The 72,089-nt window shown below is 39.7% G+C and overlaps 2 protein-coding genes across 6 annotated transcripts; both read left to right on the plus strand.

The window, feature by feature from the left end:
• Positions 1 to 19,461: 19,461 nt before the first annotated feature.
• On the plus strand, positions 19,462 to 55,218 carry LOC132117332 (T-cell immunoglobulin and mucin domain-containing protein 4-like). 5 transcript variants are annotated; one of them, XM_059526567.1, is made up of 7 exons: positions 19,462 to 19,611; positions 19,881 to 20,222; positions 51,915 to 52,013; positions 52,113 to 52,162; positions 52,258 to 52,333; positions 52,433 to 52,469; positions 54,900 to 55,218. In XM_059526567.1, exons 1-7 carry the CDS (start codon positions 19,557 to 19,559, stop codon positions 55,027 to 55,029), a joined length of 789 nt encoding a protein of 262 aa, XP_059382550.1. In that variant the 5' UTR covers positions 19,462 to 19,556; the 3' UTR covers positions 55,030 to 55,218. The 5 variants fall into 5 exon arrangements, with proteins under 5 accessions (XP_059382550.1, XP_059382548.1, XP_059382547.1 ...); XM_059526565.1 differs by having other exon boundaries at positions 19,464 to 19,611; positions 51,912 to 52,013; XM_059526564.1 differs by lacking the exons at positions 19,462 to 19,611; positions 19,881 to 20,222 and adding exons at positions 49,989 to 50,145; positions 50,429 to 50,770 and having other exon boundaries at positions 51,912 to 52,013.
• Positions 55,219 to 59,163: 3,945 nt separating this feature from the next.
• On the plus strand, positions 59,164 to 62,662 carry timd4 (T cell immunoglobulin and mucin domain containing 4). The gene is made up of 7 exons (XM_059526576.1): positions 59,164 to 59,313; positions 60,030 to 60,368; positions 60,454 to 60,519; positions 61,162 to 61,253; positions 62,123 to 62,234; positions 62,352 to 62,385; positions 62,473 to 62,662. Exons 1-7 carry the CDS (start codon positions 59,256 to 59,258, stop codon positions 62,552 to 62,554), a joined length of 783 nt encoding a protein of 260 aa, XP_059382559.1. The 5' UTR covers positions 59,164 to 59,255; the 3' UTR covers positions 62,555 to 62,662.
• The last annotated feature ends 9,427 nt before the right edge of the window (positions 62,663 to 72,089 follow it).

Consider the following 72,089-nt stretch of genomic DNA (forward strand, 5'->3'; position numbering starts at 1 on the left):
AGTTATTTAAATGCTTTGTGTGAAAGACTGACTGAAATTCAATTCATTATTCATGCAAAAACAGAATAAGGTTTATTTTTTATGTAAGTGCTAGCAAGTGAGCACGGAAGTCAACCTATAAGGAGAAGGATGAGAACAAATTGCTCACAAATCTCATTGGTTGTCATGTGTATCGACAACGCGGTATATATAAGTATGTAAAAAGCAAGAAAATCTCTACAGCCCCTTTTAAGATCCAACCAAATGGTATGGTAATGGTAAAGTGGGTAATACTTAATACTCATGACCAGAGCTGGGTAGTAACGGATTACATGTAATCTGGATTACGTAATCAGATTCCAAAACTCAAGTTCTTGTAGGCTAATTAGAGTAAACTACTTTTTAAAATACTCGTAATCAGACTCCAGTTACTTTTTTATGGATTATATGATTACATATTATTTACACAATATGTCGTTCACAAATCATCGATTCTCCTATGTTTCTTTTTTTTTTACGTTTACGTGTTTTCCTAATAAACCTGCCGCTTATATAGGCTACGTTCGTGATTCTTCGAGTTTTTCCGGCAGAGAGGGGGAGGGGTGTCAGAATCACGCTCAGAAGAAATCAGCAAGATATTGGAATATGGAGGGGAACGCAGCCTTTAATCACTGGATGTTCAGACATCACTTAATTTTTTTTAAAAGACATGGCAAAATGTCACTATTCGGTGTAAACTCTGCCTACCATGGATTAATTTGCTGTCAATGGAAATCTTTGACGTACCAAAGTTATTGCTGGGAATTTCATGCCCTTTAATATATTTTTGTAATGTTGATATTTCTTCATTGTTACTACCTCATGCACTTCAAGTGTTTTGAGATGAAATATTTGACCAGGAAATGGTCTTTATATATTAGATAGGGCTCGACATTAACGCTTGTCCGGGACAAGTGGATTTTGTAAAGGACAAGACAAGTAACCTGATCAAAATTTTAGTAACAAAAAATAACTAGGGCATCACCGAAACTTTGAAGAGAATGATTCTGATTTTATTACTTTCAGTGAAAACGGTGACTAACAGATAATGTATTGACAGTATCAAGGTCGAGTCAGTTGAGGCTGGTGCAGTCTGTCTGACTCGCGGGGAAATAAAAACTATAAGAACAGCACACACAAAGAAACAAACAATGTGATACAAAAAATATAAATATTCTGTAGGCTATAATATGTGCAACATCACACGACCAGGATTGATGTTTTTCCGACTTTCAGCTCGATTGCAAATGTGATATTGATTTTATACATCAGTTAAATAAACAAGTAATATTAACTTACTTACATTTAAGAGACATTATGGATTTTTACTTGATTTCAAACAAAAATAATTCTAAGCAAAGCCAAAGCAGAACAGTCGCGCATCTCCGAGCAACAGTCTTTTGTTACTAAATGATTCATTTTTAAATGAGTCAATGATTCAGTGAGCCATTTATAAAACGGTTACCTCCTTCATTTATTGAATGAATCAGCCATTTGAATGAATCGGTTGAATCAATGAATTCACTCATTAAGACAGTGACTTGTCACCCCCTACTGGTGGTTTAATATCATATTTAAAAGTATAATTGCATTTTTCCAACATTTCATATTTTGTCTGTCAAAAAAGTAAAACATTAATCTAATAACATAATTTATTCATTTGGACAGATGGAGTTTGTTGATACTGATTTCATTTTAATAATAATAAAAACCTTATTGTCTTATTATTCTAACGTTATGTATTGATCTCATGTGAGAATTCAACGTATACGTAGACATCTACATTTAATCAGTTTAGGAAAATTTTTTCCTTTATAAAGTATAAAGTATAAAGTGTAACAGCAATCAACTTAAGGCAAATATCAAAAAATATACTGATTAAAGTAATACCTGATAGAGCACTGATGAGACCGTTTCAGAATAAATTACATTTGTGCCAAAAAAACAAACAAATTGCTTTTTCCCTGGACAAGTGTACTTTTTTACTCGGACAAGTGAATGATTAATTTACTTGTCCGAAGGACAAGCTCATGTAAAAGCTTAATGTGGAGCCCTGTATTAGCAATGTTATTGCTGTGAGTTTCATCCTCTTTAATATTCATTTTTGTAATGTTGTTATTGTTTGTCTTTTCCTCGTTGTTACTTTGCACTTAAAATGGCTTGAGATGGATAGAAATGTCATCGCTGAGTGAGTTTAGTCTTTTTCAAAATTCACGTTCGCAGTGTAGCTATATTGTTTGATGTTTTTTCATTGATACAGTCTTATTCACTTTTAGTGTTTTTTTTTTTTTTTTAGATTAAATATTTTACCTAGTAGTGATATTGCTGTGAATTTCATGTTTTTCAATATTGGTTTTCAAAATGTACTTAATTATAAGTAAATATGCTTTAAAAAAATTTCAGTGTTACTAGCAAACTCTAACAGCAAGGTAAATTATTCTTAGTATTTTCTAAGTATTAACTGTCCATATATTTGCACTTGACAAATAAGCTATTGTGGCTTTTTTTGCTGAATATTTTGTATATTTAAATATATTTTTTTAAAAAGTACAAGATTAGGGTAACTGAATATATGTGATATCAAATAAGGGTTAGCAAAAATGTAATCTAAATGTAATCCAAAAGTAATCAGATTACGTTACCAAAAATGTATAATCTAAGATATTATATTACTGATTACAATTTTTTTCATGTAATCTGTAATCAGTAACTGATTACAATGCATAATTAATCTACCCAGCTCTGCTCATGACTCACATTTTCATTATTGCAGTGTTTGCAGTTCTGTTTGGTGACGCTATAGGGCCACAGAAATGAGCAACTTCACAAGCTTTACCAGATATGCTGTATAAAACCAAAGCATGCGTATGTTAATGTAATTTCATATTTTGTGACACAACCAGTAATAACAAACACAAATCAAATATCTTTAAAATTGTATCAGTAACACTTTGTTTTTCAAACGTGTTTTTCAATTTAATTAGACTAAACAGCTAATAAACTTGAATGTCTAGTTTCTGTAAAAAACATATGACTTTGCAGTCACATGTTTGAATCTGATTCACAATGTCATTCTTTATGTCACTGCATTTGGCTTAGTATGAAGAGTACTAGGGAGAAATGAGAAAAGATCAACATCAGAAATGAGAATATTACAACTGCTCCCCTTTTGCTATTGCATTTGTGACAGAATGGTTGCTTATGGAAATATATCTGGTCTGTATGTGGCTCATAGAGTCACACAAATACCCGAAAAAAGGAACAGAACATTACGTCACCTTGTTCAACCCGAGCCTCCAGTCTCAAGGAAATAAGACTGTCTAGACTTGAGAAACGGGGGGCATTCCCCTAAAAGGAAGGAAGTTGAGGAGGATGCTTTTGTGGTCACGTGTGGCATTTCTTATTAATTTCGTTGAATTAGATATTGACTCCTACTGGGGAGGACCATTCTAGGACCATTTTTTACAGAACAACGCTGCAACTGAGCAGAAGGGAAATGACAGGTAAGTAGGCAGATGAATGAAACGGAGAACATATCTCAGAGATTATATTATATTATATTATATTATATTATATTATATTATATTATATTATATTATATTATATTATATTATATTATATTATATTATATTATATTATATTATATTATATTATATTATATTATATTATATTATATTATATTATATTATATTATATTATTGTCACGGATTTGCCAGGTCCTCCTGCACTCACAACCAATTATCCCCGATCACAATCACCTGACTTTTACCACTTTTACGCCACCATCACTGCTACAAGTTCGGCTACTGTAACCACAATCCCAATGGCCAACCCAACTCCATTTTCTGCTGAAGTGGCTGAGTGTAAGGGTTTTCCTACTTCAGTGTGAATTGATTTTTGAAATGCAACCATCTCGTTAACCCACAGACCGAAGCAAAATCGCTTTCATCATCTCATTGCTTACTGGGAAGGTGCTCCGCTGGGCCGTTTCCATCTGGCATCATAATGGTCCATTCTTCACTCATACCAGTGAGTTCAGTGAGTACTTCCAAGTTGTTTTTGGTATTCCAGAAGGTGATAATTCAGTTTGTGATGAACTCTATAACATCAAGCAGGGAAAATCTTCGGCTGCGGATTACTCTCTCTGTTTCTGCACGCTAGTGATGGAACAACAACAACATATCCCAATGGTCTGCAACCTGAGCTTCGTCTTCAACTCGCTGCCTCTGATGACTCGATCGGGATCGAGAATTTCATCCAAAGAGCTATTCACACTGAGAATCAGATGTCAGCATGCAAAAATACTAGCGCCACACTCTACTGCTCACCAGCACCGAACTCACCATCACCGAACTCTCCAGGACCAGAACCCATGCAGCTCGACTCTACGCGGTCGCGGATCCCACTGTCAGAGCGTCATCGGCGACTGACTCAGGGTCTCTGTTTGTATTACGCCAGCAAAGGGGCATGTTATCGGAGAGTGCCCCATCCGTCCACCCAGAGCCTTGGTGAGTTCAGTTCAGCCATAGAAACATATATTCACTCCTCTAACTAGTAAAGTTCAGTTCTCTGTTACAGTGCTGGCCCTTCTCGACTCCGGGTCAACCGGGAACTTCGTCTCAGCCCGGCTCTGCCCGGCAGCTCAATATCTCGAAAGAGCGCATCTCACGGAGACTAAAAAGTGCAATCAGTGACACAGAAACCCCTCAATCGCTCTTCTATCCAACATCGCACCAGTGAAATCATTCTGACAGTCGGTATTCTACATCAGGAAAGGGATGAAGCTTCTGGTCCTGGAGAATTCCACCGCAGACATGATCCTTGGTAGGCCCTGGCTCATCAAACACCATCCAGAGCTCTCTTGGGACACTGGAGAAGTAAAACGTTGGAGTAATCACTGTTTCCCACATTGTTTCCCTGAAATGATGAAACCTCATCGTCCTCCTCCGAAACTGAAGGTATGCAGTAGGGCTGTAGCTATCGAATAGTTTAGTAATCAAGTATTCTACCAAAAATTCCATCGATTAATCGAGTAATCGGATAAAATGTGTTTTTGCTTAATTAAAGTGCAATATTAATTATGCAAGAGAAAATAAGACTCCTGGGTCTTTCAAAATGAACAAGTTTCCTTTTTAGAAAAAAAATATTTTTGTTTTTTAAATGCATAGAATGCAATGCATACATCAAAAATAAACATTTAATTATTACCCCTTGTTTCTCTGTCTGTACTTTTACTGTGAACAATGACAAGAAAGTTGACAGATGAATTAAGTGCATTTAAGTGCCATTCAGTTGTTCATTCTGAGATGCACATTAAACATTAAACATATTAAACATTAATTTAATTTATCTTTTAATTACTGAAAATTAAGCAAACTTAACTTTTGGGTAAACAAAGAGGATTTACTATTAAAAATAAAACATGGAAGAAATGTTGTGTGATTAAACCTTAAAAAAATAATAATGTTTGATTACATTCTGCTGAACAATAGTAATACTGTACATCTCTGGCAAATACTTGTCTTTACCAACTAAACCGGACTTTTATTTTGACAGGTTGACGTACCTTTACAGTTCTGTGTATGTGATGTGACGCTAGTTTTACTCAAATCAAACGGTCAAATGCTCATGAAGTGACTGTCAGAGCAGTTCTGGAGATGTTCCTCATGTATTCACGTCCTTATTTAGTGAGACAGACGCTGAAATCACCGCGAGCGTCAAGCGCACTCCTGTGTGTGTTAATAAAGGAAGACGCACTTCTGCTCCATTCATTAACAGAGACACGCAGAACATGCAGGATTTATATATTTAAATAGACTGTTCCGGCTTAATATTTACATATATTAGTCCATATCGTGATTTGATGTAAGTGCAATGACCTATTTTTGATTAATTCATTCAAAATTTGGCAAATTCCGTGCCATTGTCCGCGTTAAACTGTAAATTCCGTTGACTGGATTCCTCCACGTTTTCTGCCCTAGTTGTGGTATGCCAGCTCTATCTTGCAATGGGCACACGCCACTACTTTCTCTTTACGTTGCTGACTCCTCTTCCGCTTTGTGGGTGACGTAAACGCGTTGTGTCACATTAAAAAAAATCATTGCGAAAGAACCTGACGTGAGATTAAAAATAAATTAAAAGAGGATTCGAGGCAGAGGAATTTGCCTCGATCATTTTTTGTAATCGAGTTACTCGAGGAATCGTTTCAGCCCTAGTATGCAGTACATCAGTATAAAGTCCTAAGGATAACGTTTCTGTCTCTATTCCGGCAGAATATGCCGAGTACAAAGACGTCTTCTGTCCCAAGAGAGCCTCCAAACTACCACCTCATAGGCCATGGGACTGTGCAATTGTCCTCCTTCAAGTTGAACCAGTACCTAAAGGGAAGATCTACTCACTCACCATCCCGGAACAAGATGCAATGGAGAAGTACATCGCAGAATCTTTTGGAACAAGGGTACATACGACCATCGACTTCCCCTGCTGCTTCACCATTCTTTTTTTGTGGCTAAGAAAGATGGAGCACTTCAACCCTGCATAGACTACAGAGGGTTAAACGCCATCACCAAGAAGTCTGCTGTCCTCTTCCCCTCGTCCCAGCAGCGCTAGAACAGCTCCATAGTGCTAACTAGGGATGGGCGTTTTCCGCAAATATCACATTCGAATATTTGAGCTCACAAAAAACGGATATTTGAATATTTGTTTATTTAAATTAAGTTTAATGAGACAGACGTTATTTTTCAGCAACATTTATTGTATCCATCATTATTGAACAAGCTTACACACATTAAGCTTGAACATTACACATCGTGTTTTGTAGCTGAAAACCTTTAACAATGTGTGCAAACAAACAAAAGTACAGATTAAAAGCACACAAAAAAAGTGAACAAAGAAAAAACTTAAATAATGCAGCCTGCAGCAATTAGGCTATTGTACAGAACGTAGCCTACACTTAACTTTAAAACTTTTAAACGGTCAGCAAATCTTTTTTACTTTTTTTCTGTTGTTTTACATGTTCTTGTTAAGAAACACTGGCATGTAAACATGATCGGGAGAAGGTCGGCTCCTTAGTCTGTTAACAATAAGGCCGTCCGCGGAGTAAACGCGCTCTGACGGCACATACGTTGGCGGGACTCACAAATAGCGGTGTGCTAAGTGAATACATTTTGTGAAGCGCTTTGTGTTTTCGTTTCACCACTGAATGGGATCCTCGTCTGGTGGAATACATGGCTCCAGCAAGAAATTTTCCCAGTGGGCATTGCATCCTCTTCATCGTTGGTGGCGGCGGCTGCATCGGCACCACTCGCATCCAGGAAAATGTTCTGATAATGTTCAAAACTTTTTTTTTTCTTACTTCTCTCATGTTTTCATCGAGAAACCTGAGATGTTTGGGCCGAGGGTCTAGGGCGGACGCGAGAAGAGGAGTTACTGCATTCTCCAAGTTAGAGGAGTTTATTCGTTGCTTGAGAGATGCCGCAACAATGTTCTTGAATTCAGTCACTTTCTGTGATTCTCCACGGCATATTTGAAGTACTGTAGAAGACCGCAGTTTTTATTCATTCAATAATAAATTTTTTGCTTACATACATCTTCAAATATGCGGTAGAGAATCACAGAAAGTGACCGAATTAGGTTTTATTGTGGATTTTTTTTTTTATGGCAAGCAAAAATATAGCGAAATTCGAATACCATTTTTATTTATGGAATAATTAGAGCAGAATGAATTTCCAAATGTTCGACTATCCGTGCACACCCCTAGTGCTAACATCTTCACAAAGCTAGATTTACGCAGCGCCTATAATCTGATTAGAATACGATGATTAGTGGAAGACGGCTTTTGTGACCCCTACTGGCCACTGGGAGTATTTGGTGATGCCTTATGGCCTCGCCAACGCACCTTCTGTGTTCTGTGTTTCATGCATACCATATTTTGAGATCTGCTAAATCTTTTTGTAAAGCTGTCCTTTCCCAGCAGCAGGGGAACCCATCTCATCTTCATCCTTGTGCTTACTACTCCTACAAATTCAACCCGGCAGAGAAGAATTACGACATCGGAAATCGGGAGCTGTTTGCAATTAAACTGGCTCTCGAGGAGTGGCAACACTGGCTTGAGGATGCGCATCATCTGTTTACGGTACTGACTGATCATAAGAACCTGCAGTATCTACAGTACAGACCAAAAGTTTGGACTCACCTTCTCATTCAAAGGGTTTTCTTTATTTTCATGACTATGAAAATTGTAGATTCACACTGAAGGCATCAAAACTATGAATTAACACATGTGGAATTATATATGGAATTATATACATAACAAAAAAGTGTGAAACAACTGAAAATACTTCACATTCTAGGTTCTTCAAAGTAGCCACCTTTTGCTTTGATTACTGCTTTGCACACTCTTGGCATTCTCTTGATGAGCTTCAAGAGGTAGTCACCTGAAATGGTCTTCCAACAGTCTTGAAGGAGTTCCCCGAGAAATGCTTATCACTTGTTGGCCCTTCACTCTGCGGCCCAGCTCACCCCTAAACCATCTCGATTGGGTTCAGGTCCGGTGACTGTGGAGGCCAGGTCATCTGGCGCAGCACCCCATCACTATCCTTCTTGGTCAAATAGCCCTTGATGCCTTCAGTGTGACTCTACAATTTTCATAGTCATGAAAATAAAGAAAACTCTTTGAATGAGACAGTGTGTCCAAACTTTTGGTCTGTACTGTACGTGAGGCAAAGAGACTAAATCTTAGACAAGCCAGGTGGGCTCTCTTTTTCACCTGTTTTAATTTTACCATCTCATACCGCCCGGGTAACGTTTTCCTCAGAGGATGACACCTCACCTCCCGAAACCATCCTGCCCGAAAAGGTCTTCATCTGTCCCATAGAGTGGAGTGAGGAGGACACCATCCCTGACATGCCGAATGCTCCGCTGGGTTGTCCAGTTGGTCACAAGTATGTACCCTTGCAACATCGAACACCGCTAATAACCAAAGCTCATGTGTCTCTGTGCACTGGTCATCCCGGCATCCATCAAACCCTCTCGCTTCTAAAACATCGCTTCTGGTGGCCCCACATGGCAGAGGACATCAGAAGGTCCGTGAGGGGGTGTAAGGAGTGTGCTATGACAAAAAAAGCTAAACAACTGACCTCTGGAAAACTCTGTCCTCTTCCTATCCCCTGTCGTCCTTGGTCACATCTCGGAGTGGATCTGCTAAATCGCTTTGTAAAGCTGTGCTTTCCCAGCAACAGGGGAACCCATCTCATCTTCATCCTTGTGCTTACTACTCCTACAAATTCAACCCGGCAGAGAAGAATTACGACATCGTAAAACGGGAGCTGTTTGCAATTAAACTGGCTTTCAAGGAGTTGCAACACTGGCTTGAGGGTGCGCGTCATCCATTTACAGTACTGACTGATCATAAGAACCTGCAGTATCTACATGAGGCAAAGAGACTAAATCCTCGACAAGCCAGGTGGGCTCTATTTTTCACCCGTTTTAATTTTACCATCTTATACTGCCCGGGTAATGTTTTCCTCAGAGGATGACACCTCACCTCCCGAAACCATCCTGCCCAAAAAGGTCTTCGTCTGTCCCATAGAGTGGGGTGAGGGGGACACCATCCCTGACATGCCGAATGCTCCGCTGGGTTGAAAAAACCTAAACATCTGACCTCTGGAAAACTGTCCTCTTCCTATCCTCTGTCGTCCTTGGTCACATCTCAGAGTGGACTTCGCCACGGATTTGCCCACATCTCGAGGTAACACCTGCATATTCGTGGTGGTGGAACAATTTTCGAAGATGTTGAGAATGCCATGGAAAGTGCTGAACTTTTATTCCAACACATGTTGAGATATTTCGGCATCCCTGAGGACATTGTATCAGATAGAGGCCCACAGTTCATCTCTTGAGTGTGGAAATCATTCTTCAAACTTCTTGATGTGTCCTTAAGTCTCTCCTCAGGCTATCACCCCCAGACAAACGGACAGACAGAGAGAAAAATCCAGGAAGTGTGTCGCTTCCTCTGAACCATCTGCCATAGCCACTAGGACCCTTGGAGCCAGTTCCTGCCATGGGCCGTGTACGCACAGAACTCTCTTCGCCAACAGACTACCCGGCCTCTCCCCCTTTCAGTGCGTGCTCGGCTACCAGCCGCCCATGTTCCCGTGGACCGAGGAACCCAGCAAAGTACCATCTGTTCAACACTGGTTCCTAGAGAGCGAGAGGGTCAGGGACTCAGCACACCATCATCTACAGGCAGCTGTTCGTCGCCACAAGCGGCAGGCGGACGCCAGACATGCCCCGACACCCAACTTCAAGGTTGGGGACAAGGTCTGGCTATCGACGCAGAACATCTGTCTCCCCCTGCCCTGCCAGAAGCTCACCGCAAAAGCCAGCCACAAACACAGTGTCACTGTCTGGTCTCGTCTATGTTACCTAGAGTAACTGTGTGGACTAAACCTGACTCTCTCTTACCTCTTAGAGGATTCTCCCATCCTCGTCAAGTGGATACTTTGGAAAACCAACTCCCTTTCTATATCTGGTGGCTCTGGAGTGTGTCTGTGTGCTTGTGGCTTTTCCTTGGACTGCCATTCATCTCTCATTTGCCAAATATTCCCATCCTTTCAATAAACTGTCCTAGCTTTGATTTAACATCTGTTTTCATTGTCTTCTGTGTGTGACTATTATATTATATTATATTACAGAAACAGTTTTGCGCTTTTAAAATCAGTTTAAAAAAGTTTAAAATCAGTAAGACTTAACTTTTTTATGTTTCTTTATTTGATCAATTACTCAAGTAAAAACTGTTAATATTGTGAAATATTTAGATGATTTAAAATAACTGATTTTCTTAATAATATTAATAGTTTTGTGATGACTGTGATACGTGTGATGTGGTAATATGTGATTTTTTTTTTGTAAATAGAACTAAAAAAATAACTGCATAAATGTGTGTAGAAGAGAAGAATAAGAATAAAGACAGAAACCAAACTTGAATACATGAAAAAAACATTTATAAATACAGGGAGACAAATTCTCTGTCTGGCTGTGGAACCAATAGCATGTTTAAGTTATTCCTATTGGAGAACAGCCTTCACGAAAAAAGAGAAGTCATATTTTTAGCATATGAGACATTTACACATGAATTAGTGAGTGTACAACAGCCAAGAAAATGATTGTTTTTCTCTTTATTATCTCATCAAATATACTTGTAACAAGTATTACAAATAAGTTTTCATTCAGCAGTGCAATATTATAAAACATTGTTTACTATATTTCAAAGCTGTGCAGTTGAAAAAAATAGTATCAATAATTTTTTTGTTGTGCTTTACTTGTCTTCTTCCAATTCTTTTCTATTGTCTATAAATTTACTACTTTAAATGTATCTCATTTTAAGGATGTTCATATTTTGGACTGGAAAATAAGATAAAATATGAAGATTTTATTTATGCCGTAATGAATCCTGTTCTATGTATTGTTTGTATTGTTGCGTTTCTTGTGCTGTATTTCTCCTTTAAGACCAGTGTGGAAAAAATACACCTTTTCTTAAGATTCTGTTATCGTTCACTTAATATTATTTGATTAGTTTAATGGTCCATAGTGAAAGCCGTCTGTATGAAAGGACCTGGAAAAATGTGAAAACAAACGAGAAATCTAATAATTTGGTGCCTTATGAATGATAAAACTAACAAGTGTTCTTCTTCTCTTTTTTATGTGCTTCAGCCTGCAGCGAATCATCAAAACTGGTGGTTGGACAGGTTGGGGATACAGTTATTCTTCCATGCAAATATGACATTATCACTAATGGCCTATCGAACATTTGATGGGGGAGACATCAGTCATGGTTCAGCTGTGAGAACACTGTTATCTCCTCCGATGGCTTGCAAGTGACCTACAGAGAGTCAAGTAGATTCAGCTTGACCACTGGACTGGAGCGAGGGGATGTTTCACTTACTATAAAGGCTGCTGAAAAGAGGGATGCTGGGATGTACGTCTGCCGTATCGAGATCCCTGGACTATCTGTTTATTAGCAATGGTAAGTAACCGCTCGGTTTGATATCAGTGTTGTTGTGCTGACACTGTGATAATGTACAATACTCCTGTTCTTCCATAAAAGGACTGGATCCAAAGAGAGTCATCTCAGAGACACAACTGATTCCTGCAACAGCAAATCAAGAAAAGCAAGGTATGAAAATCCTTACTTTTGCAGAAGTACTTCTCATGTGGTCTATAGGGCTTTTTCTGGGTTCCTGTGGCTCAGTGGTAGAGCATTGCATTAACAGCGCAAAAGGTTGTGGGTTCAGTTCCCAGGGAACATAACACACACAAAAAAAAGTATAGCCTGAATGCACTATAAGTTGCTTTGGATAAAAGTGCACGCTGAATGTAAATGTGCCCTTTCCATAATTGCGAGATTCATCTTTCAAAATAAATGTAAAGACAGTTAATAATGACCTTAGTTTTACCATAAGTTCAAGCTCGAAAGGGGAACAGAGTGGTGTGACAGACACACTGATGAAGCTCGTATGTGTTTGCAGTACACAAGCCACGGACGGTTAAAACAGCTGACTCCAATGTGTGACCGTGTCTCTCTCTCTCTCTCTCTCTCTCTCTCTCACACACACACACACACACACACACACACACACACACACACGCCAGTGGCGAGGTCAGAAATTTTAAACTGAGTGGACCTTGGTGGAATAGGGTGGACCTGAATGACTACTCTCAAATTACACAAATTTTACAATATAGGATAAAATCACTATACAGTTCAGATAAGTTAAATGTGATTGATTGTTAGCCAACAAATTCATGAATATACAACAAAATACTTTTACAAGCAGCTACAAGGAAGACAAATATAGATATTGTACTGCTATATGACCACTGTAGCAAGACATCAGTGTTCAGTAATTGTGTTCATTTTAAACTGGAATAACCTGGTTCACTAACTTACTGTGCCACGGCCAAATTTCTGACAGCATTATACTTTGAGAGCGATCAGATGTTGCTTACATTCAGGTGCGTAACCATCTTTTCAAACGTGGGGGACAGAAATTACATATATATATATATATATATATATATATATATATATAAAACATTACAATATAACATTTCTGTAATCTATATAGCCTACCAGTCAACAGTTTTTGAAGAGTAAGATTTTTAATGTTTTTATAGAAGTCTCATCTGCTCACCAAGCCTGCATTTATTTGATCCAAAGTACAGCTAAAAAAAAGGTAATATTGTGAAATATTTTTACTATTTAAAATAACTTTTCAATTCGAATATATTTTACCATTTTTCCTGTGATCAAAGGTGAATTTTCAGCATCATTACTCCAGTTTTCTATGTCACATCCTTCAAAAATCAAATCATTCTAATATCCTGATTACCAATATTTAAAACAGTTAAAACAGACTACATTTTTTAAGTGTTCTTTGATGAATAGAAGGATCCAAAGATCAGCATTTATGTGAAATAAAAAGACTTTGCAACATCATACAGTGTATCATTCAAAATCTTAGAGTCAGTATAATTTATATTTTTTGGAAAAGAAATTATAGAAATGAATACTTTTATTTAGGAAGGATTCTTTAAATTGATCAAAAGTGATGATAAAGACATCATTTTACAAAATTATTATATTTCAGATAAATGCCGTTCTTCTGAACTTTCTATTCATCAAAGAAACCTGAAAAAAAATCTACCCAGCTGTTTTCAACATTATCATTATTATTATTTTATTTTTTTGAGTAGCAAATCAGAATATCAGAATTATTTCTGAAGGATCGTGTGACTGGAGAAATGATGCTAAAAAAAATCAGCTTTGAAATCTCAATAAATTACATTTTGAAATATATTCAAATAGAAAACATTAAATATTCTAGTAAAAATATTTCACAATTTTACTGTTTTGCTGTACTTTTGATCAAATAAATACAGGCTTGGTGAACAGAAGAGACTTGACAGGTAGTGGATATGCGCATTGATAATTGGCTTAGAAATCTATAACTACTGGACAATAACAAATAATAATGTTTTTTTATATACTACAAACGCTTTTTTTCACATAAGTTATAATAGTTTCTATACTGTAATAAATGCTATGTCAATTAGCACTGCATTGTTCATATACTTTATCACCTGCTGGAGATGAGTTGAAAAACCATATATTGTTGCAGTCGTATGTTAAATGTCTTCGTGTTTCCAAAAGTGTCTGTTTTTCTGTGAAAACAACTGTTTTCATACAGCGATAGCTGGACGCTGTTGTCCATATTAGGAGTTTCCTGTTATGACTTTTAGCGCGAGAGCGCGCTCCAGCTTCGAGCATGAATGAAACACACATTGCAGGAGAGCTTAGCTTTCAGTGATGTTCATATCGCCTTCTGAAAAGATGCGGGGGACGAATTTCAATGATATTAAAAGTGTGGGGGACACGTCAAAACTTTGTGTACCACTTAGCAGCAAAAGACTAGCCTTGCAGTTTATTTTTCGCGAAAACTGGCGTAAAAGCAATATTACTCCGTAAATAGGGCAGAGCAGGTGGTTCATCAAGTGTGGATAAATCAGCTGGTTTCAGACGATTAGCCCGGGTTGATGTTGATGTTTCAGGTTATGTTCTTGTTTTTTTATTTATATATTTAATTAAAGATGTCTGTTTCGACATGCTCATCTTGTGTAATGCGTGTTAAAAGTTTACTTCACTAGCAGACGTAAACTCCTCTTCCCACCCCCCAACAATACGCGATTGGCTAAACAGTGCTAATAAGCTTATTGATTGGCTGTTGCAGTAAGGCAATTATATGAAAAGTTTTTCGCTCTACAGTAGTTATTTTTATGAAACTTCATGTACGTGTTTAAGTGTTTAGTATGTCACATATGCATGATTTTTTTTTTCGGCTTTCCCACAATTTTTTTTTTTTTTTTTTTTGTCTGTTCTGATTGGGTGGGCCAGCCGTCAGTTTGAGTGGGCCAGTGCCACCCTGGCCCTTATGTAGCCTCGCCCCTGACACATGCTATGCACAAAACTCAGAAGTTGAACATTCAATAGCAAATACTTAAACTAATAACAAAACATACTTCCAGTAGCTGATTCAGAAGTGCCAGATTGTCGTAGCAAAGTCAGAATTACCTCCTCTCCCAGGTTCACGAAACGGTCGTCCATAAAATGTGCTGCTGTTTTGCTGTAAGTAATCTTAATGTTTCCTTAATGCATCTACTTTCAGAAGGCCAAATAAAGTTATTTTGCTTTTGCCCAGAAACACGCAGCATCTCCCTGACATGGCTGCTTCAACAATAACTGCAGTTTCTGAAATCACGCCTTTTATCTTTGCGTGAACATTTGGGTGGCATTACAATGGGGGCGTGAATGAATGAGGCATTTTAGGGGAGCGTGGCAGAGTCTTAACTTTAATTAATAAAGAATATCTCTTTGGGTTTGAGAATTTAGTGTTTGCAATTGTATAGATCTTCTTTATGCACTAAGAGCTTGTAACACTCCAAAGAGAAAGGAAAAATTTAAATCGCATCACAAGACTCTTTTAAGCAAAGATGATTTTAACAGTTGTCACCTAAAGATGTCATTTTCTCACCCTGAAGTTATTCCAATCCTGTAAGAGTTACAATTAAAACTGAAAACAGATATTTTAAATGCTAACAAAATTCTGTAATATTTCTACTGTATTTTTGATTGAATAAATGCAGATTTGTTTTCAAAAACATGAAGGAAAAAAAATAACACTTTGTTCTGAATTTCCATTAATTAATTTAATTGATTAATTAATAATCCATTAACCAATGCATTTATTTACCATATTATAAACCATCATTTATAACATGAATTAACAATACTAACATAATAGTTGGAACACAATGGTCAGAAAACATTTCACCAGTGGTCAAAAGTCACTTTGATCAAAAGTTCAAATAACCCTGACTAACCATTTTTTGTTTTAACACAGTCTACTATGTATCAGGCCAAACCACACTCATTCCTGAGCTTTATATCATATCAGAAAAGACAAATGCTGGTATGTACAGTATATAATCATGACCACATTTAATCAACATTGAAGTGATTCAGCAATATGAGACAATGCATGAGAAGAGTAGATATAAACATAATGGTTTATTTCAGAAGCTACTGACATCTACATGGAGGAAGCCGTTACGGTGGTCCAAAGTGAGGTATTGCACAGACACATACATTAGTAGTTCTGCATTTGCTGCCAATCCGTATTTTTTATTGAATATGTTTCATTTCTGTATGTAAATGCATATTGATATGATATGTTTTGGACCTAAAGAAGGTGTTACCTGTTGTGTCTCATTCTAAAATACAATGGAAACATTCGTCATAAATACCATTGTGCTTCTGTTCAGTAAGCTCATGAAATCTCTCAAGTATATGTACAGATCACATTTTAGTCCAAACTTAAACTTTTTTTTGGCAATGTGACACTATTTTTTGATGAAGCATAATTTTGAAAATAATAATACATTTTTTTTAGGTCTCAATGGTCATTCTCATAGTCATTTAAAACATTAATGTACTATTATGTAATATACACTCTTAAAGATAAATTTGCTTAAAAGGTTCTTCAGAGCGATGCTATAGAAGAAACATTTTTGGTTCCACAAAGAACCGTTTGATCAAAGGTTCTTGAAAAAAACATCTCTTTCTTACCTATTATAATCTGAATAACCTTCTTTCGCTACTAATAAACTTTTGTGAAACAGAAAGGTTCTTAAAAAGTGAAAAGGTTCTTTATGGAACCATTTAGATAAAAAGGTTAGCATTGTAAAGCACCTTTATTTTTAAGAGTGTAGCGGGTGAAATATGCATCTTGCAGGTTGTCAAACCTCTACCCAACAATTACAGGTGCTGGTCATATAATTAAAATATCATCAAAAAGTTGATTTATTTCACTAATTCCATTCAAAAAGTGAAACTTGTATATTATATTCATTCATTACACACAGACTGATATATTTCAAATGTTTATTTCTTTTAAGTTTGATGATTATAACTGACAACTAAGGAAAATCCCAAATTCAGTATCTCAGAAAATTTGAATATTACTTAATACCAATAAAAAGAAAGGATTTTTAGAAATCTTGGCCAACTGAAAAGTATGAACATGAAAAGTATGAGCATGTACAGCACTCAATACTTAGTTGGAGCTCCTTTTTCCTGAATTACTGTAGCAATGCGGCGTGGCATGGAGTCGATCAGTCTGTGACACTGCTCAGGTGTTATGAGAGCCCAGGTTGCTCTGATAGTGGCCTTCAGCGCTTCTGCATTGTTGGGTCTGGCATATCGCATCTTCCTCTTCACAATACCCCATTGTGAAGTATCTATGGGGTTAAGGTCAGGCGAGTTTGCTGCCCGATTAAGAACAGGGATCCCATGGTCCTTAAACCAGTTACTGGTAGCTTTGGCACTTTCTGCAGGTGCCAAGTCCTGTTGGAAAATGAAATCTGCATCTCCATAAAGTTGGTCAGCAACAGGAAGCATGAAGTGCTCTAAATCTTCCTGGTATACGGCTGTGTTGACCTTGGACCTCAGAAAACACAGTGGACCAACACCAGCAGATGACATGGCAACCCAAACCATCACTGACTGTGGAAACTTTACACTGAATCTCAAGCAACGTGGATTGTGTGCCTCTCCACTCTTCCTCCAGACTCTGGGAGCCTGATTTCCAAAGGAAATCCAAAACTTTACTTTCATCAGAGAACATTACTTTGGACCATTCAGCAGCAGTCCAGTCCTTTTCGAAGCGAGACACTTCTGACGCTGTCTGTTGTTCAAGAGTGGCATGACACAAGGAATGCGACAGCTGAAACCCATGTCTTGCATACGTCTGTGCGTAGTGGTTCTAGAAGCACTGACACCAGCAGCAGTCCACTCTTTGTGAATCTCCCCCACAATTTTGAATGGGTTTTGTTTCACAATCCTCTCCAGGATACGTTTATCCCTATTGCTTGTACACTTTTTTCTACCACAACTTTTCCTTCCCTTGGCCTCTCTATTAATGTGCTTGGACACAGAGCTCTGTGAACAGCCAGCCTCTTTTGCAATGACCTTTTGTCTCTTGCCCTCCTTGTGCAAGGTGTCAAAGGTCATCTTTTGGACAACTGTTAAGTCAGCAGTCTTCCCCATGATTGTGTAGCCTACAGAACTAGACTGAAAGACCATTTAAAGGCCTTTGCAGGTGTTTTGAGTTCATTAGCTGATTAGAGTGTGGCACCAGGTGTCTTCAATATTGAACCATTTCACAATATTCTAATTTTCTAAGATACTGAATTTGGCATTTTACTTAGTTGTCAGTTATAATCATAAAAATTAAAAGAATAAACATTTTAAATATATCAGTCCGTGTGTAATGAATGAATATAATATACAAGTTTCACTTTTTGAATGGAATTAGTGAAATCACATTTTTGATGATATTCTAATTATGACCAGCACCTGTATATACAGCGGGTGAAATATGTGAGCTTGTCAGTTTATCATGTTCTCTTATGTCATATTCACCCAAATAAACCTCTGTACCCAACAATATATAGTTTGAAAAGTATATTGAATACTTTTATTTAATTCATGAACAAGAAACATTTGCTCATTCCATATGGCTGTGTGGAAACTTCAGCAGATCCTCGTGCTGCATACAGTTTTAATTTGGCTCTCAGAATGTGCCTCAATGGCTGAGTAGAAGTGAAAAAGGTGACACACCGCCCGTTTTTAACGTGTCTATCTGAATGCTTTGCCTTCAGGACTGCGTCGCTCCAGAGAACACAACAGCTGCCTTCCCGTCCCAACAACCACACAAAGAGATATGGTGTGATAGTTATGAGGTCACTATGACTGTAAAAAAAACCACATGAATAGTAACAGGTTTTTTTTTGTTTTTGGATTGTTCTGAGTGCCTAATATTCATGAAATAATTAATCAGTTATGAATTTGAATCTGAGTTATGAATTTGAAACATATTTACATTATTGCGTTGTTGTTATTGTTCACTGTATAGGCTAGCTTGTAAAATGTTTGCTACTTGTATAGTCATCTGCAAAGTCTTCTTGTAAAAAGCTTCCAAACTCTGATCTAACGTCATGCTTTTCTTTCTCAGAAAGCAATTACGAAATGTCCAAACCCCACGTGGGATTATAGTTTTGAGTTTTTGACTAGAAACGCATTTTCATTTATCACACAATAGCGGCCTCTACTGTTTAATGAAGTTGCATAAAAAATGTCTACCTAAAAGTTTTAACACTGTACAAAAACTTTAATCTTAATAAATCAAAGCAAAAACTCGCCTGTGATGTTTAGTGGTGTGTTTTAAAGTAAATATGTTTTCACAAATCTCTCTTTCATTATTTAAAGTTGACAAAAAGCAGTAGGTCACATATGGAAGTGAAACTCTAAAAAAGAAGTCTGACTGCACATTTAAGAAAAGCTGAGAAGGTGAATGAAGAAAAGCATTAAGAGATGAAGTTGTCTTGAGCATTACTCGCAGAGAAAGAGAAACCTTTTCATCATGAATTATCTTCACAGCTGGTTCATTGCATCCAGGGTTCTCTGTTATCTCACAAGTGAGTTTCAAATTTATACTGAAATGTTGGTACAATCAGTAATTTATTACAGTGAGGAAATTTATAAAATGTTTTATTTACGTAGTATTTAATTATGCAGTAAACCCAGAATCTTTTTTTTTTTTGCGAATAAGGTTAGAATTGTGTCGGCCATGTTAACTTAATAAATGTTTTGTATAGATTACATTTTATGATCTAAATATAAAATTCAAGGTTGGTAAAACAACAACAACAACAACAACAACAAACACTCTCTATCTTTCTCTCAGTTTCAAAATGCAGCGATGTCACCGTACAGAGTTTCGAGGGGGATCGTGTCATTTTGCCATGCAAATATGACAGCAAATATCATGGAAAGTGTCACATATGCTGGATAATAGGAGACATTCCCATTATGGGTTGTGGTAATGAAATTATCGGAAGTGATGGAGATAAAGTGGTGAGGGAAATATCATTCAGATACCAGCTGGCGGGAGAAATACAACATGGAGATGTGTCTCTGACCATCTTAAACATTACAAAAACAGACTCTGGCAAATATGGATGCCGCATACATGTACCTGGACCGTTTAATGATAAGATGTATTACGTCCACTTGATTGTTAATGACGGTAAGTGTTTAAAGCATAGCTTTCCAGTGCCAAAACAATTGAAATGACTAAATCCAGAGTTTTATTAAAATAGAAAAACATTTTAACCGACTTAAACTGTGTGACCCTCTCTCTATCTCACACACACACACACACACACGCCTTCATTCTTTGTGTGAACATTTTGGCGCTATTATGCAAATATTTCCACAAAGTGAAGTAGACGTGGGGGTGTGTTTGAACAAGGCATTTTAAGGGGGCTTAACTTTGATAAACAATATCTCTTTGGGTTTGAGGATTTAGTCTTTGCAACTTTACAGATCTTCTTCATGCACCAAGAGCTTGTAACAGTCCAAAGAGAAAGAAAAAAAATTAAATTGCATCATATGACCCATTTAAGCAAAAATGATTTATCAGTCGTCATCTAAAGATGTCATTTACTCACCCTCAAGTTATTCCACCAATCAGCTGTGGCCTAATGGTTAGAGAGTTGGACTAGTTACTTGAAAGTCACCGGTTCTAGTCTAAGTGCTGGCTGGAATTTGTTGGTACTGAATGAACAGCACTCTTTTCCACCCTCGACACCATGGCGGAAGTGCCCTTGAGCATGGCACTGAATCCCCAGTTGCTCCCTGTGTGCTGGATATATAGCTGCCCACTGCTCCGGGTGTGTGTTCACTTCTCACTGCTGTGTGTGTGCACTTGGATGGGTTAAATGCAGAGCACCAATTCTGAGTATGGGTTACCATACTTGGCAAATGTCATGACTTTACCTTTAGAGTTTCTTTCTTCTGTTGAACATAAAATAAGGTATTTTGAAAAATGTGTATAAACAAACTTGCTGGTACACTGTAAAAAGTTCATCAATGAGGTTAAATTATATTAGATACACCAGTTTAGCTCAGTCTGGAGGTACTTTACATGGATGTTTCCCAAGGTTGCTGATTGGCTGGAAGTTCAGTAGTCGTTGAAGTGACGTCTTGGGAAGCCCATGGTTGGGCGTTGGCTAACGATGCGGAAGCACCTCAAATGTTGTCTTGACCAATTAGATATTGCTCGTGCAGGGTATAATTTTGGACATGATTCCTATAACAAGAATATGATACATTTGACAAATAATTGATTGTCAGAAACGTTTCAAGCAAAAAGATTCAAACACACACATAATAAACATGAATATGAATCCTTAAGCTATTCAATAGTTATTGAAAAGACATACACAATAAGCGATTAGAAACATGATAGTCAAATGTGTGGGTTACATATACACTCACCTAAAGGATTATTAGGAACACCATACTAATACTGTGTTTGACCCCCTTTCGCCTTCAGAACTGCCTCAATTCTACAAGGCATTGATTCAACAAGGTGGTGAAAGCATACTTTAGAAATGTTGGTCCATATTGATAGGATAGCATCTTGCAGTTGATGGAGATTTTTGGGATGCACATCCAGGGCACGAAGCTCCCGTTCCACCACATCCCAAAGATGCTCTATTGGGTTGAGATCTGGTGACTGTGGGGGCCATTTAAGTACAGTGAACTCATTGTCATGTTCAAGAAACCAATTTGAAATGATTCGAGCTTTGTGACATGGTGCATTATCCTGCTGGAAGTAGCCATCAGAGGATGGGTGCATGGTGGTCATAAAGGGATGGACATGGTCAGAAACAATGCTCAGGTAGGCTGTGGCATTTAAATGATGCCCAATTGGCACTAAGGGGCCTAAAGTGTGCCAAGAAAACATCCCCCACACCATTAAACCACCACCACCAGCCTGCACAAGGATAACAAGGCATGATGGATCCATGTTCTCATTCTGTTTGTTTAAAAAAAACGACACAATTCCATCAAATGAAACCTAAATTTGAAACTTTTAGAATATTTTAAATGATTAACGGCACTGGGGCGCGTTTTCCGTACAACTACGTACGTAACCACCATAGTACGATGCATCATTATGGAAAAGAACTAGCTAGTCACGACTGTTTCCCGAAACACAGATCCATCATTTAAACCATGTTGGTTTGATCTGTTGTTACGAAGTTCTTCTTCTTCTTCTTCGATCTAATAGCCGACTAGTGCCATGAGCATTGACCGCCACCTACAGTAATTTGGTTTTATTTTCTCTTTTCTTTGACTCAAATTATGCTTTTGAAATGACGTTATGTAGGAGTTGGGTAATAATGCAACATTAATTTGTTCTGCAAAAAATTATATACGTACATACACACACAGAGTTAAAAATGTGCTCTTTTCTTATCCCAGTGTCTAAAATTTCACATTTTCATTTAAATATTATTTCTTATTTAATATTGATAGGCTACTTAACCACAATTGAAAAAAGATGGGTTTTAAAAAAACTTTCATGTACTGTTGTGGACACCTGTTGCTTTTTTTGCTCAATAATTGTTCCTATTTAAGTCCCCTTGCCATTCAGCCATGTGTTCATGGAAATTACATGAAAACCAGAATGTTCAAAGCATGGAATTGCAGTTATTTTGGAGGAGGTGGAAAATAATAAAATCCAGCTATTTTCAAAGATGAAAAACAGCATTATAATGGCTGAGAAAAAGAAAATCTGGACAGGAACCACTCAAAAAATAAATGTTGCTGGCTATGGGTAAAGCCCCGTTTACGCCAAGCACGATAAGTATAAAGATAACTATAAAAATAATGATATTAGCATCCACACCAGCGAATCTGCGTCTGCCGCTTTAAATTCTAGAGCTTGTTATAGCAGGATGGATTGGCTGTCAATGATTATATCATTCATCAGCTGGAAAAAATCATTCTGAAAAGGATTCCAACAATACAGTTTCCCTGTGCCTTAATCGTTATAGTTGTAGTGTGGACTCTGGTATTCTTTAATATTGAGAATGATTTTTAGAACTATATCTTTGTCGTTATCTTATTGTGCTTGGTGTGAACGGGCTTAAAACAAAGCTCAGAAGAAGTCAGGAATAAGCAGGGCTGGGAAGGTTACTTGTAAAATGTATTTAACTACAGATTACAAAATACAAGCTTTAAAAAGTAATCAGTAATGTATTTCGTTAGATTACTCAAGTTTAGTAACTTAATCTAAATACTTTAGAATACTTTGAAATACTTAAGTTTTGTAACACAAAGGAACATACTTGTTTATATGCTTTCCGACGTCATACCGGCCATAAGATTTGTGTTTTATTTGCATTTTATTTTTAAGAACATCAATTATCCACAGAATTTCTATGAACAACAAATGTCTCGGTTATGTATGGTAACCCTCGTTCCCTGAAGGAGGGAACGGAGACGCCACATCAGTGACCAACGAAAAAAATGGGATATCGCTTCGATAGACCAATCTACTTTGAGTGTAAACTAAACGAGCCAATGCACATTGGCATGCAATTATTGCATCCAGCTGCCGCTGATCACAGTGTGAGTATAAGAAGGCAGCAGGTGCAATGCATACCTGGTTTTCGCTGAGGAGCCGAGCCGGAGACCAGGCAGCTCAGCGGCGGTACAACCATGGCAACGGGACGTGGCGTCTCCGTTCCCTCCTTCAGGGAACGAGGGTTACCATATGAAACCGAGACGTTCCCGTTCAGTCAAAAAAATGGGATCTACCAAAGCGCCATGGGTGCTGCCCCTTCCAGTGCCCTGTGCAAGCTGCCTGCGCCCCTATTAGGTGTAGGCCCGGGCTCGGAACAAGTAGTTCCACTCATTGTCAAAGCACTACCTCACTGGGTGAGATTGGATAACACTGGGAAAACATACCCGTTCCGCTTGGACCAGGGACGCTGCGGAAGCCCCATCCTTCAAAGATCAAATACACATATAGCATCCGTTTAGGTGTATATGGAGAAATTTGAGGTGATTAAAACCCTCTTGGGAAGGCAGAAGTCTGCCAGGGAAACACGGGCTCTAAGGCTATACCGTGAACTATACACATACGAGTACCGCTTAGGTCTCAGTACGGAACCTGGCCTTCCATGGTTCTCACGGATTCATCATGAAGGCCTGGTGCCGGACGTTCCGCCGTGTCCAGCTGCCTAGGGTGATAGAGGATCTCAACAGGGTCTACAGTACGGACACTCTGGAGCAGTTTAAGCAAGCCGACACTAACCGGGGCCTCTCAATGCCACTACCCGTTTGAGGTGAGAACAAAGGAGGATACCGGCTCTACATGACGGCTATAGAACCTAGCGAACGTGTTGGGGTCGCCCAGCCCGCAGCTCTACAAATATCTGTCAGTGAGGCACCACGAGTCAGCGCCCAGGAGAATGCAACACTTCTAGTTGAGTGAGCTCGCAACCTGAACGGGCAGGGCACACCCTGAGCCTGATAAGCCAGGGCTATGGCATCCACAATCCAGTGGGCCATCCTCTGCTTAGAGACGGCACTCCCCTTCTGCCGGCCTCCGTAACAGACAAAGAGCTGGTCTGAGGTCCTGAAGCTTTGTGTCCGGTCTACGTAGCATCTCAGTGCTCGGACAGGACGGAGCAAAGCCAGGGCTGGGTCTGCCTCCTCCAGGGGCAGCAATTGCAGGTTCACCACCTTGTCTTTGAAGGGTGTAGTGGGAACCTTGGGCACATAGCCAGGCCGGGGCCTCGGGATTACCTGGGAGATTACCAGGACCAGTTTTCAATGAAAGAAACTTTAGCTCAACTGAATGCAAAGGCTCGAATGGGCCCTGCTGTAGTGATTTAAGCACTAGAGTCAGGTCCCAAGAAGGTAAAGAGGGGGGCCGGGAAGGATTTAACCTCCTAGCCCCTCTAAGAAACCTGACGATGGAATCATGCTTACACAAAGACCCATTCATGGGGTCGTGGTACGCAGCAATAGTGGCAACCTGGACTTTGAGGGTGGAGGGAGACAGCCTTCGCTCCAGCCCTTGCTGCAAAAAGGAAAGCACGATCGCAATCGGGCATCTTCGGGGGTCTTCTCTGCGAGAAGAACACCACTCGACGAAAAGGTTCCACTTGAAGGCGTAAGGGTGTCTCGTAGATGGTGCTCTTGCCGAAGTGATGGTGTTCACTACCTCTTGGGGTAGGTCCCCTAGAACCTCCGCGTCCCGTCCAGGGACCAGATATGGAGTTTCCAAATGTCTGGACGCGGGTGCCAAATGGTGCCCCGTCTCTGAGTCAGTAGATCCCTCCTCAGAGGAAACGGCCAAGGAGGGGCTGTCGAGAGGAGCACTAGTTTGGGGAACCAGGTCCGAGTTGGCAAATACGGCACCACTAGCAAGACTTGCTCCTCGTCCTCACGGACTTTGCACAGTGTCTGTGTGAGAAGGCTCACTGGGGGAAACGGGCAGAACAACTGGCAGTGAGAGGTCTCTGAAGAAGCAACCAGGTCTTCCGGAGCAGCTCCGAATCGTCTCCAAATCAGCTGTACCGTCAGGGGATGGAGTTGCCATTCTCCTGGGAGCAGTGCTCGAGACAGCTCGTCGGCTGTACGGTTGAGCAGGCCCGGAATGTGAACAGCCAAAGTGACCTTAGAACCTTCAGACTCCAAAGGAGGAGGTGGCGGGCGAGTTGTGACATGCGACGGGAGTGCAGACCACCTTATCGGTTGATGTACGCAACAGTCGCTGTGTTGTCCGTTCGGACCAGCACATGCTTGCCTCGTGGAAGACCTTTGAGACAGTTCAAGGCAAGGTGCACTACTAACAACTCTAACTGATGTGCCACTGCAGCTGCGGGCCCGTCCAAACCCCTGAGACTGCATGCCCGTTGTACGTGGCCCCCCAGCTGGTGGTGGAGGCATCCATGTAAACCACAGCATGCCTGGAGATCTGCTCTAGGGGCATCCCTGCCTGGAGAAACGCAAGATCTGACCACAGGGTGAGGGTTTGGGCGACAGGCCGTTGTAACTTGGACCCGGTGAGTGCCGCGCTTCCATGCCCACCTCGGGACTCAGACCATAAAGCCAGTGCTGGAGCAGTCTCATATGTAACAGGCCGAGTGGTGTAAGTGCCGCCACAGCTGCCATATGCCCCAGGAGCCTCTGAATAAGTTTGGAGGCTGGAGGGACCAGCTCTATTGCATCCTTCGCCAGTAGGACTGCGATCTCTTCCTGCAAAACAGGGGCATAGGACGCTTTCACTGTAGTGAAGTGGATACCGTGGAACTTGGGGGGATGCTGGGCGAACTGAATCGCATAGCCGAGGCTGATGGTCCACAGAAGCCAGCGAAACGGGCTGGGTAGCGCTGACCAGGTGCTTAAAAAACGTACAAGCGGGACCAGTGGAACCCCAACCGTACCCACAGTGGGGCAGCGAGGTGGAACACAGGGACCCAACTCAGGCGGCTTGTGAGCAGGCTGGAGTGTGGTGCGAGTATGGGGTGCAGGGCTCACCTGGTTCCACGGGTTGGCAGAGGGTGCGCTAGTAGGGCCTTTGTTGACGTTCTCGAACCATCCGCTGCTGCCATCTGGCGAAGGAGGAAGATGAGTGAGGTCCAGTGCTTGGCTGTCCGCAACTCTCTGTGCCCTTCTGGGACCCAGAGAGGAAGAAAACTGCTCTCTCATCGAGATTTCCAGATTCACCGCTTTGCCCTCCTCCTCCCGCGCTACTGCCGGAAATGATACTCGTCACCCGGTGCCAGGTAACGACCGCATCCCGAAACACACGGGTGAAACGGCATCCTTATAAGGACGATCCGTTGTCTTTATAAAGACGCACCCGTGGAGCTCTATTAGAGGAAATTTGCTCTTAGGAAATGCTCTTTTAGTGCTGAGGCGCACAGGGGAGATGGCCGCTTGCAACAAGACAGGGGGTAGTGCAGCCTGAAGTGCGCAACCCACTCGACACTGGAATGACCACCGCTGAAATGCCGTCTCAACCAACACAGGAAGCTTCCCATGTTATGTAATTTAAATCTTCCAATCAATAGAAATTCAATTTTAATATAATGAATGGGATTCCGTGCTGTTTCATGCTGCATTCCAAGCTTCAAAACTAATCCAGACACACCAAACACATGATAAAAGTAGCCAAAACAACTGGCACAGTTGTCCAAGTTCTACAACAGATTATAGAACTTGGACCAAACTTTAAGTGAAAAAGAGTCACAAAAGAATCGCTGTGTCAAAATTGACAGGGCTCGTTTCCCACAGTCACAAGCAATGTTGTTATTAACGATGCACGAAACACACCTCAGGGCTCACAAAATATCTAAATCCCTGGTAGACCTACGGGCAAGCCTTCTTCAGGTTTTGGTAGCCCAAAATTAATTTAACAAGCTGGATTTAACAAGTCAATAGACTTATGATGCGATAAAATTCACAATAGAGATTACACCATACAATTTTCTTACAATTTATTTATATATTTATTTATTTTTTACAAAATGAGATTCAAGACAAATTATAAATAAAAATGTCTCCTTTTATTACTAGACAAAAGTCAAAATGCTGCATATTTCTTTGTGAAATTGAAATGTTAAATAATAAAACGAACTTGAAATTCAACAATTTTGAAATTTTGAAAAAATCCTAAATCAAATAAAAAAAACATACAACTAAAAGAATATCTATGGTCCGTGTACTTTTGCGTCCATTCATTTTTCCTTTTTTAACTCGTAATGGAAAAACGAATAACATGCTTTCTTCTTTATTCGTTTTTAGACTGGTGAAAAAAAATATTCACATACAAACTTATTTCCCATGTTTATTTAATTGAAAAGCAAATAATTTAAACAACTTTTTTTTCCGTTCTACAAGGTCCGTGTGTTTTTGTGTCCATTCGTTTTTCCTTTTTTAACCCATAATTGAAATATTTGCTTATTCTATTATACTGAGCTTTTTCCTCTGAAAAAAAATGACTTTAAAGATAAAAGTAGCCTGGGCTAAATGTTGTTTCTTTAGAAAATTCAAGAAATTATCCATTTTAAAAAAAAGTAAGTTTAAACAAAATGCAATGCATCACGCTTCTAAACAGGTGGTCTGGTTGAATCAGACGGCACATACTGGGGGAGGGGCCACAAATCCGTGAATAGCCTACACTACAGTTTACAAACTCGTGGGACTGGATTGCGAAAGCGTGGGCACGGTTTATGAAATTGTGGGTGGGCTACAAATTGCTAAAACTGAAGGCACGGTTTACAAATCTGAGAGCGCGGATTAGAATATCGTGGCTAGGTCCGTGTGGGCACGATTTGTTAAACCGATCGTGGGAACAGTTTAAGAATTCGTGAGTAGGCCTAGCCTACGGTTTATAAACTGAGTGGACGGATGTAAAACCGTCCACGGATTGTTTTTTTTAATTTGTTTTTGCTTTTCACTTCGCGGGCTCCATATTATCTAAATGTTGCGGGTCAACGCAAATAAAATGCAGAAATCAAATTTCATATTTTTGTAGAACGGAAAAAAGTTGTTTAAATTATTTGATTTTCAATTAAATAAGCATTTTAGCTTATATGCTATGGGAAATAAGTTTGTATGTGAATATTTTTTTTCACCAGTCTAAAAACGAATAAAGAAGAAAGCATGTTATTCGTTTTTCCATTACGAGTTAAAAAAGGAAAAACGAATGGACGCAAAAGTACACGGACCATCTTTATTTAAAAAAATGTCTGTGCTCTATTTTAAATCGTAGGAAACTATTTGAATTATTATCCCAAAAAAAGCTACTAAATACATGTTATTTGGATTGTATAATTAAATTTGAAGTGAAAACAGAATGGTCTAATTTCAGCTTTGTGAATGAGACACAAATGTGTCTCTCTGACAGCAGGTACCACTAATGGAACCACAGGTATTTAAAGATTGCTGCCCCTTTAAGACCAAGTGCACGGATCCAATATAATAATGCACAGGAGATTTCTTTATCCACTGTATACATTCAAGACATAACCGACTGTGTTTACGAGAATACTTGCAGAGACAGTTATTTAGAGATGGTTTTGTGTGAATGTGTTCATTCAGAAGCAAGGATACGCGAAAGAGGAATCAGTTTTGTGTAAGTGCATTGTCTGAAACGCTGCTCTCAGCGCGTGCTTTGAATGAGTGTGCGCAACCTCCGAATGCGCGCGAATGGTTTAAAATATTTGAATCGGCAAGATTTAGAAACAAGTGCAAACGATCAACTATGATCCGTTTCACCCCTTCAAGCGAGTGAACAATGCGAATCAAGTTAGGAATTTTACATCACTGTTCACGATAGTCCGTCGGTCAGAGCGGTAATATATTTTGGAGCCCGAGTGGAAAACACAATAGTCGCAGGACGTAGGGCTAGCGATTTTATGAGCCCTGCACCTCAGATCTGTCCAGTTTGTGGTTTCCACACTGGTTTCGTTAAATAAAAGAAAGGATTCTTTTAAAAGATTGACTAAAAATAATTATCTGCTCGCGAATTGGATCATTACGGAGCCCCTAAAGGGACCTTTGCAAAAAAAATAAAAACACAGACTTTTGCATTCGCACGATAAACATTTTGCGTGCTCACTAGAGACACTTTTGCATGAGCACGAGAAACCTATGGCTTTCACTAGTCATCACAATTTCCGTTTTATTTTGATTTAGCATCATTTTTAATATGAGGGTGAGAGTGTTTAGTACGGAATTTTTCAAAAGATCTCAACATAGAAGATTTTGTTGATTTTTTTGAGGTCACGAGATATTTCTCAAGATTCAATTGAGAAAATAAAAAAGGATAAGGTAAATTGTTACAGTAAGGCTATAATTTATATGCATGCTTTCGTTGCCAATGTATTCATAGCTGACATTTCCTTTTACATCAACATAAGTTTTATTGCAACTAAACCGAAGACAAACTTGGAAAATATATTGTTAGATATGTGGATCGTCTTGCAGTTAGAGCATTTTGCCGTCAAAGACTCGCAAGCATGTGAAACCACCAACTCCACTGCACTGCAGAGATTAAGAGACAAGATCCAAAAAAGAGGCAGTACATCAGCAAATGACCACGGTTTATTAAGCAAACTTTCAGTTATCGGCAACAAACATGTGTCTAAAGAGACCAGATGACTGGAAATTTGGTGGCTTCATTTTTATAAAGGAGAAAACTATGGGATTTAAATCCTGTCATGACTTGAAACGGAAAATAAAGTTCTGAAAAGTTGAAACTAAGTGTTCAAAAACTCAAAATCTTACAAAAAAAAAGTTTTGCAAGTTCGAAAACATCTCGGTTACGTATGTAACCTTGGTTCCCTGAATAGGGAACGAGATGCTGCGGTGACGTCACCACGTATGGGAACACCTTCGGTGTGACGAATGTCTGAAGCCCTATACCATCCCGCCAATCCTATTGGCCAAATAGCGCGTGGCACCGCCCAGCATGCGTAGGCATATATATACCTGGTGCCGCGCGCCATTTACCTCAGATTTCATGACGAAGAAGAGAAGAAAGCTATCAAGGTACGGCACGGCCAGAAACGCAGCATCTCGTTCCCTATTCAGGGAACCAAGGTTACATACGTAACCGAGATGTTCCCTTTCATAGGTCACTTCGATGCTGCGGTGACGTCACCTCGTATGGGAACGCTATACCATCACGCCTGACGTACCTGATAGCTTGGATCCAAGGAAGCATCTGCTCAAGCGGAGAGAACCCGGGAGCCAGGAGCCATCCTCACATCCAGACTGTAAGACCTGATAAAAGTGCTCGGTGAGGACCAGCCTGCCGCAGCACAGATATCATTCAAAGAAGATCCACTGAGAAAGGCTTGAGAAGAAGCCACTGCTCTTGTGGAATGACCTTTTACTCCTAAGGGCGAAGCGAGCCCGCGCGCCTCATAGGCCAAGGAAATAGCCTCCACCAGCCAATGGGACATGCGCTGTTTCGTAACTGCATGGCCCTTATTCTTATGTCCAAAACAGACAAACAGCTGGTCAGACTCACGCCATGGGGCAGTGCGATCCACATAAGTCTTCAACGCCCTTACAGGGCAAAGACTTAGATCTCCAGACTCTGTCGCAGCAGGAGAAAAAGCCTCCAGGACCACCTGCTGGAAATGAAAAGGATTAGACGCGACCTTAGGAACATAATTAGGCCTAGGTCGCAACAACACTTTCACAGAGCCTGGTGCAAACTCCATGCACGAGGGTGAGACAGAGAGAGCCTGTAAATCCCCAACTCTCTTGAGGGAGGATAAAGCCATGAGAAGAAGTCTTCAGAGTCAGGAGCTTATCCGATACAGTTTCCAGGGGCTCAAACGGATGCCCTGACAAACCCAGTAACACAATGGATAAATCCCATGAAGGAACTCGCACAGGGCGGAAAGGTCTCAACCGTCGCGCACCCTGTATAAAGCGAGAAACCAGTGGATGACGAACCACTGAAACACCACCTATATGCTCATGGTGAGCTGAGATAGCTGCCACATAAACCTTCAGGGTGGCTGGTGTCAATCCCTCCGAAAAACGGTCTTGAAGAAACTCCCGTACTGAAGCCACAGGGCAGTAAACTGGATCCACATCATGAGTTTCACACCATGTCATAAACAGTTTCCACTTGAAAGCATATAAGCGTCTCGTAGAAACTGCTCTAGAGTTCAGTATAGTCTCGGTAGTTTCAGCAGAAAGACCGGGACATATCAACTCACTCCGCTCAGAGGCCACGCCCACAGGTTCCACAGATCTGGCCTCGGATGCCAGATCCGTCCCTGTGCTTGCGATAATAAATCCCGTCTGAGGGGAATCTCCACCGGAGAGCCCGCTAACAGATTGATGAGATCCGCAAACCACGGCTGTGTGTGCCATCGCGGAGCCACCAGCAGCAGCTGTCCCACTCTGTCCCACCGTATTCTGCATAATACCGCTGGGACCAGCCGAATCGGAGGAAACGCATAAAAACTGGTCCTGGGCCAGCTGTGAGCTAGCGCATCCAGACCCAGGGGTGATGGAGGGCATAGGGAGAACCATAGCGGGCAATGCGTAGTCGTGCTCGACGCGAATAAATCCACTTTCGCTTCCCCGAAAATATGCCATAGGTGATTCACCGTTTGGGGGTGTAATCTCCATTCCCCTTGTTCCAGAGCCTGTCTGGATAGTAAATCCGCTCCGAAGTTCAGTCGTCCGGGGATGTGAACAGCCCGGATCGACAGAAATCTGTCGTGAGACCAAAGAAAAATACGCCTCGCCAGCCTGCACGGGGGCGAGAACGTAATCCTCCCTGATGGTTCAGATAAGCCACGACCGCAGTGTTGTCCGTTCTGAGAAGCACATGACGGCCGGTCAGTAGACTCGAAAAATACTGGAGAGCCAGAAAAACCGCCAGTAATTCCAATTTGTTTATGTGCCAGCTGCGTTGTGCCGCTGTCCACACTCCGTGGGCTGGGTGTCCCTGACAAACAGCTCCCCACCAGGTCAAAGACGCATCTGTCGTGACAGTCTCTCGGGAAGCACAAATTCCCAGCCGAACCCCGGTGAGGAGAAATTCGGCTGATGTCCATTGTTTTAACGACATCACACACCTCCGCGTCACCGAGATCGTTCGATGCGGAGAACAACGGGGTGAAATATTCTGTCGTTTCGTCCACCACTGAAACGGGCGCATGTAAAGCAAACCCAGATGAATCACGGGAAGCGCCGCCGCCATTAGACCTAGCAGTCTGAGGCACAGTCTCACTGTCACTGTGTGACCCGCCCTGAAGTGCTGAACGCATGACGTAATCGACTGAGCGCTCGGGACAGAAAGCTTTGCTGTCATCGCGCGAGAGTCCAATTCTATTCCCAGAAAAGTAATCCGTTGAGAGGGGATTAACACACTTTTCTGGAAGTTTGTGCGTAAACCCAGGCTGTGTAAATGATTCAGCACAATATCTCGATGAGAGTGTGCTTGAGTCTGAGATTGCGCTAACACCAGCCAGTCGTCCAGATAGTTTAACACACGGACGCCCCGGAGCCGCAACGGGGCCAGAGCTGCGTCCATGCATTTTGAGAATGTACGGGGAGCTAGTGCTAAGCCAAAGGGAAGAACGCGGTACTGATACGCTTTGCCCTCCAAAGCGAATCTGAGGAACTTCCGGTGTCTCTCGATGATCTGAATATGAAAATAAGCATCCTTCAGATCGATCGTGACAAACCAGTCGTTTGGTTGAATCTGAGACAAAATAGATTTTACCGTCAACATCTTGAATTTGCTCGACCTGAGTGCAAGATTTAGACGGCGTAAATCCAGAATGGGTCGTAATCCGCCGTCCTTTTTTGGTACCACAAAATAACGGCTGTAAAACCCTGACTCCATCTGAGAGGGGTGTACTTCTTCTATAGCCCCTTTGCTCAGTAGAGCTAACATTTCCTGTCTCAGCACCGCCATGTCCATCGGTTTCATCACCGTGGAGAGAATTCCGCGGAAAGGGGGCGGGCCTTTCCGAAACTGAATGGTGTATCCGTGACAAATTGTGCGTAACACCCATTGAGAAATGCCGGGCAAGCGTTCCCACGCGGCCCGAAACAATATTAGCGGTTTCAAAATGTTTGTTTCCTGCAACGCTGTTGCACACATAGAAATGTCCGGGCACGAAAGACTCACGGTGTTCGTGCACAGGGGAAGTATATGCATAGCAGCCGTTGCATCTCGTTGTACGTAATCCTGAAACGTGTCCACGGCAGGAATTAGGCCAACAGATTGAGCATCGGGCTCTGCCGCTAGCGAAACAGCGGCGGCTGTGCGAGCCGTCATGACGGGCCGTTCGATGACGACCCTTTGAAGCGCTCCTCGAGCTCTGAAAACTGGATCGTGCATAGTGTCTGAGGAAGCGATTGGTGTTACAGTTCGCTCCAATGCTGTTCGAGGCGCTGTTTGCGGCGAAACAGTCAGGGTTTGAGCGTGGGGACTGCAATGAGAGTGTTGGATGCGCGAAAGCGGTCCAACAGCGCTCTCTAGCGGAGGGCACAGTCCCTGGCAGGCAGCGAAAAAATCAGGAGCTGCTGTTAGGTGCCCGAGAACGAGAGGCATTGGCCGTCGAACTCAGGTTCAACCTTGTTCATCCTTCTTTTTTTTTCGTTGGCGTTGTTGAGCCGGTGGAACAACCCTAGGGCCCCAGTCCTTGCGAGGGGGCGCCATAGGTGAAGGCTCTTCCCGAGAGGGCACTCGCTGGCGGTGAGAGGAGGTTGAGCGAGAACGCGCGGGCGCCTGACGGCATTCAACCTCTCTGGGTCTGCGGGGAATCAGCTGGCGGAAAGCGGCTGATTGCTGTTTCGCTGCTCTGAACTTCTCCACCACTGAAGTGACAGCCTCTCCAAATAAACCGTCCTTAGACACAGGGGCATCCATGAGGAAAGATTTATCCTTTTCCTTTATATCGGTGAGATTAAGCCAGAGGTGGCGCTCAACCGTAATTAATCCAGCCATGGAACGGCCCACTGCTCGAGCAGTATGTTTGGTAGCACGAAGCGCCAAATCAGTTGCTCGCCGTAGTTCCTTGACCGCCTCAGGTGTAATGCCGTCCCCCTTGTCCAATCCTTTTAACAGCTCCGCTTGGTAGGCCTGAAGGACCGCCATAGAATGAAGCGAAGCAGCCGCTTGGCCAGCGGCCATATAGGATTTTCCCACTAAACTAGACGTGACTCGACACGCCTTCGAGGGGAGGATGGGGCGGGACTTCCACGCCGCGGCCGAACTAGGCGCAAGATGTTCGGCGAGAGTCTCTTCCACCGGCGGTATCGCTGTATAGCCATGACTCGCCATGCCCGAAATGGTGGCGAAATCCGCGGTCGCAGTGTTCGTGATGCGCGCCGCAAACGGCTGTTTCCAGGACCTCGAAACCTCCTGGTGGAGGTCCGGGAAAAAGGGTAAAGGCCTCCCGGGCTGCGCAGGTGTCCGACTAGTTAGGAAACGGTCGTCCAGCTTTGAAGAAGGTTGGGCCTCGGCCTTCTCAACCTCCCATTCCAGCCCCAATGTACCCAATGCACGGGAAACCACATCCAACAGCTCACTGTAGGAGGGGGAAACATGCCTCTCCTGTCCACTAGGAGGGAGAGGGCTCGTGTCGGCTGCGAAGTCCTCGGACCCCGAGGCCGCAGTGGAAAGAACGTCGTCATCATGGCGGTCACAACCGAAGGAGATGGCACTACATGCCCCCGGTGTGGGCCGTAAATCCTTACAGGAAAAGACGACAGGTTCAAAAGTTTTCCTGTGTATTAGGGTAGGGGAGAGCGAGCGATGTGGAGAGTAATTTTCCATCGCTGAACTGTCCTCGAACTCCATGTCACACGTGTCACCCCAAGCTATCACCTCGTGCGGTGCCTCGGCAGTCGCAGAAGTGGTGTGGCGGGGGTTAGACACGGCAACATCGGAGAACACATCTACCCTAGAGCGAAGCACCCTGAGTCGCAGGCCATCGCAATGGGGGCATGAAGAAAGGCCGCTAAGCGCCTCCTGTGCATGGTGTAAGCCTAGGCAAACTACGCACCTGTCATGAGTGTCCCCTGAGCGATGTACCTGGTACACGGGTCCTTGCACTTTTTGAAGCTCATCGCGTCCGCGGAGAGGAGTATACTGCTCGTAGATGATCGCTGAGAACGCGAGACAATAGGGCACAGAAGATTCGCTTCGTACTGAAGGAATGAAATCTGAGGTAAATGGCGCGCGGCACCAGGTATATATAATATATATATATGCCTACGCATGCTGGGCGGTGCCACGCGCTATTTGGCCAATAGGATTGGCGGGATGGTATAGGGCTTCAGACATTCGTCACACCGAAGGTGTTCCCATACGTGGTGACGTCACCGCAGCATCGAAGTGACCTATGAAAGGGAAATAAGATTTGCAAGCTTGCAAAATGTAAAAAAATTAAAATATCTCTGCAAACATTATGTTGTTTTTGAGATTTCCTTTTTCAGAACTGTAAAAAACATTTTATGATGTTGCGCAGTTTTCAAATTTGTCAGTGTTCTCCCACTGTATTAGATTGTTTTCCAGGTTTGAAACCTTGTAAATGTTGATCTGAAAACTGGTGTGCGAATGTGTGAATTTTTTTTTTTGAAACTCTGAAAACAGAGCTTTGCAGGCTTGCAAAGTGGTAAAAAAAAATTAATCTCTTCAAACATAATTTTGTTTTTGAGTTTTCCTTCTTCAGAAGTGCAACACTCTTTTTAATGCTGTTGTGCAATACTTTTTTGAGAGTTTCGAATTTGTCACTGTTCTCCCAGTGTATAGTTTGATTGCCAGATTTGAAACCTTGTAAATAGTGATCTGAAAACTGGTGTGCGAATAGGTGAAAAAAAGTTTTGAAACTCTGAAAACTGAGGTTCGAAAGGGCGAAACTTATTACATTACATTACATTTGCACTGTTTGTCATTGTGCACGTAACTTCACGCCAATAAATCGTTATCTGGCTCGGCTCTGTGTTCATCTTCAGTTCTCTCTTCACAGCAGTTCAGTCAGTGTACTGTTTGAATAAATGAATCACTCTGGGATATTGGTTTGTTTTAACTCAGAGGGAGTGTCATCCACATTAAAAAAGTTAACAGCTTAAGTAATTTGTGGATAAATGCTTATTGGAGACACGAACCTTTTCAGTTAAAAAATTATTCAGTTCAATTTGGTGAACTGGTTCAAGAAGAACCGGTTAAATCGAATGATTCATTCATGAACCGTACATCACTACACTGCAGTGTTGTGAACGCGCTCACAACAGACCTGGAAGAGAAGACAATGCTGAATAAAGTCGTAGTTTTTGTTATTTTTGGTACAAAATGTATTTTCGATGCTTCAACAAATTCTAATTGACCCTCTGATGTCACATGGACTACTTTGATGATGTTTATATTACCTTTCTGGACAAAGACAGTATACTGTACATACATTTTCAATGGAGGGACAGAAAGCTCTCAGACTAAATCTAAAATATCTTAAACTGTGTTCCGAAGATGAACGGAGGTCTTACGGGCTTGGAACGACATGAGGGTGAGTCATTAATGACATAATTGTGATTTTTGGATTTTGAACCCAATAAGTCCCTTCAAATTAACTATTGTTAACACTTCTCTTATTACTGGGAATGTACCTTGTGAACATAAGGTTGCAGCTATAACACCAGTCCCTAAAAAGCCTGGATGTGATACCTCTGATCTAGAGGTCTTCACGGGTTCAAAAATTTGTGCCCGAACCCAAGATAGACCCGTAATGTACTACACCGAACCAACCCTATTACAACTCAATAAACCTGTTTCGAACCAATTTTGTATTTTTTTTTGTCTTACCTAATTTAAGGAGCCATAGTCTCTCTTCCTTGTACCTGACTGCCTGTGATGCATTACAATCCCCCGACAAGAAAGTTATCCATGTTATTCCTCTTGTTATTCCAAGTCCAAGCTTAATCCACGGATTATTTCAGCTTCAAAAGTCCACTTAATGTCACGGTGACGGATGATATGAACTATTGAACTATTATATTTGAACTATAATATGGCCGCTGACATTATTTATTTGCTATCATCGCTGTGCTCTCTGCTCTGTTTCGAGTCTGAATCTGACCACTAAAAACGGTTCATTTATATTATTACAAAAATGGGAGAAAATGTAAAGCTCGGTTTGGCGGTCGAAGTCATTGTGTTGCCATAGAAACATGGTACGCGTTCAAGACTGAACATGCGTGCTAGCTGGATCAACCTAAAATATGCTTTTTAACACAATTTGAGCGTCATTGAAAACATTCATGTGACAGTTCACCTGAGATCTTGTTGCTGATTTGAAATATATTAAATATGAGTGTGTCAATTGTGCAAGCATTATTACCGTGCGTGCACTTGCATTAACTCTGAGTCTTCTTACGGCAGAGAGAGATCGCTTTTTTTCCTTTTTTTTAGGCTCACTCTTTTCTTTTCCTAATTTTACAAGTTACAAGTTACAAAAAACACAAGCAGTGTCTGATCACGGTCAGGTGTGCTCCGGGTCCGAAGACTCCGATTGCACGGGTATTACACACAATGTTAAACAGACCCGGGACCCAAAGTAATAGATTCAGACCCGACCCGGACCCGGCTGATCATTTAAAATATAGACCCAAACCCGTACGGGTCGACGGGTGCACTGTGAAGACCTCTACTCTGATCTAAAAAATTACAGGCCCATTTCAAATCTTCCTTTTTTGGCTAAAGTCCTGGAATGTGTTGTTATGCAACAATTGCATTCTCATTTGGCATTAAACAACCTTTTAGAGCCTTTCTAATCTGGGTATAAGTCGGGGCACAGTACTGAGACTGCTTTGGTTCTGTAAGGGAAACAGGTCAATTTAGCTCAAAGGGAATCATTTAAGATTTTAAAGGGAATTTGAACAGAATCACTGTTTCACGGCTGATCACTGAGACGCCCTGCGATTCACTGAACGAGCCGTTTAACATCAAATCTGCGCTGGATATTAATATCCAAAGTATAGTGAAAACATTATCAATTAGCACAGTAACAAGATCGGCAGTTTAAGACATTAACTTGTAAGCACAAAACACAAGATACTTCTCTTTTCAATATGAATAAGGCTTTATTAGATAAATCTAAGACATATAAACTAATCTAACACATAAACGCACGCACTCATACATTCACACAAGTTGCAGAAAGATCGAAAGTTAGGGAAGGATGAGTTTAAGAGAATGAAAATGTGAAATTCCAAGTTTACAGCAATACGTTAAATTGCATAGACATGAACAACCATCAATCACTTAATTAGCCCTCGCATTGAGTTCCTCAATGAGGTTAGAATTATATTAGATACACCAGTACAAATGTCTGGAGGTAGTACTTGCGTCTCCTGTGTTAAGTTGTCGTTGAAAGGGGGTTTTTCCCTATGTCGCTGATTGGCTGGAAGTTCAGTAGTCGTTGAAGTGACATCTTGGGAAGCCCGTGGTTGGACGTTGGCTGAAGATGCAGAGTTGTGTGGGCTTGTTGAAGTTGAACGGGCAGTCGAGGTCCAACGCGGCGTTACAAAACTTAACTCAGAACACGAAACTCTCAAACGGAAAAGAAAAGAAGTAAAGTTTGACGAGACTAGGTGGTGTTTCTTCTCATCACGGCTAAGTAGCAGCAGGCAGGCCGAAGCACGCTGGAACCGCGCTCAAAGAACAGTGATGACTAACAGCATGGCTAAAAGCTAAAGCTAAGAAGCAAAGCTAAAAGCAAACTAAAAGCAGGCATGACTAATAGCAGAAGCTAAACGCATAGCTAAAAACTAAAAGCTGGCATGACAGGTAGCAGAAGCAAAGCTAACAACTAAAAGCTGGATTTTATGGTGTCCTAAGTATTTAAACTGGCCTGTTGGCCACACCTCAAATGTTGTCATGAGCAATCAGATATTGTCTTGGCTCGGGGTATCATAAATCATATGTTATCTTACCAAGCATGTTGTCCGAATTTTCCCGCTCTTGCAGGGTTTAATTTTAGACATGATTCCTATAACAAGAATATGATACATTTGACAAATAACTGATTGTCAGGACTATTTCAAGCAAGCAGATTCGATTACATAGATACTAGACATGAATATGTATCCTTAAGCTATCCCATAGTTATTAAAAGACATACACAATAAGTGATTATAACATAATAGTCAAATGTGTGGGTTACACATAAATGAATATGGAGTGAAGCGATGGACTGATATTCATTTATAAGTCCTTTTGAGTTCATTTTGGTCCATATATAAGTAGAAAAGACAGTTTCTTTGCCATTCTCTTGACAAAGATTTCTGTGGAGACCACAGGTTCAAAGCCCCCCCCCCCCCTTAGGAACTTGTGTAGTACTCTAATGGGTTTACACGTGATGTCCAGCGTTGCCTATCAAATACGAACAACAAATTTGACAATCTCTTCTCTGAATTGAAATTGTCAATAATTGTTCTAGTGGTGTTAATGTTGAAAGCTGTTCAGTGAAAGGGTTGGTCATCTTCCTTGGGACTTGTGGCACAGAATGTTTTATGACTTCCTGTTGCCTTACTGAGGAATTTGGCTCATGTTTCAGCCAAAAGGGGGCCTCTAGTGCCTCTAGAGTCAGCATTTTGGTTTTGTTTGACCTTGAGTGCAGTATTTGACACAGTATGTCACTCCATATTTCTTGATAGACTAAAGAGTTGGCTCGGTATCTCTGGCACTGTGTTTGAATGGTTCAGACCCTACCTTACAAATAGATTCCAGTTTGTTGTTCTGGGAAATAACAAATCAGACATTAGTCAGGTCCAATATGGAGTCCCTCAGGGTTCTGTTTTGGGGCCCATACTATTCTGGGGGAAATCATTAGAAAACACGGTCTTGGATATAATTTTTATGCTGAGGATACCCAAATATACATTAGTTCAAAGTTTGATGTTACAGTTTGTTCTACAATCCTTTCTGAATGTTTGCAGGACTTAAAAGTATGGATGCTTCACAACTTTCTAAAATTAAATACCTCAAACACAGAGGTTATTCTTATTGGCACACCAGCAGCCATCCAAAAAAGTAGCAGTTTTAATTTCACACTGGATAACAGCTCTGTACTGCCGTCTATACAAGCTCGTAACCTCGGTGTGATATTTGATGTTAGGCCTTTCCTTTCTACACCTGATACTGAAAGGCTCATCCATGCTTTTATCACTTCAAGAATTAATTACTGCAATTCTCTTTACATTGGTCTATCAACAAAATCTATCAAACGGCTTCAACTCAGCAGTATGTGTTCTCACTCACACAGCCTCACGGCAGCTGATCAGTGGTGTCCTCTGTAACTTGCACTGGCTTCCAGTTCAATCACGTATTGAGTTTAAAACACTTGTTTTAACATAAAGCTGTGCATGAATTGGCTCCTTCTTATGTTTGTGATTTAGTTACTCCTTACATGCTTTCTCGTCCTCTTCGCTCAGCTGATTCTCTTCTTCTTTATCAGCCCCACTCCAGATTAAAAACTATGGGACAGAGAGCCTTCTCTTGTGCTGCTCCAAGGTTATGGAATAGGCTTCCTTTGAATGTTCGAAGTGCTCCTACACTAAGTACTTTTAAAAAACTGTTGAAAACAACTCTTTAAACTGGCTTATCATGATTAAGCTGTTGATTAGGGTTTTGATTTGATTTATTTAGCTGTTTTATATTGTATCATTGAATTATGTATTTTAATATTTATTTTACATTGTTGTAGCGCTTTGGGTGTGAGAAAAGCGCATTATAAATAAAATGCATTATTATTATTATTATTATTATTATTATTATTATTTTTATTATTATGAGTAAAAGCCTGTCATACTTTATTATTGATCTATTAAAAATATTTGTGACATTGACAAAACAGGTCCACAGTGCCTTGAAATGTGCAGCGTTATTCTATGTGGTGTGTGCTGTGGCTGCCTAATAATTTTCTCAAATACATGCCATAAAATAAATATGTAACATGAAAATTTGTATGTAAAATAAAATAAAAAAACATGGTTATTGGTTACTAGTTAAACCATGGTAAAAACATTTGCTACACTAACCGTAGTTTAACCATGGTATTTGTTGTAAAACTGTGGTTATAGGCTATAATTGGTAATAAAAACACAAAAAAAGCCTATTTGTTTACTATAGTAATACCATGGCTAATTTTCGTAAGGGATTGTGTATAATAATACGAAATAAATGTTTTAATAGATTATGATATCATAAAATATCAGGGAGTGCAGGGGACTGTTATGGTAAACTAGGACAGGAGGCTGTAATAACAAGAGAACACGGTTTATAGAGGCACAAGCAGAGGAGCAGGTAGTGCACTGTGAGGTAATGGTGCTAGAGGTGGTGGTGATGATCGCATGCGTTGGTGGAGAACACAAGACGCTGGAGGTAGTGGACACACACACGCACACGGTGGAGACTTGGAGATCGCTGGAGAGAGGTAAGCAGAGAGATAGTTTAGTCCTTAGAGTAAGCAGGTTAGGCCTTGTTGCAAACGAGACCGGACGCTAACTGTGGTATTTATGGGAAGTGATGATTGCCGGTGGATGAGGAGCAGGTGGGAGTGATTAGTACTCAGGTGAGGGAGTGCGCTGTGGTTGGTGATGGAACCTGGCATGTCTGTTACAGTACCCCCCTCCCCACGGCCCGCTCCTGAGGGCCGAGGACCCCGACGACGTGGTCTTTCGGGGTGATTGGAGTGGAAGATGTCTAGTAGGTTCGGATCCAGGATGTCATTACATTTACATTTATTCACTTAGCTGACGCTTTTATCCAAAGCGACTTACAATTGCCACATATGTCAGAGGTTGCACACCTCTGGAGCAACTAGGGGTTAAGTGTCTTGCTCAGGGACACATTGGTGTCTCACAGTGGATTCGAACCCGGGTCTCTCACACCAAAGACATGTGTCTTATCCACTGCGCTAGCACCACCCCTATGTTATTGCGGGGGACCCATGAGCGTTCCTCTGGACCGTATCCTTCACAGTCCACTAGATACTCAAGTTGTCCACCACGCAGCCGGGAGTCCAGGATGTCATGAACCTCGTAGGCAGCTCCATCATCAAGGAGGAGAGGTAGGGGGGCTTCGGCTACGCCAGGCTCTGTGGAGGGAGAAACAGAAGGATGATAAGGTTTGAGGAGTGAAAATGGAAAGTGGGCCACCAGAAGCGTTCCCTCACCAGCGAGAGGGTTTCATTGACCCCCGGGTGGCCAGTGCCAAGAGAAGTATGTGCAGAGTGGATGAGTTGAGTGCGCCATGTCCAGGGGATGTATTGCAGTCCTGGGGGGCAACCCGGCGGAGTGTTGGTGGAGGAATTGGAGGAGGGCAGGGTCTCGGTCGACCAGGTGATAGGACTGACGATTACCTTGTCGGGAATTATTGTTTCAGGTTCTTCCAGGCTTTCCTCAGGGGTGTGACAGAGTGTCGGCCTTGATGTTTTTGGCCCCTGGTCGATACGAGATGGAGAAGTTGAAGCGGGTGAAGAATAGCGCCTAGCGGGCCTGCCTTGGATCTAGCCTTTTAGCCATGCATAGATACTCGAGATTTTTATGGTCCATGAGAACCAGGAAAGGGTGTTTGGCTCCCTCCAGCCAATGCCTCCACTCCTCCAAAGCCAATTTGATTGCCAGTAGCTCTCGGTTACCGATGTCATAGTTGACCTCCGCCGGGTTGAGCTTACAAGAAAAGAAGGCGCATGGATGGAGGCGGCTGGGATTCCCCTGCTGCTGGGACAGGACCGCTCCTACTCCGGTGGGGGAGTTGACTTCGACGATGAAGGGCTGATTGGGGTCAGGATGTACCAGGAGTGGAGCGGTAGTGAAAGCCTCTTTGAGAGAGTTGAAAGCCTCCGTGGCGGCAGGGGTCCAGGACAGAGACTTGGGCTTATTACGGAGGATTGCCGGTGGATGAGGAGCAGGTGGAAGTAATTAGTACTCAGGGAGTGCGCTGTGATTGGTTGGTGATGGAACCTGGCGTGTCTGTTACAGGGACAGGACTAATGACAGATCATTGCAGAGTAAGTAGTGAAGCCTATCTACTACCCGCTCAGTCCATCTGTCTATCAGTCAATTACATCTCCACATCGGGTTTTTCAACATTTTAGAGGTACAGAACACCACACAGCAACTTTTCGGCACTGCACCAAGCAAAAATTTCGGCACCAAAAATAAAAAACATAAAGATCAAACGCCTAAAAAGGTCTCTGCGCATTAATTCAAATGGTTTGTTTTCCCCCATGGCATAAACTGTCATGACGTTTTTGTTGGCATTCCCACAAATGCCAAACAAGTCAACACACACACATACTGTAAATACACAGATATAGTGCACTGATTTTAGTGTGTGTTATGTGAAATAAATCACTAAAAGTTTTGGAGCATTTTGCACATTCACATGTTTTTCATGTGATTTTACATGGGATATGTTAATGTACAGTCCATTTCTGTAATTTGTTAAAACTGTATTTCATAATTAACGTGAAAAAAACTGTAAAATAAAAAAAATTTTTTTTACAGTGTGGCCTTTGACTTCCATAATATGGAGTAAAAAAATACTATGCAAGTTAATGGCTACCATCAACTGTTAATGGGGTTTTTTTTTTTTTCTACAGGAGAAAAAAATCATACAGGTTTTGAACTACATAATTATGACCAAATTTAAGTGATCTGTCCCTTTAAATATTCAAAAGTGACATTAAAGACATTTATAATGTTCTATTTTGAAAAGTCTATTCATCAAATAACATAAAAAAATGTAAGCAGCTATTTTCAACATCATATTGCTAATTGAATATCAAATCAGTATATTATAATAATTCCTTAATAATCATGTGACACTGAAAAAATTTATTTTTAATAGTTATTTTAAATTCTATCAAAATTTCATTATTTTTCTACTGTATTTTTGATTGAAGAAATGCAGATTTGTTTTCAAAAACATAAAAAAAACAATAACCAACACACTTTTTTCTGTATTTCCATTAATTAATTTAATTGATTAATTAATAATCCATTAACAAATACATTTATTTACCAAATTATAACCATCATTTATAACATGAATTACCAATACTAACATAATAGTTGGAACACAATGGTCGGAGAACATTTCACCAGTTCTCAAAAGTCACTACGATCAGAAGTTCAAATAACCCTGACTAACCATTTTTTGTTTTAACACAGTCTACTATGTATCAGGCCAAACCACACTCATTCCTGAGCTTTATATAATTTCAGAAAAGACAAATGCTGGTATGTTTATAATCATGACCATGTTTAATCAACACTGAAAGTGATTCAGCAATATGAGACAATGCATGAGAAAAGTAGATATAAACATAATGGTTTATTTCAGAAGCTACTGACATCTACATGGAGGAAGCCGTTACGGTGGTCCAAAGTGAGGTATTGCACTGACACATACATTAGTAGCTCTGCATTTGCTGTCAATCCGTATTTTGTCTTGAATCTGTTGTAGGTAATTTCTGTATGTAAATGCATATTGATATGATATGTTTTGGACCTAAAGAAGGTGTTACCTGTTGTGTCTCATTCTAGGACACAATGGAAACATTTGTCATAAATACTGTAAGAGTGGGAGCCCTTGTCTTCATCCCGGGTTTAATCATTGCACTTCTGTTCCGTAAGTAGAGTAGCAAGTAATTATATTTAATGGTTTAGCTCTGGAGTCTGGAGAAAAATTAAATACTTGTAAAAAAAACAAACATAAAAAGTTCATGAAATCTCTCAAGAACATGTACAGGTCACATTTTTGTCCAAACTTAAAAGAGAGTAAAAAATTAATTAGAATAAGAAAAAAAAAATTTTTTTTTGCAAAGTGACATTATTTTTGATGAAGTATTGTCAAATTTTGTAATACATTTATTTTATTAAGGTCTCAATGGTCATTCTCATTGTCATTTAAAACATAATGTACTAATATGTACATGTGCTACTCAATCAATTTGAATGTCAACAGAGTCAATGTTCACAGAGTGCTGTATCCAAGCATGTTAACAGAAAGATGAGTGTTATTCATCTTGTTAAGCCACTCCTGTTTAACAGACAATGTCAGAGGCATCTTACCTGGGCTAAGGAGAAGAAGAAATGGACTGTTGACCAATGCCCAGTGGTCCAAAGTCCTTGTCAGGGTTTGGGGCTAATCACCTGCCTTTTGGGGTTGTGAATGTGTGTTTGGATGGTTTGACAGCTCACTGCGTCTACCTGTTTGATTTGTTTTCCCCGCCCTCCTAGTTTCTCCTTAGTTAACCAATGTTCTTCTAATTTTTTTCCCTTTATAATTCCCTGTGTTTCTCTGTTCGTGGCCAGACTGTTGTAACTCTTACCAATAGCTCGAGCTGGTCTGTGTACTTACCTTGTCTTGTCTTGTCTTCAGGCTACAGTGTCTTTTGCTGTTTTGCTCTGCCTCTTGTTCTCATTAATGCAGTACTCCTAGAAGATTCCAGCTCTCATGTCTCTGGGTTTCGGCTGTTGAACGAGTTAAACTGTGGAACGATACTCATCTGCCTTGTTTCATCTGCTTTCAATAAAGCTCAGTGTAAACCCGCAACTAAATCCAGCCCGTTTACCCTGACAGAACAGTCTGGCGAATTATGGATTCAGCGGGATTTGATCCACTTTGCTCTGCTCTCGTACAGCAGGGAGTTTGGTTGGGTCAGCTTGCCATCTAGCTCAACACCATCGCGCAGGATGTGGACGCTCTTAGTGCCCGAGTCTCCGAACTCCTCACACGGGTGGATAGCCTTCAGCGAGAGGCGACGAGCCGGGTGTCCCATTATTCCGAAACCCATGCCAACAATCCGCCGGTCTACGATGGCGATCCTAATGCCTGTCAAGCCCATAGGAAATGTTCCTGTCAGTCATGTGTCAAGTCGCCCGTGGTCACTCCTGTTTAGTTTACAGACATTGTCAAGTCCCCAGAGATCACTCCTGTCATGTCCACAGACGTTGTCAAGTCCCCAGAGATCACTCCTGTCATGTCCACAGGTGTAAAGTGTCCAGAGATCACTCCTGTCATGTCCACAGATATTGTCAAGTGTCCAGAGGTCACTCCTGTCATGTCCACAGATGTTGTCAAGTGTCCAGAGATCACTCCTGTCATGTCCACAGATGTTGTCAAGTGTCCAGAAGATGTTGTCAAGTGTCCAGAGATCTTTCCTATCATGTCCACAGATGTTGTCAAGTGTCCAGAGATCACACCTTCAGAGGTTGCCCCTACCTACTTGTCTGTTTGGCCATAGAGTTTGTTCCTGTCTTGTCAAGTCCTCAAGTGTTGTTCCTGCCGGTCACATCTGGGCCATGCAAAGTGTTCCTGCCTGTCCTTTCAGACCTACAGAGGTCATTCCTGCCAGTTGGGTCAAGACCTTAGACGGTGTCCCTGCCTGTCAAGTTATGGTCATGTAAAATGTTCCTCTCGGTACGGTTATGTCCTGAGATCGTCTTTGCCAGTTGGGTCATGGCCGTGGAGATGTGTTCCTGTTTTGCCTTGTCAAGCCCGCGGAGGTTGTTCCTGCTAGAGGTTGCGACCACAAGATCATACCAGACCAGCTGTCTGCTGCTTCTGACGAGTCCCTCGGACAATGCTGCTGCTAGTTGTCAGCCATCTGAAGGGGCTATCTTGTCTGTTTTGTCCAGTCCTTGAAGATTGTTCTGTTTGTCTTGTAGAACTCACAGAGGTAGACCCCTTCCTGGAGCGTCAGGTGATGCTCCTGGGAGGCGGGGTACTGTCAGGGTTTGGAGCTAATCACCTGCCTTTTGGGGTAGTGAATGTGTGTTTGGATGGTTTGACAGCTCACTGCGTTTACCTGTTTGATTTGTTTTCCCCGCCCTCCTTGTTTCTCCTTAGTTAACCTTAATTGTTCGCCACCTGTTCTCAATGTTCTTCTAGTTTTTTTCCCTTTATAATTCCCTGTGTTTCTCTGTTCGTGGCCAGACTGTTGTAACTCTTACCAATAGCTCGAGCTGGTCTGTGTACTCACCTTGTCTTGTCTTGTCTTCCGGCTCCAGTGTCTTTTGCTGTTTTGCTCTGCCTCTTGTTCTCATGAATGCAGTACTCCTAGAAGATTCCAGCTCTCATGTCTCTGGGTTTCGGCTGTTGAACGAGTTAAACTGTGGAACGATACTCATCTGCCTTGTTTCATCTGCTTTCAATAAAGCTCAGTGTAAACCCGCAACTGAATCCAGCCAGTTTCTCCTGAAAGTCCTCTTTTCAGATGATAGCAAGTTTTGTTTTTGATTTGGAAACCAAGGTTCTAGAGTCTGGAGGAAGGGTGAAGAATTCCAGTGTTAAGTTTCCACAGTCTGTGATGATTTGGGGTGCAATGTCATCTGCTGATGTTGGTTCGTTGTGTTTTTTGAAAACCAAAGTCACTTCAACCATTTACCAAAAAATCTTGGAGCACTTCATGCTTCCTTCTGCTAACCAGCTTTTTGAAGATGCTGATTTTATTTTCCAGCAGGATTTGGCACCTGACCACACTGCCAAAAGCAGCATAAGTTGGTTGAATGACCATGGAAACTCACTAGACCTGAAATGTATTGTCAAGAGGAAGATGAGAAACAAGAGACAAAACAATGCAGATGAGCTAGAGGCCACTGTCAAAGAAACCTGGGCTTCCATACCACCTGAGCAGTGCCACAAACTGATCACCTCCATGCCACGCCGAATTGAGGCAGTAATTAAAGCAAAAACACCCCCAAGTATTGAGTAGATGTACAGTAAATGAATATACTTTCCAGAAGGCCAACAATTCACTAAATTGTTTTTTTATTATTATTATTATTGGTTTTATGAAGTACTCTAATTTGTTGAGATAGTGAATTGGTGGGTTTTTGTTAAATGTGAGCCAAAATCATCAAAATTAAAAGAACCGACTAAACTACTTCAGTCTGTGTGCATTGAATTTATTTAATACATGAGTTTCACAATTTGAGCTGAATTACTACAATATTTGAACTTTTTCTTAACGTTCTAATTTATTGAGAAGCACCTGTACAATCTTAAAGATAAATTTGCTTAAAAGGTTCTTCACAGCGATGCTATAGAAGAAACATTTTTGGTTCCACAAAGAACCGTTTAGTCAAAGGTTCTTGAAAGGTCCATCTCTTTCTTACCTTTTTATAATCTGAAGAATCTTCTTTCGCTACAAAGAAACTTGTGAAACAGAAAGGTTCTTGAGATGTGAAAAGGTTCTTTATGGAACCATTTAGATTAAAAGATTCTTATGGCATCGTGAACCACCTTTATTTTTAAGAGTGTAGCGGGTGAAATATGTCTTGCAGGTTGTCGAACCTCTGTACCCAACAATTATATATAGGGGGTGAAATATGTGACATTGTCAGGTTATGATGTTCACATATGTCATATTCACCCAAATAAACCTCTGTACCCAACAATATATCATTTGAGAAGTGTATTGAACACTTTTATTTAATACATGAACAAGAAACATTTGCTCATTCCATATGGCTGTTTACAAACTTCAGCAGATCCTCGTGCTGTATACAGTTTTAATTTGGCTCTCAGAATGTGCCTCAATAGCTGAGTGGAAGTGAAAGTGACTCATGGCCTGTTTTGCTTACTGTGCATTAACGTGTCTATCTGAATGCTTTGCCTTCAGGACTGCGGCGCTCCAGAGAACACAACAGCTGCGTGAGAATATAAACCCTGAGCCTTCCCGACCCATACAACCACAAAGAGATATGGTGTGATAGTTATGAAGTCACTATGACTGTAAAAAAAACCACATGCATGGTAACACGTATGTATATATATATATATATATATATATATATATATATATATATATATATATATATACGTGTTACCATGCATGTGTTTTTTTTACAGTCATATATATATTGTGGTTTGTTCTCAGTGCCTAATATTAATGAATAATTAATCAGTTATTAATTTTAATCTGAGTTATGAATTTGAGACTTATTTACATTACTGTTATGGTTGTTGTTGTTGTTTTTCACTGTATAGGCTAGTTTATAAAATGTTTGCTACTTGTATGGTCATCTGTAAAGTCTTCTTGTAAAAAGCTTCCAAACTCTGATCTAACGTCATGCATTGCTTTCTCAGAAATAAATTACGAAATGTCCAACCCCCACGTGGGATTAAAGTTTTGAGTGTTTGACTGGAAACGCAGTTTGATTTATCAAACAATAGCGGCCTCTACTGTTTAATGAAGTTGAATAAATATGTCAACCTAAAAGTTTTAACACTGTACAAAAACTTAAATCCTAATAAACCAAAGCAAAAACTGACGTGTGCTGTTTAGTGGTGTGTTTTAAAGTAAATATGTTTTAACAAATATCTCTTTCGATATTTGAAGTTGACAAAAAGCAGTAGGTCACATATGGAAGTGAAACTCTAAAAAAGAAGTCTGACTGCACATTCAAGAAAAGCTGAGAAGGTGTCATGTGCATGCTGACTTCCGCACAAAGGGTCATCATGTAAGAAGAGAGATGAAGTTTTCTTGAGCATTACTCGCAGAGAAAGAGAAACCTTTTCATCATGAATTATCTTCACAGCTGGTTCATTGCATCCTGGGTTCTCTGTTATCTCACAAGTGAGTTTCAAAGTTATACTGAAATGTTGATACAATCAGCAATTTGTTACAGTGAGGAAATTTAAATTTTAAAATGGCTTATTTACGTGTTATTTTATTATCCAGTAATCCTGGAATCTTTTTTTTTTTTTTTTTTTTTTTTTGCTAATAAGGCACGTTATCTAGAATTGTATAGGCGTTGTTAACTTAATAAATGTTTGATATAGATGACATTTTATGATCTAAATATAAAATTCAAGGTTAAAAAAAAAAAAAACAACAACAAACAATCTCTCTCTCTCAGTTTCAAACTGCAGCGACGTCACCGTACAGAGTTTCGAGGGGGATCGTGTCATTTTGCCATGCAAATATGACAGCAAATATCATGGAAAGTGTCACATATGCTGGATGAAAGGAGACATTCCCACTATGGGTTGTGGTAATGAAATTATCGGAAGTGATGGAGATAAAGTTGTGAGGAAAATATCATCCAGATACCAGCTGGCGGGAGAAATACAACATGGAGATGTGTCTCTGACCATCTTAAACATTACGAAATCAGACTCTGGCAAATATGGATGCCGCATACATGTACCTGGACCGTTTAATGATAAGATGTATTACGTCCACTTGATTTTTAATGACGGTAAGTGTTTAAAGCATAGCTTTCCAATGCCAAAACACGTGAAATTACTGAATCCAAGTGATTTAATTGTTTAAAAACAATCTTTCTGCTAGTCTACTACTATTTAATTTTATTATTTATTTAGGTATTGTTTTAAATTATGAAGTTAGTAGGACTTTTTTTATATTTACTTTTTTTTCATCAAGGATAAATCACATTGATCAAACTTGACAAATGTCTATGACTGCTGCTAAAATAAAATATCCAGCTGGAATAAATTACATTTAAAACAGTGTTTTATTAAAATAGAAAAACATTGCAGTTTCTGGTGATATTTCACAACATTACTGTTTTGATTGCATTTTTTATCAAATTTATGCTCTTACTGATCCCAGACTTGGAACGGTACAGGGTAGATGTAGAAAAAGTAAATAAAATTAAAAAATTAAAAAAAAGACGAGGAAGAAAAAAATGATTTTACATTGAAATACACTTTCTTCAAATCACTTAATCCAACAACATGGGAAAATACATCAATTTCTAGCAGCACATCTGAGCATGAAATAGGAGTTTTCAGCACTGCCATGACAGAGGTACTTGTGTGTGTCTTTATATGTGATTATATATTGTCTTTGTTAATCTGTCATCATCTAACCAAGTCTAAAAAGAAGGTATTTTTGGGGATGATAATGAACAGATGAATAAAGACATTATCTGTAATCATTCTTACATCACAGATTAGATCACTGTTGTGTAAAGTCTGCCCTTTACAGTTTTCAGTTTCCAGTTTTGTTGCTCATGTGAGTATGTGAACGTTTAAAAGTGAAAGGAACATTGTACATCCTGTTTCAAAGCACCTGGTCCAACCACACCATAGCCTTTGGTTTTATAACCTCTGAATCACTGACCACTGAAACTTCAGGAGGTATTTTGATTTGAACCCTGGCAGTGAATCTATAATGACTGAAGAAAAGCTCTCATTTCTGAATAACTGTTTCAGTTCTCATTATCTGTAATCTATCATTATTATAAAATGATACATTTTGGCTAGTCAAAAGTATGCACTTGCATGTTGTACACATTTTTTGTCATTAAAGATCTCTGCTTTTTTAAAATACATATAAATTGGAAGAAAACTATATGTGACATTATCCTTTTCTAGTAGTAAAAACGACCACAACACAAGAGAGTACTTCATTCATCTCTTCAACAAATCCTCCAGAGAACAGCACTTTTGGACTGTGGCTCTCCGACACAACATATGGTATAAGACATCAAAACATTTTAGGATTTCCGTAATTGTGTGTAACAAGTGTATTTGTGAATATACTGACTGACCCTTATGTTTTCATTATAAAAAAAGAAACCTCGCTTGATCACCATGAATCGTCCTCCATAGATAAAAAAGATAGTGTGAGTATGCTGACACAATAGAAAGCCTCAGATGTTTTTGAAACATATTTGAAAGAATGATAATTTTATACCTTTATACTGATTTGTGTTTTAAGGTAAATACATCAGCGGTGATTGTGCCTGTCATCCTGTTACTGCTGGTTTTGATAATCATTGCTGTAATTTTAATATGTGAGTCCAAGGTGCATTTGGTTATTTCACATTTTCTTAATTTCACAACAATATACGTTGTGCTTATTAATTAGAAAATGAAACTGTTTATATTTTCAGTGAAGCAAAAGAAGAAAACCAGAGCTGCGGTCGACATGTAAGTCAATCCTGGAAGTGATTATTATACTGAATTTAGAATTTAGAACTCCAAAATAATTTTGATTAATAACAGATGTAAATAAATAAAACAATGAAAACAAATTGGAATTTACTGTTGGCATGATACTGCTAAAATACAACCACTCATCATTTTACACATAGGCCTACTACCATCCAAATGTTAGGGGTCAGTTAGATTTTGTTATTATTATTAATCAGAAAGGATGCATTAAATTCATCCAAAAAGTGACAGTATAGACCTTTATGTTGTTAAAAAAATATGTTTCAAATAATAAATAAATAAATGCTGTTCTTTTGAACTTTCTGTTCATTAAAGAATACTAGTAAAAAAATAATCGTTTCCACAAAAATATTAAACAACACAACTGTTTTCAGCATTAATAGTAATTAAGAAATTTTCTTTGAGCAATAAATCAGCATATTAAATATTTTCTAAAGGATGTGACACTTTATTCACACTTAATTTGAAGTAGTTTTAAAGTTTAACGTTTTTTAAAGGCAATTCAATCTATCAGAAAAATTGACGGATAAATAAATATATAAGAAATAGTAAAGTAGCATGTTGCTAGCATGATTAGCAAGTGACTAGCATAATTAGCTAGTTACTAACATGTTGCTGGCATTATTAGCATGTAACTAGCATGTTGTTAACATGATAAGCAAGTGACTAGCATGTTGCAAACATGATTAGCAAGTGACTAACATGTTGCTAGGATGACTATCATGTAGCTAGTCTGATTAGCAAGTGACTATCATGATTAACTAGCATGTTTGCTAATATGATTAATTAAGTATCATGTTGTTAGCATGATTAACAAGTGACTAACATGTTACTAGTATGATTAGAAAGTGACTAGCATGTTGTAAGCATGATTAGCAAGTGACTATCATGTTGTTAGCATGATTAGCAAGTTACTAGAATGTCACTAGCAGGTTGTTAACATGTTGCTATCATGATTACCAAGTGACCAGCATGTCACTAGCAGGTTGTTAACATGGTTAGCAAGTGACTAGCATGTTGCTACCATGATGAGCAAGTGACTAGAATGTTGATTGCATGAATAGCAAGTTACTAACATTTCATGAACATGTTTCTAGCAGGTTGTTATGATTAAGAAGTGACTAGCATGTTGTTAACTTGATTAGCGAATGACTAGCATGTTGCGCATGTTGAAAGCATGATTAGCAAGTGAAAAGCATGTTGGTAGCATGATTAGCAATTGACTGGCATGTTGCTAGCATGACTAGCAAGTGAATAGCATGCCATTAACATGGTTAGAAAGTTACTAGCATGTTATTAGCATGATTAGCAAGTGACTATAATGTTGTTAGCATGACTAACAAGTGACTAGCATGTCATTAGCATGATTAACCAAGTAACCAGCATGTCGCTACCATGTTGTTATCATTAATAGCAAGTGGCTAGCATATTGATAACATGATTAACAATTAACTAGCATGTTGTTTACATGTTTTTAGCATGTTGCTAGCATGATTAAGAAGTTACTAACATGTTGCTAGCATGATTAGTAAGTAAATAGCATGTGTTATCATGATTAGCAAGTGACTAGCATTGTTGTTATCATGACTAATAAGTGACTAACATGTCATTAGCCTGATTAGAAAGTGACTAGCATGTTGCTAGCATGTTTCCAACATGATTAGCTTGTGACTAGCATGTTGATAGCATGATTAGCAAGTTACTACCAAGTTGCTAGCATGTTTCTAGCCTGATTAGCAGTTTACTAGCATGTTGTTAGCATGTTTTTATGCAATTCCAGCTAAAACCATCAGATTCAGTAAAAAGAAAAAAACTGCTAAAAACCAGTTAATATCAGCCTGGCCTGCTAAAAAAAGAGGCCAAAACCACTTTAAAACCAGCAATAGACAACAAATACACCATAAATCTAGTCTGGTTTATGAAAACCATAATGGATCAGTTAAAAAAGATATAGCAACCTGAGTCAGACCAGTCTCTGAGGGTCTGACCCGAGTTTGGTGGTTGTAGCTTTAAAAGTCTAGGAGGAGATGCATTTTAACATTTGGTCTCAGAAGAAGAAGAAGAAGAAGTTTAAATTTCTAATTCCAACTTAATTATATTGCAATAGAAAACAGATATTTTAGATTCTAATGTTTCACAATATTGCTGCTTTTAACAAGGCTGCATTTGTTTGAACACAAATACAGCAAAAACTTACTTATCCCAGTCTTTTTAACTGTATTGTGTCTTATAATCTTTAAATTATTTAGACAATAATATTTTGCATATCATCATTAAAAACTAAATTAAGTGATGGGTGAAATGCATAACAGCATCAAAGCAAGTAGAATATGATTCATCCATTAGGTAACCTTATGTAACCTTATATGTCATGGGCAAATATTTCTCATAATTTTTCTCCCTCAGAACCCAGAACTCAGATAACTCTGTCATCTACAGTAACTCCGGCAGCAGTTTGGGCCTGTACAACAGAGAGATGGCTGTGGAAAACATCTATCATATACAACCTGAAAATGAATATGAACAGTGGAATTAATTCACATGTACTATTTAACTTTAAGTTGATCAGTGTGGACTTCTTGTCTTCTTTTGTATTTACACTGTGTTTATAATAATGTGACAGCTATTACTGATCAGAGAAATTATTGCTCTGACTAACCTCATTCTGATGTCTAGCGGCTAACATACTGCAACATTTTATCATTATTAAAACTAATCTAAGTTAGCTAATATAAGTTTGAATGTTTTATTTACCACCAATGTGTTTTCGCACAACAGCTGTAAATTTTTCAACCTTTCATTACATTCAGTTTACACCAATTCAGGGGTGCGAAAGTGCTGACGTGGGTTCAGAGAAGTGATAAAACGATCTACCATAGAAACTAGAACGTAAAGAAGGTCATCATATTTTTTCAAAGCCAGACCAGTGTTAATATCACATTTTCCATTGATATTGACAGATAAAAATGTTCTTTGTAAAAAATTTTAAAAAAAATCTGATTTGTGGTTATTTTTTTCCAACAGTCATCATGCTGCTTCACACCTCTTATAACACTCATAGTTCACACTCAGACAACTTCCTTCCACCTTAACATACCAACAACTTTTGATTAACTACTATGCAATTTTTCAGAAATATGAAGAAGTATTTTCTGCAATCTGGGCCGGGATGGGACACAATTTCAGGCCGGGTTTTCTCACACTCATCAGGCCACACAGGAAAAAAGAATAGTAATTCTTACCCTTAAAGTTACTAATTTGTAGGCCTACCTACTAGGGGTAAAAAAAGGAACAGATATGTCCTTTTAAAGGTCTTGTTCCAGTGACAAGCTGTTGTACCCCAAAAGGCTTATTTCCTGTTTATAGCCTATACATCCACAACAATTTCTGTGATCACAAAAAGTTATGATAAAGACATTTATAATATTACAAAAGATTTCTATTTAAGATAAATGCTGTTCTTCTGAACTTTCTATTCATCAAAGAAACCTGAAAAAAAAAAACATTTAATCTGTTTTCAACTTTCAACTGTATTACTATTGTGTTGCTGTCTGCTCTAGCTCCCTCCCTCCATGTACAATAAATCCATGTGAATATCTATCTCTGCTACATTTTTGAATGTAACTTTACAATCCATATTGACGTCCTTTAGCGAGTTGACGTCCTCAACTACGTTATTAAAGACAAAACTATCTAACATATTTACAGATGAAACTGATCTGCACTTGAAGCCCTGAAAAGGTCAGTGATGTTGCTACATGTCACTTCTTTTGGCCACTTCCTCTCTTTCATTGAGTCCCATGCATCAGTTCCCATGTAACCAAAACAATTTGGCCCCATAATGGCCCAGATTCGGCAGGCTGGAAGAAATAACTCGGCCGGACTGCCGGTGCCAGACTCGGCATGGACATGGGATGAATGATGCCCCAGAATCAGCCCAAATACACTGGCCCAAGTCCAGCTGCCGAAACTGCTGGCATAGGGCCACAATCACAACGACGAATTGAAAAACTTAGCCTGTACTGGCTGAGTCTAAAACTGAGCAGACACTGCTGGCACTGGGCCACAATAATGCAGACAAGAATTGTGACACTTAACCAGTACTGGCCTGAGTCTGGGTAATAAAACTAAGTCGACACCACCGGCATTGGGCCACTATCCCACCGACAAGAAATTAAACACATAGCCAGAACTGTCCCAAATCTAGTGACTGAAACGGAGCCGACACTGGGCCCCAATCATTCCAACCAAAATGGTACACTTAGCCGACACTGGTCCAACACTGGGTCACAATCACACAATCATGCTGACACTTAGCCGGTACTAGTCTTGATGGCTAAATAAAAAAAAAAATTTACAGGCGCTGGTCATATAATTAGAATATCGTCAAAAAGTTGATTTATTTCACTAATTCCATTCAAAAAGTGAAACTTGTATATTATATTATATAACTTCTAAAATGTGTATTAAAGATAAAACCAGAGCTTTGAATAATATTTTTTTCTATAAAATGACATTGTTTCCTTAAAATCCTTACAATGGCATCTAATTCCAACTAAAATTACATTTATATTTCACAGGGTTAAGTCTTTGTTAAGTCTTCATGTACTTATGCATGTCAACTAAATGTCACCTTTACATTGATTAAGGATTTGGCCCTTACACCATTTCTTCTCATGGTATCCTCTCCTACTACCCCATGAATTACCCCATAACATCCAAATGTTACGATTTAAAATAATAAGGCATTTCTATTTAAATATATTTTAAAATGTAATTTATTTTCAGCAGCCATTACTCCAGTCTCCAGTGTCACATGATTCTTCAGAAATCTTCCTGCTGATTTGCTGCTCAAGAAACGTTAATTTGCACATTTGATTTTTGTAGAATTGATCACAATACTTTAAAAATACAAAATAATTATAAATATTTTGTAACCTTAGAGATTTCTTTACTTCCACTTGTGATCAATTTTAATGCCAATGTGGGAAAAAGCCTTTTTTCTCCTGAACTTAAGCTTTTTTCAATCATGCATTGAAACTGCATGGCTATTGGTTTGTGCAGTGTATTAAAAAACGAACCAATGGCTCAGCAGCGAAGCTGCAAGCCCACCAGAGCCCACCAGAATGAGCGGACCCATCTGGCTATACAGTATAAGCCGAATTCTAAGATTTCTTCTCCTTCAGCAACGACTCTACACTCTACACTGATCCTGAAGCCTGCTCGCAATTGACTTGCCTCGCAGCTGGACTGAGATCTTCTGCTTGGCTGATCCCCTCTCTTCGCACCTTCCGGTCCTGTTCCCCTGCTGCCAACCAGCGATTCTGAAAGAGCTTATTTCTAGCAGGTAAGCCCTAAAAGAGCAAAAATCTGGTCACGAGGCAAACCTTTCTAGGTGGACAGTAAATGATGTCATGTAAGCATACTCTTTCTTGGGCCTACAATGCCCCATCGGAGTACCACTGGTGGCAGATCACTTAGGTCTGCTGTGTCAGAATGGTGGCAGCTGGAGCATCACGTTGGGGCAAGATGTGTTGGATGGTCTCAATCTGCCTTTGCACCAACGAGAACTGCTGGGAAAGTCCTTGACAGTGTCGCCGAACAGGACCGCCTGGGAGATGGGAGCATCGAGAAAGCAAACCAGGGAAACCGGGATGGGTGGCGACAGAGGGGTCTGCTGCACTCCCCTTGAGGAGTGAGAAACGCGATCGTAGCGATGCCATGTTCATAAGCCCACAACAGACGCATGAGTCATCCACAGGTGCCGCAAACACAAAGATGAATGGCATTGTAGCAAATATATATCATAGACTACTCGGCTCCGGAGAAAAAATCTGTAGAGTGAATGCACGTCCCTTATTTATACCCGTAGGCACATGCTTCAGTTCAGGAGAAAAAGGCTTTTTCCCATAGCATCTTTTTTTAGCAAGACAGTACTTGTTCCTGTATCTCAGGAAACTGAGGTTACATTAGTAATCAAGTACATTTTTTCAGCTTCATATGCAAGGAAATCTCAACAGAAATACTTGTTTTTGTGATGTTATATCTCACCTTTTTTAGTTCAAAATTTACAACTCAAAATCAGATATGATTCTTTCTTGCTGTCGTGTGTATTGCTGTATTCAATAAAGAAAACTTAGCCAAACCAGGGAATTTAATTTGATTCAATAGAGGTATTAAAGCTCATTTGAGAAACAATTTAACACTATTTGTAAGCCTCCTAGATCATTCAGCCTAATGAATAATTAGCTGTGTCTGCATTACCACACAATTTTTATGTTACAGTTCAGGCTCAAAATACCTGAACAGTCTTTAGCTGTTCCAGCTGAATAGTCTCACTCTGTCAGGGTTTGTTCAATATTTACTCAATTCCTTGAGTCTGATGAATAATTAGCTGGTTTATCCTAAGTTCCAGCTGTGACTGCTGAACATGTGTGGCACTTTGTTTACCAACAATAGGAAACACACATGGGACCATGGACATGTGCTGTGTGCAGGCCCACTGAATCATTCATGGAGCCTGTTTACATGCACATAGCTAAGATATCCAGATAAAACTCACACACAATGGCCCTGTTCTTCGCCACATGACTCCACCTCCAGACGAGGACTGCAGATGGGTCAGTGGCCCTGTCCCTCTTGGAGATGTCACAGGCGCAGAGCTGGAGAACACTGCCACTCTTTCACATGGTCTCCTCTGCATAACCCTGGTGCCTCCCAGCACGAGGCAGTGTCGCCTGAACTCCACACTGGCTGTTTGGAATGGCTGCTCCTCCCTGGTTATCAGTACTACGCTGGATCCTCCTCCTCACCATTTCAGGCAAGAAACACACTATGAACTTAAAAGATTATGTCAGTGTAGATTGATAGATAGATAAATAGATATATATAGATAGATATATAGATAGTTAGATATTGTAAATAGATGTAATTCGAACAAGCAAAAATTTGTAAAATAAAAAAACAATTCTGTAAAACCTTTAATGAAAATTTCAGTAAAAATATTGTTTTTGCACTTTATTTCAGATGAGGTATTTTACTCTAATTTTATTGTTTTTGTTTGGCAGCTATAGCTGCTAGTCACTTGACCCTTCTTTTTGACTTGTACTTTCTTTTAGATAGATAGATATATTTTATGTAAACAAATCTTCTCCTATTCTTTTTATTTTTTTCATTGGATTTAAGATGTTTTTTATGAAAAATTATATTTAATTTATATATTTTTTTTAATTTTTGACGTTTTATCTAAGGCAAGTTTTAGAGTTTTTTAAATATTTTTTATTATATCTTTTTTACTAATTCATAAACTAATGCAATGTATTCACTTTCCTATTTAAAGGAACCTTTTTTCCAGGTTAATTCAGGTAAATTGTGACACTTTTTGCAAGAGAGATGACTTGGAAAAATGTCCCAATTAACCTGAATTAACCCTATGCTGTTTTTATTTTTGAATTTTTAAATACATGAACTAATAAAGTGTATTCAAATTAATGTCCAAATTCATGACCTCTCAAATGTTGAAATGTTTCCATGCAGCTCATGGGTCCTCCGTGTTGGCGTTTCTTGTGACGGAGGGCAGCACAGTGATTTTGTCGTGTCATTACTCAGTGAAGCACCACGGCTTGAGCCACGTCTGCTGGGGACGGGACTGTGGAACGTTCTGGTGCAACGACATCATCGTACAAACAGATGAGTATGGAGTCATCTCTAAAGTCTCCGACAGGTACAAGCTCATCGGAGACGTCCTGTCGGGACAAATGGACCTGGGAATCCAAAAAATACAGAAGTCAGACAGCGGGCCGTACTGCTGTAGAGTGGACATAGAAGGGTTTTTCAATGATAAGAAGGTGTCCTACACATTGAGGGTCATGAAAGGCAAGTCATGCAGATACTTTAAAGTTGGATACAATTTGGAAAACTTTGTATTTTAATAAATGTTCATGTATTTTTATTTTTGAAGCTCCAACAACTGCACCTCCAACAACCACGACCCCCATTATTACAGAGCCACTGGAGACACAGACAGGTGAGGTGCATTTATGCAAAGTTATTTAAAAAGTTGTTGAAATATGCATATGTATATGCATTTCCAAAACAGAAATCTAAGCATGGATAAAGCCAGGTTCAATATAGATATAGACAGAATTTGGTGTATGTAGAGCAGGAGAAAAGCTACATTTGAGAACAGTATAATTAAAAATGTATTGTATTTTAATTCCAAAGACATAGAACAAGAAATAGAACAAGTATAATAAAATAAACACTTCAGTGTGTAATGAGTGCAGTCTGAAAGAAAGTTATGCGTGCAAAGTAGCCCAGATCTCAACATTACATATGGTAATTATGGTTTTGCCTATAGTGTCTTGCCTTAGAAATAATTTCTGCTGACTGATTTTAACAGCTAATGCCTTTTATACCAAATTTGCATCAGTGTCATGCAAGTTTTCCTTCTTAGACACTTGGTTTTACCATTTAGTCAGACCACAATCTATGATGAATCACCAGTTGCATTTCAGTTGCACTGGTACAAAGTCTTACCGTGTCATGAGAGACCACATAGAGCTATAACTCTAATGTCAGAGACCCTTGTGGGTAGATGATGGTTCTCACGCGTCAACCGGCATGAGTAGCAAAAGCGATTTCCTGAGTTTCGCTCTGAATTTCCTAGTGTCTTCACTGTCAGATCAGTCCAGAGGAGCAGACTCATCATTCTCTGACATTTCCTGGCAGAATGTCACCCATGTGCATTCTGTGGCTATGGTGAGTTACCGCTGCTCATACACAGTATATGGAAAATGAACCTATCACTGTTAAGATTCTAACGGAACTTCCTGTACACGCAATTATCATTTTAGTCAATGTAATCATCGATTACAGTAATCAATTCAATAATAAATACTGCAGTTTAAATCATTGCTCTCCATGTTAAAAAAAATATGATGTATTATTATACATAATTAAGAATATTTTAAGTAATATTATGAGCAAGCTTATGAGTCATTGAGTCTTTGTATCTTGCAACATATAACTACCAGCATGCTGTATAAAGTTTGTTACATCTCATTTATCTATTACTTATATACAAACTATTTAACAAGTTTGGGATCAAGAAGATTTTTGTTTTTTAAAGAATGTAATAACTTTATTCAGGATGCATTAAATTGACCAAAATGTGCAGTAAAGAGAATGTTAAAGACAATTTCTTTCAAATAAATGCTGTTCTTTTTTACTTTCTATTCATCAAACAACCCTGAGAAAATGTCTCATAGTTCTCACAAAAATCTTAAGCAGAAAAACACTGATAATAATTAGAATTATGATTATCAGTGATTTTTCAGGGACCATGTGTCACTGAAGACTGGAGTAATGACTGCTGAAAATTTGCATCACAGATTTGCATCACAGGAATAAATTACACTTTAAATGTATGAACATATAAAATAGCTGTTTTAAATAGTAATAATTTTACACAGTTTACTATATTTAAAAAAAAAAATTAATCAAACAAATGCAGTCAAATAAAAGGGTATACGTATAAATAGCAGGGTGGAAGTAACATTTAAATAATTGTTTTAAAATTAAAAATGCCTCTTAAAATGAAGAAACTCTTGTCAATTTGTGATTTAAAGATGGAGGAGCCGATCTCTAGGATCACGCTACAGATAAACATGCCGGTTCTGTCTCTGTCTCTCAGTCTGCTCCTGCTTCTCTTGGGAGCACTGGCCTTTTTAACCTTCAAACGTACGTATTAGCACTCAGTTATGAATCTACTGGACGTTTGTTTAATGAAAATGCTATTATAAGTAAGTTAAGAGCATACATGTATCTTTACTGAAATTAGTGTATATTCTTATTCAGGTGGCTTTTATGGGAAGGCCTTTGACAGTGGGTGGTAAGTGCGTGTGATTTACTTTGAGAATACAACAGTGCCTTTGTATAATCAGTTCAATCTCAGTGATTGCTATGTTTTGAACCTCAGTTTCTCAAAGGAGCCCCGACACATTATTTATGAAATACGCACAAGAAGACCAGTGGAGGAGAACATCTACACCCTGGAATAGACATAAAAACACATGTTTTTTTCCCTTAATAAATACACAGACATGTACACATCTTGCAAGTCTTTAATATTGTTCATTTCTGATTTGAAAAAGGGATAGTTCACCCAAAAATGGATGGAACTAGGGCTGGCATATTCCAAAAAGGTGTATTTTATAAGTAGACAACAGACTTTTCATTTTTGTGTGAGGTATCCCTTTAAGAACGTAAACTCCTGTAAAATTGTAAATATATATATATATATACGTCCTACAAAAAATGTCATGCACATTTTTTTTTCTTTACATTAAACATTTTACTTCAAAATAATAAATCGGAATATTTATTACTATTTTGTTTATTTGTCCAGCTAAACACAAATAATGCACCTCCATTTCCATCAGTTGCGGAGGGCTGTTTGACCGACTAATGTATTGGTCAACAGAAAACTTTAGGGTTAGTTCACCGAAAAATGAAAATTATGTCATTAATAACTCACCCTCATGTTGTTCCAAACCTGTGAGACCTCCATTTATCTTCGGAACACAGTTTAATATATAGTGTACTTTGCTTTCTTGGTCCGCCTTAATTTCGAGAACGAGTCAATCTTTCGTTCATTATCTGGCTCGGCTCTGTGTTCATCTTCAGTTCTCTCTTCACAGCAGTTCAGTCAGTGTACTGTTTGAGTACATGAATTAGTCCGGGATATTGGTTTGTTTGAACTCAGAGGGAGTGTCAGCCACATTAAAAAAGTTAACTGCTTAAGTCATTTGTGGATTAATGCGTATTGGAGACGAGAACTGTTTAAAACGATTCAGTTCGATTTGGTGAACTGGTTCAAGAAGATCCAGTTACATCGAATGATTCGTTTGCGAACCGGATATCACAAACTTCTTTGTTTTGAACTCTCTCACAACAGACACGGAAGAGAAGACAATGCTGAATAAAGTCATAGTTTTTGCTATTTTTGGACCAAAATGTATTTTTGATGTTTCAATAAATTCTAACTGACCCTCTGATGTCACATGGACTACTTTGATGATGTTTTTCTTACCTTTCTGGACATGGACAGTATACCGTGCACACAGCGTCAATGGAGGGACTGAGAGCTCTCGGACTAAATCTAAAATATCTTAAACTGTGTTCCAAAGATAAACGGAGGTCTTATGGGTTTGGAACGACACAAGGGTGAGTTATTAATGACATAATTTAGATTTTTTGGTGAACTAACCCTTTAAGTATCTGATCTTCAATTGTAGCAGTCAGGACTCCTGAGCTGAGTTAGAGGGGTCACCAGATGATAGCAAGAAAATACAGATGGTACCACGAGAAGAACCTTTGTCACTAGAGACAGTAAGTGTCAAGTGTAAACATCAAGATTCAAGGGAAAAGGAGAGGCAGCTGGTGCCATCTAGGGGATGTCATAAAATATAGGAAACAAATGTGAAATGGACTTATCAAAAAAACACATAAAACTGAATTTAAACACATATAGGCCTGTCTCTGAAATATATCACTTGGACACAGACAATATCCAGTAGGGACATAGAACTGTGTGGTAATAATAAGACTCTGGATAAGCTGCTGCTCTGGATCCAGTAACATCCTTGACATGTGTTTCTGTCCTGTGCCGCCCCTGCAGCTGTACACTGCAGCATATGAAAATATGATTTATTGCTTCACAGAATTTCTTCAGACACTTAATATTTCCTCCAGAAACTAGTGTGTATGTGCGTATTAGATTTGAATCAAATGACTGTATATTTGAAATATCGTCTTTATGTTTGTCATTTTGTAAATCATTGACGTGATCTGTATCTATTTGTGTCGATGTCATCCTGTGATGTGTTGTTCTGTCAAGTGAGTAATCAAATCAAACTCGAGCCTTTTGCTTCTTCCAGTAATGTTAATAGAACGTTTGTGTATTTAGTTTCATATAGTTATGTTGGCCTTTCCAGCATTTATAGTTGATCATGGTAGTAATGGTGCAGTAGCTTTGCAGGGATTTTGGATAATACTTCAGGCCCACACGTGTAAATTCAACAGGACTTATTAAGAGAGGAAATCAGAGTTATGCAAAAACACACGATAATATAACTTTTTTCTTCATTCTCAGACAAAAAGGTACAAAGCTGTCGCTGAGCGGTACCCTATGCAAAAGCTAAAATTATATTACACATAAGTACCTTAAAAAGTATATGTACCTATTTTGTACCTATTGTCGAAAGTGTTGTTAACATTTACTTAATAGGAGATGTGGTATTTGATTAAATTATTGCTTTTAAAATATTGTAAATTAATTAAATTGCACTATTATTAGGAATATAAATATTTAAATATGCTAATAATTTTCCCCAAATTATTTAGTTTAATATGTTAGATGTAAAAATTATAAAGTGATCTACAATATACAGAGCCTGTACTCTTTTTTTTAATGTTGAAGTGGTTTCACTATATCATGGATAACATATAGGACAACATTTGTAACACAAACACACACACACAAACACAGAATAAGTTTGGACAAAATTTCAGTTGAAGACACAATAAGTGAAATAAGCTAATGTCAAGCATAATGACCATAAAATCTAAACTCCCACCTGCATCAATGATCACTGGATCACTGCAGAAATTTTCAAACAGCCCTGAAGATCAATGATTAGTCTACTAGAGTGTTCACAAATTAAAACTGCAAAAGTAGAAACTTGCTTGGTTCAGTTCCATATACAAATAGCCTAATAGTACTTTATGTCGTAAACTTTATTGGCTATTTTGTAATAGCTTTTTGGTTAATGCATCCTGGAGAATACATTGAGACAAGAGTCAACACATTGTGCTTTACATGCCTCAAAAAGTGTTTTACATTTTAGTTAATTAAAATGAATGCCATTGCATTAGATCAAATCAAATCAAGTGGAATCTGCAAACAAATGGCACTAGAGCTTTACTTAGAACTATCTCTGAGCTATTCTTAAATAAATAATTACTTTTAAACAACTATGAATGTCAAGATCACACAGGTGTGTAGAGCATCTATAGCACAACACATCACATTAAATTTACATGTTACTGCACAAATTAAACATCGTGAAACGTCTTTATGGTTTCTTGCTAAAAACAAACAAACACATAAAAAAATAAACAACAATGATAATTACATGAAGATGAGTGCTGTGATAAATGCTTTTTAAAATGAAGTTATCTAATAATAAAATAATGATAATGATATTTTTTTATCCATGCAGAGTTTTTTTGTAAAAGATATTAAATTAATTAGTGTAAGGAGTATTGTTATCAACGGTGTTAACAGTGTGTATTCAGTTGTCAATAGCATTTTATTTTGACGAGTATGGGACAGCGACAATCTTGCAGAGAGAAAGCAGAGGGTGGTGCATGTGTGCATGGGGTCAATCCCGGGTACATCACTTACACACAGACCACAAGACGGAGGTCCATCTTTGTTCCGACGAGACACCTGTGTGTACCGGTGAGGGAGGCGGACAGGAGAGACAGGAGAATGAAGAAGAAGAGGAAGAACAATAGGTTTTGGAGGTTTGCCTCTTTCTTCTGTTGTATGTCTCGTCCTGAACCCACCAGAGCTCAGAATGAGCAGGTGGAGCAGGGAAAACAGTATGTCCAGCTATAAAAACAGCCAGGGCCAAGCATATCAACAAACTCATTGAAAATAACCAAAACAATCCGAGGTTTTTATTTAGCATAGTGGCTAGATTAACAAAGAACCAGATGCCACCTGATTTAAATATTCCCTCACAGTTAAATAGTAATGACTATGAATTTCTTTACTGATAAAATAGATAACATCAAAAATACAATAACAAATGTAGATTGTAAATGTAAGTAGCCTTCTACCACACTACAATCCATCACGCTTCCTAAGGTCACAAAATGCTGGACTTTTGGTAGTTCCTAGGATAGCAAAGTCCACTAAAGGAGGTAGAGCTTTTTAGCATTTGGCTCCCAAACTCTGGAATAGCCTTCCTGATAACGTTCAGGGTTCAGACACACTCTCTCTGTTTAAATCTAGATTAAATCTCTTTTTGCCAAGCATTCAAATAATGCATCTCATAATTTGCTGATATAGCTGATCAAACTGTTACAGTATTGCTAATGTTAGTCATCTCAAAACATAACGGAACACTTACCGCAGCAACAGGTGATCCAATTTGTCCTGTCTTTATTATCGATGGGATGGCTGTATCCTTTAGCACACGTTTCATGGTCCGTGTGGCAACAGCATTTTTTCAAAATAGTCTACTACAGTAAAATGTTCAGAGCAAACTAAATACTTTGTGATGGTGTTTACAGGTGTGTTTGGATCTATTGAGAATGAGGAGATGTCGTCACGACACAGCGCCCCGCCCCCAGAGACCGCGTCTCCTCCCCTTTCCGCCATTTTGGGAGGATAACCGCCAGCACAGTTCATTGTTTACATTGGTAGTAGAGGAGGTTGTCGCACTATTCTAGAATGCCTGGAAAACACTGCTGTGTAAAAAACTGCTCCAGTGTCTCACACGATTGTCGTGGAAACCGTAGGAACCATTTGTTACAGTTTTTTTTTCGTTTCCCTACATGGAAAAAGCATGAGGGAGAGCATGTCTCCGATGTGACAAAGAGACGTCGGATTTCTTGGGTGTCTGTAAACTTGATTTTTTTTCCTCACACAGTAATTTTCATTTTGGGTGAACTATACACACTAGCTGCTACATATTGTCGCTATCCACGATATATATTGTTGCATTTTTGTATTGCAATATATTGTGACAAGATATTGTTACACCCCCAATTGACACTATTTCATTTGAACTGAATGCCATCACTGTTTGATCCAGAGCTGCTGTAAGTTACAGCAGAAACAAACTTTGTTATTTTACTGTTATTATTATTATATTATTAATCTGCTTTGATACAATCTGGATTGTAAAAAGCACTATATAATTAAAAGTGACTTGACTTGACAAAAGGTGAAGCAACTTACCTTTGCCAGTACAGCGGTGTTTTCACAGTTTGGGGGCTTGTAGATGACCAAGTCGCGCACCCAGCCGCAGCAGAATGTCTCGTAACTTTCCAAGGATTTCAGGCTTTTGAATTCTAGCATAACTGATGCCAAAAACCAAGTAGTTAACCATTTCCATGTAAGTGCAAGGTGGTAAAGAGTCTAGGTCTTTGTTCCATTCAGCTGCAGGCAGCTCGTATGGGTCGACGTTTTTTATATTAGCCAGTTTCTCTAAATACCTCTGTAACACTCAGAGCCAGTGTTTATACGCCAGCGGCGCCAAACACGCACACATGCACGAACGCAACAGCTAAACAGAGATTCGCAGCAGCAGCAGAGATGGCGAGTCAGGCAAGCGATGAAAAGTTGGCAATTTCAAGGTGGAGATATAAGCACTACTTCAAATTCATTGCGGTCAAAGGCAAGAACGTGCATGTAATGTGTACAAGTAATGTGATACACACGCATCTACAAAGCTAGTGGCCAAAAACACTTTTCTTACAAAGATAATACTTGAAGTGCAGGATAAAAGTCTGTTGACGTGCAATAAATATCGAAAGTTATGTACGAACACCTGTCTGTTCTACTCATTTTAGATGACTTGTGAAAATTGCTAAAAAAAAAAAAAATTTCTTTGACACATAGCAACTTTTTTTTTTTTTTACAGTAACGCAAATAGTTACTTTCCTTGGTAACGAGTTACTTTTATTATAGAGTAATTCAGTTACTAACACTTTTTGGAACAATTAGTGAGTAACTATAACTAATTACTTTTTTAAAGTATCGTTCCCAACAGTGCTTATCAAACAGATGGAATTAGAAATAAAGGCCTGCCTCTAATAAAAGCCTGCTTCAAATAAAAGCCTGTTTGTTACCTTCTGTAGTTCAGGTAAATAAAGGCCCCGGCTTTTATCTGAGGAATTACGGTATATATATATATTGTAGTGGACTGCACATTCCAGGGCCCATTTTATGGCAGGGCTAACACTGACTGCGTTTACATGCAGCCAATAACCCGTTCAAAACCGGGATATTAGCAACAACCCGGTCGCGCACGGCCATGTAAACACCGGCAAAAACCTGGATATGCTCATATACCGGTTTTTAAAAACCGGGATATTATACCTGGGGTACCCCTTTTCTAACCCGAATATTTGGTCTTGTAAACGCGTTTCGGCATATCCCCATCAAAATGTGTGTTCTGCGCATGTTCTATTCGCAAGGAATCTTGGTCTTTTGAGTAGAGACGGTGCATAAAAAACCCAGCGTGCAGTATAGAGGCACAGTAGTGTCAAGTGCTGCTGGTGGATCAGTACCAGCGCCAAAGCGCAAACAAAGACTATCGCTATCTGCCCCAAACTATTCATTATCCGCCTGCTGCTGCTGTTGTTGTTGTTGTTGTTGTCTTTGGATACAGGAAGAAGAATCGGAAATGACGCATATTGCGTCTTGTTGTCCATACGTCCAGACGCTAACCGTGCGACGCCGTTTACATCGGGATTGGCGACTGATTACACATTCCATGCATACAGGAGTAACTCTCTCTGCTCACGCATGTAAACGGGTTATCCCGAATGTTTCAGAAACCCAAATAGTGACCTTAACCCGACCATAACCCGAATTTTAACAGCATGTAAACGTAGTCACTAAAGTGGACAAAGGTTTGGTACATTTTGATTGGATCTTGGTGGACTAACATAAGCAAACTGTCTAACGCCATCAGATAAGGATGCCAGGAAAACAGCCAGACATCTCTTAGAGGGCAAGAAGATGACCTTTGGTACAAAGCCCAGGAAGGACAGGACATCCTATTGGTCAAAATGCAGTTTCTGCCCACTGTTCTGAGTCTGAGCCTTGCATAGGTGAGACGATAGTAGATCAACCTTGGTTCTGAGTCGTGTCAGGGAAAAGACTCTTAACAGAGCAAGTTCTGAGTCTTTCATCCATCAAGACTGTGACAGATCACCAACGTTCTGAGCCTTGGTCCCATGAGGGAAGAGGCAATAACAGATACCAAGTCCTGAGTCTCCAGCTTCCAGGCAGCAACAGATACAACCACGTTCTGACCCTCCAGCCTGCAAGGAAAGAGATTATCTACAGTCGTGGCCAAAAGTTTTGAGAATGACATAAATATTGGAAATTGGAAAAGTTGCTGCTTAAGTTTTTATAATAGCAATTTGCATATAACTTCAGAATGTTATGAAGAGTGATCAGATGAATTGCATAGTCCTTCTTTGCCATGAAAATTAACTTAATCCCAAAAAAACCTTTCCACTGCATTTCATTGCTGTCATTAAAGGACCTGCTGAGATCATTTCAGTAATCGTCTTGTTAACTCAGGTGAGAATGTTGACGAGCACAAGGCTGGAGATCATTATGTCAGGCTGATTGGGTTAGAATGGCAGACTTGACATGTTAAAAGGAGGGTGATGCTTGAAATCATTGTTCTTCCATTGTTAACCATGGTGACCTGCAAAGAAACGCGTGCAGCCATCATTGCGTTGCATAAAAATGGCTTCACAGGCAAGGATATTGTGGCTACTAAGATTGCACCTAAATCAACAATTTATAGGATCATCAAGAACTTCAAGGAAAGAGGTTCAATTCTTGTAAAGAAGGCTTCAGGGCGTCCAAGAAAGTCCAGCAAGCGCCAGGTCTCCTAAAGAGGATTCAGCTGCGGGATCGGAGTGCCACCAGTGCAGAGCTTGCTCAGGAATGGCAGCAGGCAGGTGTGAGCGCATCTGCATGCACAGTGAGGCGAAGACTTTTGGAAGATGGCCTGGTGTCAAGTAGGGCAGCAAAGAAGCCACTTCTCTCCAAAAAAAACATCAAGGACAGATTGATCTTCTGCAGAAAGTATAGTGAATGGACTGCTGAGGACTGGGGCAAATTCATCTACTCCGATGAAGCCTCCGATGGGGCATCTGGAAAAAGGCTTGTCCGGAGAAGAAAAGGTGAGAGCTACCATCAGTCCTGTGTCTTGCCAACAGTAAAGCATCCTGACACCATTCATGTGTGGGGTTGCTTCTCATCCAAGGGAGTGGGCTCACTCACAATTCTGCCCAAAAACACAGCCATGAATAAAGAATGGTACCAAAACACCCTCCAACAGCAACTTCTTCCAACAATCCAACAACAGTTTGGTGAAAAACAATGCATTTTCCAGCACGATGGAGCACTGGGCCAAATAAATAAGGCAAAAGTGATAACTAAGTGGCTCGGGACCAGAATGTTGAAATTTTGGGTCCATGGCCTGGAAACTCCCCAGATCTTAATCCCATTGAGAACTTGTGGTCAATCCTCAAGAGGTGGGTGGACAAACAAAAACCCACTAATTCTGACAAACTCCAAGAAGTGATTATGAAAGAATGGGTTGCTATCAGTCAGGATTTGGCCCAGAAGTTGATTGAGAGCATGCCCAGTCGAATTGCAGAGGTCCTGAAAAAGAAGGGCCAACACTGCAAATACTGACTCTTTACATAAATGTCATGTAATTGTCCATAAAAGCCTTTGATACGTATGAAGTGCTTGTAATTATATTTCAATACATCACAGAAACAACTGACAGATCTAAAAGCAGTTTAGCAGCAAACTTTTTGAAAACTAATATTTATGTAATTCTCAAAACTTTTGGCCACGACTGTACGTTTAGACTTCATTCATAGTCTATGCCAGGGAGACAACAACAGATGCAGCACATCCTGAGTCTCCATCCTAGAGAGACAAAGCAGATCGACCAAGTTCTGAGTCCCTAGCCCAGAAACACAGAAGAGACACAGACATCTGCAACAAGGTTAAGCTCTGGCGAGCAAACCTTCATGCCAAGGTACCTTTGTTTGCATGTTCCAGGCTAAGGACCTTCTACTTCTACTCCAGGGCCACATCTGCATGTTCCAGATTTTAGAACCCTTTGGTGCTCCAGGAGATCAGCATTCTTCAGCTCTTGGTTTTCAAGGTTGTCGAAATGGATTCCTGTTCCTTTCCCCACTGCACTGCTACCAGCACAACCAGTGGATGAAGTCACCGCTACCGGACTGCTCACTCGACCACTGAGAACGTAAATATCACTTATCCAAACCTCTTCCAGAGCCCTTGGGATTGTTCGACATTGTCAGTATATAATTTTTCTTATTTACATATTATATATCTGATTGAAGATTATAGCAAATCCCTCATGTATTTGTTTGAAGCATAATATAATCTTATTTCTTTCAGAGTAGCAACAGTTTATCTTTCCAGATAGTGTAGCTCTGACATTGCAACACCCAACATAATCATTTGCATTTTATGCATCTTATGCACTTTATTCCTATTTCATTTATGGTATTCATTTAGTAGTTGTTGATTACTCTTGTCTATATTTTGTTAAAAAAATCAATTTTATTACACTTGTGTCTTCCCTGGGTTAATGATACAGAAAGAGTTTCTACAAGTTAGAGATCCCACTAATCTTTCTTACGTGATGTACTCATAACCACACCTTAAGTGACACGTGATCCAAATATAATAACGTCATTTTTGACTGGTGACGCGAGTACTCATCA

This window comes from Carassius carassius, chromosome 36 (genome assembly GCF_963082965.1).
Source record: "Carassius carassius chromosome 36, fCarCar2.1, whole genome shotgun sequence".
Taxonomy (NCBI): Eukaryota; Metazoa; Chordata; class Actinopteri; order Cypriniformes; family Cyprinidae; genus Carassius; species Carassius carassius.

Bases quoted from the DNA above. Each gene is read 5' to 3' on its own strand.
- timd4 (XM_059526576.1), top strand. From the start codon at position 59,256: ATGGCTGCTCCTCCCTGGTTATCAGTACTACGCTGGATCCTCCTCCTC. The intron at 59,314-60,029 runs GCAAGAAACACA...GTTTCCATGCAG, and splicing joins CCTCCTCCTCACCATTTCAG to CTCATGGGTCCTCCGTGTTG. The intron at 62,386-62,472 runs GTAAGTGCGTGT...TTTGAACCTCAG, and splicing joins AAGGCCTTTGACAGTGGGTG to TTTCTCAAAGGAGCCCCGAC.
- LOC132117332 (XM_059526565.1), top strand. From the start codon at position 19,557: ATGAATTATCTTCACAGCTGGTTCATTGCATCCAGGGTTCTCTGTTAT. The intron at 20,223-51,911 runs GTAAGTGTTTAA...ATCCTTTTCTAG, and splicing joins CCACTTGATTGTTAATGACG to TAGTAAAAACGACCACAACA. The intron at 52,334-52,432 runs GTGAGTCCAAGG...TTATATTTTCAG, and splicing joins CATTGCTGTAATTTTAATAT to TGAAGCAAAAGAAGAAAACC.